The 72,089-nt window shown below is 43.9% G+C and overlaps 2 protein-coding genes across 3 annotated transcripts in view; one reads left to right on the top strand and one right to left on the bottom strand.

Moving 5' to 3' along the window:
• LOC133900672 (uncharacterized) overlaps nt 1–6,688 on the top strand; it is an 8,361-nt gene extending 1,673 nt beyond the window's left edge. Inside the window, exons 2-3 of the mRNA XM_062341879.1 lie at nt 4,914–5,773; nt 5,870–6,688. Of these exons, the coding sequence (XP_062197863.1) occupies nt 4,914–5,773; nt 5,870–6,431 (1,422 nt within the window). The 3' untranslated portion in view covers nt 6,432–6,688. The remainder of the gene's footprint in view (nt 1–4,913; nt 5,774–5,869) is intronic.
• A 12,574-nt stretch (nt 6,689–19,262) lies between these two features.
• Nucleotides 19,263–22,826, bottom strand: LOC133900892 (F-box protein SKIP16-like). Of its 2 annotated transcripts, XM_062342163.1 has the most exons (5): nt 22,533–22,826; nt 20,666–21,376; nt 20,144–20,359; nt 19,925–20,031; nt 19,263–19,746 (listed from the first exon to the last, which is right to left on the bottom strand). In XM_062342163.1, the coding sequence occupies exons 1-5, from the start codon at nt 22,776–22,778 to the stop codon at nt 19,668–19,670; spliced, it is 1,359 nt and encodes a 452-aa protein (XP_062198147.1). In that variant the 5' UTR covers nt 22,779–22,826; the 3' UTR covers nt 19,263–19,667. The 2 variants fall into 2 exon arrangements, with proteins under 2 accessions (XP_062198147.1, XP_062198149.1); XM_062342165.1 differs by lacking the exons at nt 19,263–19,746; nt 19,925–20,031; nt 20,144–20,359 and adding an exon at nt 20,366–20,517.
• Nucleotides 22,827–72,089: the final 49,263 nt, after the last annotated feature.

Below are 72,089 nucleotides of genomic sequence, written 5' to 3'. Positions count from 1 at the left end.
AATTTTTTTTCGGCTCGAAAAACATTTAGTCGAGACCAACTATCAGTGTCGGTTCAAGCCACCAACCGACACTGATAGTGATTTTCATTACCAAGTAATCAGTGTCGGTTCAAAACCCGTCACTGATGGCGATTTTGAACCGGCACTGATGAGATATTTTGGAGTAGTGTAAATTGGCGGCAGATGGTTTAGTAGCAGTTCCATGAGTATATGGTGGCAACACAGGAACTTTAGACAGTAAGAAGGCGGTGGTGGTGCTGGGTGTGGGGAATGCAACGTGATGGCTCATATCACTACCACTAAAACACCTTTTCTTGCCCCCTCTATCATGACCAGCTCGGATATAATCGACAATGATAGTGTATTATTGTCGGTTCTTATCAAGAACCGGTACGAAAACTTCTAATATTATTACTACTAGTTTTTTATATGAACCAACAATGAAACATAGATTTTTTCCTGCCGGTTCATGTTATGACCATAGTAATAGTAGATGGAGTATGACAGCCAGTTTTTGTTATAAACCGGCAATAATAATAGTAGATATCTCATCTTCAAAAAATTCATATTTTTTCATACGTAGTCAGATGGAGATAAACTCTCGACGAGATCTACAGCTTTATACTTGACAACATTTTTATTTGCAGAAATATTAATACCCAAATAATTGTCTAAATATTTGGACAGAAAAAATCAAAAAAACAAATTACTTCAGAGCCATCAATTAAAACTATGAGGTAAGAAGGTAAGGAAACTTCGTGCGAGAGGTGAGACCGTGGGTTTGACTCTCACAAACTGCATGTGAGTGTACTCAGAGGCGGAGCCAGAAAGACCTGCCACCGGGTGCTCGGCTAATTGGATTTGTTCCAAATTCTTGTGTTTTGGTCCAAATACTATATGAATTTATCTGAGCCGAATTGGGTTGGACCCGTGCTGCAGCACCCCTAACACGGGCCCTGGCTCTGCCCCTGAGTGTACTTTGCTATTTTCACGAGTTTGACTCTCACTAAAGCAGCTTATTTCGTCGAGTGCAAAAAAACATACTTTTTTGGATCCTAAAATCATCGGATTTGGAACTGATTCGTAATTCAAACTGACAGTGATAATTCTATTACTTTCTATAGTAGTGTGTCTGTGTATATATAAATCTGAGCTAAACTAAATAAATTCTAAAGTCGAACTTCATTAGTTACGATGTGTTAGTTAGTAGAATTATTGAGCGCTCACCTCGTAGAGGCTGACTTGGCATTCACGAGGAATATGTGTTGCCAATACATGCCATGTTCATTAGTTGCTGCATTTATCGAGCGTGATCTACTTACTGTGACGGATATAGGTTTGAATAAGTTAGTCGTTCCTCCCATGCATCCTTTACCGTTGACGCGTGGCTATTACAAGTAGTGCACATGGAGCACTAGCATATATTCCTAGTACGTGTCACTTAACATCATGGCGAAGCCATCACTTCACAGACATGCAGCGCGTGCCGCACAGTATGTAGTGCATGCACATTTTCAGTTCGTGTCTCGGCGCGAATAATCCCGTTCGATCGGTTTCCAAGTCAACTGCGCACCTGCTTTGGTGTTAAGCTAAGGATAAAGAATAGACGTTAACTTTCCCCATCTTTACGCGTCACCGTTGACGCGTGGAAAACCGACTATATGTACGGCAGCGTGCACGTGTGAGAACTGGTCACATGCACTCGTGCAAGTCGTGTTAGCGTCTAGGTGCTTCCGTGTACTTTTGTGTCGAGCACTGTAGGCACGTATGTAAGGAAGTAATTAACAATATTTTTAAATAGATGTCATTTTAAAATGTGTGTGATCATTATTGAATAGACAATTATGAAGATTTAACATATAAAAATGATACTGTACATTGGCCATGAAAAATTCTTTTAAGTATCACTTGCACACAAAATTTGTCGGAATTTTAGTCTTCACTGCATACTCGAGTGGAGTGTTCTTTCTCCCGAGAACTCGTGTGATAGCTTTTGTATAATTTAGGAATACACGAGACAAGACAAAACCATGAGAGAGTTCTCCTAGGCTATTAAGCTACGGAGGAAGATAGATAAGCTTTCCACATCTATACGCATGACCGTAGACCTCGAAAACTGAGTACTCGTAACGAGGTTATGCTGGCGTTTGCTTAATTTACTGATGGCTGGTTCATGTATGCAAAGAAACTCAACTATTTGTCTAAGCTCAAAATATCCGCACTTGCCTAGCTAACTAGCTTTCGCATTTGACTATCAAAATACCATATACTCTATCCAATCATAAATATTTGATATTTTAATTAAGATCTGATTAAATTTTTAAAACTTTAACTCTTGAGCTTCTAAAATATTTAGTTTAAAAATATAAAAATCATACGTGTAAATTTATCTTGAAAAATGCTTTCATAATATTATATTTTTATTAGATATTATAACAATATTCTAATAAAAAATAGTGATCAAAATTGCATGTCGAATACTGTGAAAAGTTTAAAATGTCAATATTTTTTTATCTGATGGAGTATTTATCTATACCTATATATTATAATAGCAAAATATGAGAGAATTCTCTCAAGTTAATCAGAAAAAAAAAACATTTGATAATGTATATATCTACCGTTTAGTTAAGTGAGTATAATCGCTCAAATAAAAGAATCTATCAAGATGTTATTATATTCATGTGAGTAAATAATTAAGGACAAAGAAATAACCAACCGGACACCTATCAATGTCCTGGAAAATATGAGTCCTTCTGAAACAAGCGATACTGCATGGGGCGCTTGTATGTGTCCGAATCCAACGCAGTATCCTTTTAATTCAAGTATATTTTTCTACATGAATGCGAATCTACTGGTATGACGTAAGTAAAAACCAATCATGGCCAAAAATGAAAGTACTTCACGCATGGAACAAAACGACAAGTTGATGTGTATTCTCATGCGTGTTGGATTATAGAGCACAACATCCTAAAAAAGTAATTCTCTAGAACTTAGAACATATAATTACAAATTCGTAAATAATTTCAACTCCAAAAGTAAAGAATAAAAATTGTCATTTCATTCGCATGAGCTGGATGAAATTATTCCACCCACAGTACTCATTGGAGGACAAAGAGCTAAAATAAAATTTTAAACATATAAATTCTATAATTAGAAGGATAGATCAACATAGATGTACGATCAGCTCTTTTTTTTAACAAAAATAGTGTATAACTAAATACAATTCATAGCTAAACACATTCTGGAATTAAGAAATAAATTTGTCACTTAAAGTAAAATAGTTATAAATTGGAACATTAATCCAATAAAAATGGAAAGAAATGGCCGACCCTATATGTTGTTCAACTACTATTTTAATGCCCTAAATTAACATATGCATCAAACCGATTAGATGTGCAATTCTACAAAATTATAGAAAAGGACTCCTTGTAAACATAGCTCAAGCAATTGATTTATACATGAAAATCTATTTATATTTATAAAATTCAATTAAGTTTCTAAAAATATATACTTGTATTAATAAAAACATCTTTTCATCTAAATAAAAATAATGGCTTACAATTAACATATATTGGATTCAAAATCTAGATAAATAATGACCTTATTCCAGGTTCAATTACATCAAGACTACATGTATAAACGGCTAAAGAAAATTAATGTGTATATGAAAGTATTATTATTATTATTATTATTATTATTATTATTATTATTATTATTATTATTATTATTATTATTATTATTATGGGAATACAAATTCTAAACAAATATAAAATTGATAGAGTCTAAAATAAATATCTCAAAATTCAAAACTCACTCATTAACTTTAGAAGAATAAATGAATTGAGTACATACGTTTGTTAGTACCTAGTTGTAATAAAGGTTGCATGGAACATTCCATGTCAAATAAAGGTTCATATTTATCTAATTCTATGAGCTTTATTCAGTACAGAATACATTAGTTTATACACTAAACAATAATAATTCAATTACTAATTATCAAAACAATTTGAGAAAAATGTTTATATCTAGCATATTCGAATGCACGGGTTGAAAAACTACTAATAAAAAAATTAGTAATTTGATGGAGGTTATTCACATTTCGTTGACATGTCAGGATTGAGCATGAGAATTTCAGTACATGTTGAATACTATTTACTATATGTTTAAGTAAACACAATTAGGTGTTGGTTTCAATAGTGCATGTGACATTTCACATGCATCCTGTGCCGCCGTCTTGCGCAGTAGTGCATTTTCAGTTTGTGTTTCAGCTTGAACTGACTGCGGAGGCATTAAACTATGTATTAAGATAGATAACCTTTTTGCATATACACGCATGACAGTAGACCTAGAAAACTGAGTACTCAGAACGAGGTAATGCCAGCCTTTGATTAGTTTATCAATGGCTGATCTGTGTACGCAAAGAAACTGGATTATTTGATCTAAGCTGAAAAGAAGCCATAGCTAGCTGTCAAGCATGAAAATTCAGATAACAGCTCTTTTCTCCAAAACATATCTTCAAAAAATGCCTGGGCCCAATATGCGCTTTTCTCAAAAAAGAAATCATGTGGCAATTCATATTTGCTGATCACAGCCGCTGAAATCTCATGATTAAGCACGAGAATGTGGATGCACTAGTGTCAAGCTAAATATACTGCCTCTGTTCATTTCTATTTGCGGTTATTAATTGAATTTTCACGGTCTTCGAGATGCACCTTTATTTTTATATGTACAAATAAGTTTACACTTCTATGAAAGAACTTTAAAAGACAAATCTAATAGTATCATTTTAATATAATCAATCTTGAGCGATTTGAACATATCAAAATTTTAGAAAGTTGGACGACAATAAAAAGAACGAAGGGAGTAGTTAATTTCTTCTCCAAAAGCTCCAAAGTTAACCCGCGTGCATGCAGACATTTCAGCTAGGCACAAGCGTCAGCGGTGCAGCAAGGCATGGAGGACATGGACGTCCCCCTCACCACCACACCCCGTCATCTGCAGCGCTACGCGTACCGATACCCTTCAACTGCATCAACGAGACGTCTTCCACATGCCGCCGCGCAGCAACATCCCCCTCTCCATCACCATCGTCGTCACCATCAGTGCCCCTACCGTTGGCACCATCTTCGACGTGCCCAGAGTACTTCCGGCACATCCACAAGGACCTGTCGCCCTGGCGTGAGACGGGGATCACGCGACAGGCGGTGGAGCGCGCGCGTCACTGGGCGTTCTTCCGGCTTGTGGTCGTGGACGGGCGCGCGTACGTTGTGAAGTACCGGCGTGCGTTCCAGACGCGGGACGTTTTCACGCAGTGGGGCATCCTGCAGCTACTTGCCCGATACCCCGGGCGCGTCCCGGACCTGGACATCATGTTCTTCTGCGGGGACATCCCCCAGGTGCGCGCTGCCGGCTTCCCGAACCCGTCCACTGCACCGCCACTCTTTGGGTACTGCAAGGACGGCGCCGAGGCGCTTGACATCCTCTTCCCGGACTGGACCTTCTGGGGCTGGCCAGAGGTGAACATCCGGCCGTGGGCGCCGTTCCTGGAGGAGGTGATGCCTGAGAACCAGCGCGTGCCCTGGCCGGAGAGAGAGCCCTACGCGTACTGGAAGGGCAACCCCACTGCAGGCGGGGAGGTGCGAGGTGACCTGATGCGCTGCAACGCATCTGATGGCGGCAAAGACTGGAACGCGCGCCTCTTCGGGCAGGATTGGAGATACGCTATCAGAAACGACTTCAAAGACTCAAACTTGGCCAAACAATGTTTGTACAGGTATACAAGACTTACGTACATGCAGCTACGTTAATTTCCAGTCTTAACAATATATGTTTGAACATTTTTTTTTGTTTTTAACGTCATTGTATGCAGATACAAGATCTATGTCCAGGGGAGGGGGTGGTCGGTGAGCAGAAAGTACATCCTGGCCTGTGACTCACTGATGCTGCCCATCGACTCGCCCTACCAGGACTTCTTCTCCCGGGGCCTCGTCGCCGGCAGACACTACTGGCCCATCGACAACACCCGCAAGTGCCCGTCCATCAAGTTTGCCGTCGACTGGGGCAATGCCCACCCAGCACAGGCGCAGCGGATGGGTGAGGAGGGCAGCTCCTTCGCCCGGGAGGAGATGAGCATGGACTACGTGTACGATTACATGCTGCACCTGCTCACCAACTACGCCCGGCTGCTCCGTTACAAGCCCACTGTCCCAGGGAATGCCGTCGAGCTCTGCCTTGAGTCCATGGCCTGCCCCGAGAGTGGCCGCTCCCGCGAATTCTTGCTGGAGTCCAGGGAGAGGTACGTTGCCGACTACGAGCCCTGCACGCTGCCGCCACCATTCACTGCCGACGAGGTTAAGGAGATGGTCCGCAGGGACGAGGAAGTGCGTAGCAAAGTGAAAAGGATGGAGGAGGAAGAGGAGAAGAAGACCTAGCTGGCTTACTGCATGCTACACATTTCATAGCCAGGATGGGTTAAATACAGATCATTTACATGCAATAATTAAGCAAAAATAAATCTAGTAGATCCCATACTTTCTAACATTCATGAAATTGCATCAGAAATGTAGAGCAAATAGTGTTGGCAAAATTGCCTCATGCACATCCCGTACAGGGTTACTTGACCGACTATCGCTATAAACTTTTTGTTTGCTCTAAGACAGTGTAACCTCTATAAGAACAATAATATCAGTTTGGCTATTTGTATGTTTCCCTGATTTTTTTCTTAAGTTAACTTTTCCAACAATTGGATGTGTATAGAGTGTTGGTTCTTCACCCAAGACCTTGACCTGAAGAACGAACTCGAGCTGCACTTACGACTTCGACAAAACCGGTAAGATACGTCAAGTCATCCAATACAGCAAATCAGAATGGATCTTGGCTAGAGGTATGTATCGTGCCTTCTTGCTTTTTATTTCCGTTTTGGTTTTCCTTGCTTGTTAAAAAACTTGACCCCTTACCCTGCTTATATATACATTCGGGTTGAACTTACTATGATCAGACTAAGATACATATTTGACTCTTATTTTAACTAGAAAATCTAAATCTATTTTGTATAGAACTCTAATTCCTAATCAAAAGCATCTAGATTAACTCAATAATCTCCTCTTAATCTTTTTTAATCTGCTGACGATTCATAAACCGATCTTTTCTCTCATCTCTACGAACTTCAATCGTCCAAAACGCTTGGTTATAGTATCAACAAGTTGGTCTTATGAGCAAATATATCGCACCTCTATCATCACTAATTCCACACATTATCTATTGTAGTGGAACCATTTATCAATATGTTTACATCTTTCATGGTGGATTGGATTTTTGTTCATGGCAAGGAGTCTGCTGAAAAGTAAGGGGTGTTCGATCCCGTGTGAATTTTGGAGAGAAGCGGTATTGATTGCCAATATTTGATATCATAGCCTAGGTAGATGAAGTGATGGCCGACGACGAAGGTGATCCAATGAAGAAAGCATCGTCAAGTCGAAAGGTGCCTCAATCCTTATCCAATACCCCATGCTAAGCGAAACGAACAATGACATATAGGCTGTCAACATGAAGATAATCTTGCGTTCGCTAGTGGTACTGTCGGTTATTGGAGGTGGAGGCAAAGACGACGACAAGAATCAAGGCTCCATGGTGGCCACCTCTCAAGCTATACTGGATAATGTCATGATGGCCACACGGACAAGGAGACGCTGAAGGAAGCTTGGAAAGCAATCAGAGATATGCAGAATAGCGAACATCGCATCAAGAAGCACACGCACATGAGCTGAATTGGCAACTGAACCAGTTGTGCATGGATAACTCAGAGATGATCAGCAAGTACTCCATGAAGCTAACCTTGTTAGTGGGTGATATCTGATCGCTCTATGTAAAGATATACAACAGTGACATTGTCGACAAGCTGCTCGGTTTAGTTCCAGATTGGTTTCTCCATATTATTCAAACAATCAAACAATTTGGCGATGTCGTAGGGACGTTAGTCTCAAAGGCGATCGACCATCTCAGGACCTTTGAGGAAGGTCTCAAGGGATTGAGACACTCAAAAGATGGAGGAGAGCAACTTCTCCTCACCAAAGCAAAGTGGGAAGCAAGGAACAAGAAAGAAAAAGGTGATGAGGGCTCCAGAGGGCATAACAAAAGTGGTCATGGACGCATGCACAGATAGGGTGAAGGCCAAGGAGATGATAAACGTGTCGTTGATGAAAGAAAGTTGCCTGACTCCGACTCAGCAAAATTCAAGTGCTTCATCTGTAATAGTTATGGACATCTGCATCAATTGCAAGCATTTTTTAAACTTAAATTTCCAATACAGAAAACGACTCCACCTTTCCCCTCCTCCCGTTTCATCAGCCTCCACCAATCCTGATGTTGTTTCCCCTCCCCCATCACGCCTCACTTCCTCAGCCGCTGATGACCATCATCACTATCCAGTGTCCACACCAACCGAGCCCCTACCACCAACGCCACACCAGCAGTTGCCCCAACTACATATCTGGATTGTTCCATTCAAAATGTGTGGTTCGCACACACCCTAAAGCTTAATAGTTCTAAAGATCTATTCTTTTGGCATCGTAGACTTGGTCATGCTAGTCTTGATCATCTTACTTGTGTTAGAGGTCTATATCTTATATGTGGCTTTTTTAAGCTTAAGGGTGATAGCAATTTAGCATGCTCTTCGCGTAGACATGGTAAAATGATTGCAGGTTCCCATCTGCATATTACCATGGTCATGACCAATGTTCCAGGTCAGTTGTTACATCTTGATATTGTTGGTCCTTCAAGAGCTCAATTGTTTGGAGGTAAGTGGTATGTCTTGGTGATTGTTGATGATTCCTCTAGATACGCTTGGGTATTTTTTATGACATCTAAAGATGAAGCTTTTGGTCATTTTAGAAGTCTTGTTCTTAGATATTCTGTTGATCATCCAGGATCGTTGAGAACAATTAGAAGTTATAATGGAACTGAGTTTAAAATTCTTCTTTTGAGCTCTTTTGTGTTGAAAAAGGCTTAGATAATCAATTTTCTTCACCTAGGGTACCATAACAGAATGGTGTAGTTGAGAGGAATAATAGAACTTTGGTTGAGATATCTAAGACCATGCTAGATTAATTTCATACTCCTAGGAAATTTTAGGCTGAAGCTATTTCTACTGCATGCTATGTTTCAAATCGTGTTTACCTAAGATCTAAGTTAGGTAAGATATCATATGAGCTGCGGTTTTGTCATAGACCTAGTGTATCCCACTTTAGAGTATTTGGTTGTAAATGTTTTCTGCTAAAATTTGGTAACATAGATAAATTTGAATCTAGATCAACTTATGGTATTTTTCTTGGTTATCCCGCTCATACTCATGGTTATCGTGTGCTTATTTTAGAGACTAATCAAATAGTATAAACATGCAATGTTTCTTTTGATGAGGCTAATTCTGGCACTAGTTTCAACAATGCAGGAATAGGTACACAGATTCAGGAGGAGTCTAAAAGCATTTATCTAGAAGAAGATGATGAAGACGAGGATAAAGTTGTAGTTCCTATGACACAATCTAGATATTCTACCACTAGCGGCTACTTCGGTTACAGTTGGTCATTCGCAAGCTACTTCCTCACCTTTACATGGCGGAGGAGAAGAAGAAATCACTTCAGGAGTCAATGCTCCTTTGCACATTCAGTGGAGACATCCGCCTGAACAGATGATAGGTGATCTACATGAACGAGTTAAAAGGACCGGGTTTATTGGTCCTAACCCTCATACTCATTCAACTTTTGTTGCTTCCTTTGAACCCATCTCATGCATTAACTGATGAATCTTGGATTAATACTAGGCATGAAGAACTTGAAAATTTTGAGCGCAATGAAGTCTGGAAGCTTGTACCACCACCTCAGGATCATTCTATAGTTGGAACTAGATGGGTTTTTAAAAATAAATAGAATGAGGATGGTGTTATTGTTAGAAATAAAGCTAGGCTTGTAGCTCAAGGTTTTTCTTAGGTGGAGGGTTTAGATTTTGAAGAAATATTTACTCCTGTTGCTAGATTAGAAGCTATTAGAATTCTTTTAGTTTTTGCTGCATCTAAAGATTTTAGATTGTATTAAATGGATGTTAAAAGTTCTTTTCTAAATGGTTACATAGATGAGGAGGTTTATGTTAGCCAACCACCTAATTTTGAAAATCTTAAGTATCTAGATCATGTTTTCAGATTGTTCAAAGCTTTGTATGGTTTAAAACAAACCTCTAGAGCATGGTATGATAAGCTGAAAACATTTTTGGTTCAAAAAGGTTTTCAATGGGAAAAGTGGACAAGACATTATTTGTTCTCAAGCATGGTAATGATTAATTATTCTTCCAGATGAGAATGATATTATATTTTGTGGTTCGTCTCATGTTTTGGCATTAGAATTTTCAAAAATAATGAGCAGAGAATTTGAGATGAGAATGATATGTGAACTCATATATTTCTTGAGACTTCAAGTGAAACAAACCTAGGAAGGGATCTTTGTACATCAAAGTAAGTACACAAGAGACTTGCTACGTCATTTCAAGATGGAAAATAGCAAGCCAATCATAACACCGATGGGCGCAACAACAACGCTTGATCCAGATGAAGATAGTGAGGCAGTTGATCAAAAGGAGTATAAAAGTATGATCGGATCACTTTTTTACTTCACTGCTTCGAGGCTAGATATACAATTTGATGTGTGCTTGTGTTCTCATTTTCAAGCTTCCCCACGTACTTCGTATCGTCAAGCCATCAAACGAATACTCAGGTATTTTCATGATACTCAAGATTTTGGCATATGATTTTTTGATTCCACATGTATTAGTTTAAGGGCATATTCTGATGCTGATTTCGATGGTTGTAGAATTGATAGAAAAAATACATCTAGTATATGTTAATTTTTGGGTAATTCTCTTATTGCTTCGGCATCTAGAAAACAATCATATGTTACACAATCTACTTTTGAAACTGAGAATGTATTTGTTGCTAGCTATTGTTCACAAATTTTATGGGTTGTTGCTACACTTAGAGATTATGATGTTTTCTTAAAGAAGGTTCCTCTTTTCTGTGATAGCACCAGCGCGATTAGCATAGCTAAGAATCTCATGCAACATTCTAGAACTAAGCATATTGATATTTGTTTCCACTTTTGAGGGACCTTATCGAAAAAGGAAACATTGAGCTTCACTGTATCGATACTGAACATCAATTTGTAAACATTTTTATAAAACCTTTGGATTCTTCTCTTTTGCTCATCTTTAGGGAGAACTTGGTGTTATTCATCCAATAGGGTTGTTTTGAAGGGGAACACTTTAATTCTTTGTACATTAGTTGTATTACCTTTTTTATGTTTTCACTTGTGTTTTAATACTTGAAATACAAAAAAATAGTAAAAAGGTAATGAGCATTGTACTTTATACATGTATAACATTTGAAGTCATGTTAATGCTACAAAGTTTTTGCACTTTCTTATCTATGCGTGTAACTGTGTAGTTTTTGTCATGACATGCTAATCGGAATGGAAATTCAAACTAAATCTTGTCATGGTCAAACTTTCTTGATTGCTTTGACCTTATCTAAAAGTGTTAAATGTGAAGTATCAAAGTTATATGCTAATGCTGAAAAATAGTTGATAGATGAAAGATCAAGGAAATATGCATTGTCACACTTCTTCTTAACAAGACTGCTTATCATTTACTTTGATATGAACTTGAAAGTAGTTATGTATGACCGAAACCATTGATCTTAAACTTCTTATTGTCTTTTTGACATAGGCTTGGCATAGTTGAAAAGTAAGACTGATGGTGCATATTACTTCTTGCAATAAATTTTTTATGTTATAGGCTTTCAAGAAATCAATCAGTCCTTTCAAGCACAATAAAGTGTTAAAGTTTCAATATTTTCTGAGATTGATGTAGTTGAGATTAGGAGATCATGCCTTGTAACAAATTGTTAATCGTACTTGATGAGTTGTGCTTACACTACATTTTTACATGTGTAAATGGGTTAGCACAATTATTTTTGATAGCATGGCTTGTTCGAATATTTGTCCTATGTGGATGATTTATGATGCTCATATAAAAAAGATGAAATGATAAAAAAAAAGAGATTAATTTTTTAATTCTTGATGAACCCATTGTCAAAGAGGGAGAGATTGTGATTTGGTGTCTTTTTGTCAAAGAGGGGGGGGGGGGGGGGTTGGATTTCCTATTTTCTTTATTTCCTATTATTTTCTTTTTTTTCCTTTTAGGGGGATTATTTTGTTCTTGCAGAAAGGGGGAGTTTTCATGCTCTTTTGATTTTCACTTTGCTTTTCACAAAACATGAAGTTGTCAACTTTTGGTTCACATAGAGGTGTTGCCAATGTTTTCATCAAGGGGGAGATTGTGAGATCATGTGATGAACCATTGGCTGTTTTAGTGAAATTGGCAAATGCAAAGTGTTAATTTGTAAATTCACAAAGTGATGTTGCTTGATATGCTTCTGGTAGCATAACGTGATTTGTGTTTTTTATATGTGCAACGTACTCATGTGAGTGGTGTTGTACGGATTGACGTGAATCAAGTTTTTGAAACTTGTGCTCAGAGTTTGTTGTTGGTTTTTGTTCATGTGCAAGTGTTGTCCTGAGGGTGAACATGGCCGGTGACAGGGACTGGGACTAGGTTCAAGGAGGAACTGAGGTCAAAGCAGTTAAGAGGTCATACGGGACGTTCAGTCTAGGGAATACTACACGTGAAGTTGTGGTCACTGGTCGTGGTCGGGCTATGGTCCGACTAGATGATGATGTGGTCGTTCGAGTACATGGCATGGTGGGTCTGCAGTCCGACCAGACGTGTGTGTGACACGTGGAAGTCACAGAGTCCTGTTCCATAAAGAGTCAAGGTTCAGTCGGAGAAGGAATCGGGCTAGTTTAGATTCGGTGGAAAGGACGTTGGTTATTTGGCAGTTCATGTCCTGTTGGGATATGACTAGGAAAAAAACTAGGCCTGGTATTAGACCTAGTAGTATAAATATGAAGGGGTTGTGACTCATAAGAAAAACAAGAACAATAGGGAGAACAACCCATACAAGAACCTAGGGTGTGATTGGTTGCCTGCATGGATGAATGCTGGCTCGGCGGATGCATATAATCTCAGGGAAATGCGTGTTTGATTGCCCGCATGCACTATTCTAGTCTTGCTAGATGGATACAAAAGTACTCCCGCAGCATGGCTCGGGAGAGAAGTTCAACCCAATGGCTTGACCAACATACTCCCGCTTATGTACGTAGGTTCACTTGTCAGTGTTACAAAATAATTTTCATACGAGCAACCAATCACAGTCTCAATTCTTGCATCTGCTCATGCGGCCTCACATTCAGCTAACTAAATAGAAACTAAGTTTAGCCTATCCAGATAGATACAACTAACTAAACACTCTTCTTTTTAACAAATATGATTATGTTCAGTCTGCATATATGCCCATGCGAGCAAAACCCATATGGGCAAACAATCACACCCCTAGAGTTTGCATCTAGAGTTTCAAGATTTTGTGGAAATCCTTGTAAGCATGTTGTGTATGCACCTTATAAACTCATCTACATAATAAAGATCATATTCAGTAAGGTGATGAGTTGAAATTTTAATCTTGATCACCGTTCTTCATTCGTGTTTTACCGCCACTTTTGGATTTGGTGGATCCTCTACTCTATCGTGGTAAGACCTGATTGAATTCATCTAAAGTCATCTGAGAGCATCTTGATAAGTCTCTAAAAGTTTTGATTGTTTGGAAGTTTGTAATTTTTTATTAATAGCGGATTAGGGTTTTATCAATTGGTGTTTCATGTTATTGTGTAGAGCAGTCTATTTGCGAATTTCATATATTTAGCTCTACACATCCAATTGAACTGATTCTTATCACATTGGTTGCGTATTGACGTCTAGTATCTACTGTTAAGATTTGAGGGCAATCTAACGGACGGATCTTTCTGTAGGTTGATTTTAGTGACATAAGATCAATCTATCTAGAACTTCGAAAATTAGGTTTATAGTCTTAGTTATGGATCCTACACATATCCTATTTTGGACAACATCAAAGAGGCCGCCCCTACTACTTTAAGGTTAATGGTTACACTATCATATGGCTTTCGCAGCACGGGATGGTGTTTTTGGCGGCCATGACGCCTATGACAAAACTGATTCCTGCAATGCAAATAACGTATGTAGTTATGGGTGCGCAAAGGCTCTAATGCTAAGAAGGGAATTTTGTTCGTGCTGAAGCCTTCAAAAATGGGGATAGGATACTTGGAGCCTTTCGCTGGTTGTTTCATCTTTTTTTTTTTATGGTGGCGTGTCCGTGCACACTTCCTTTGCTACTCCTACTGCCATTGGATTTTTTTTTTTTTTTTTGGGTTTGCCGTCAAACCTGCGATCATTTCTTTGCCTATTTTATACTGCCGTCAAACACTTCACTTGTTTGGATCCACATCCGCGACACTCAACCCACCAACTATTTTAATGGAGACATGAATCTTACACTTGTCTACCTTCAAATATATATACAACCATGGTGTTGCTAACCCACGCATGTTACAATTACATGGATACATTGCGTTAACCCTGAAAAAAGAGTAGGCAGCCAAGCGTTTGGGAAATAATGGACGATTGGACTAGTCTGTTTCTTGCTGTGCAGTGCGAGTGTCGACTAATATGATGGGAATGGTAGGAGTCAAGGAAGTTGTGCCCAGATTTGCATGCCTTGTATGAATTCAGTACTGCTCCATCAGGAGGAACAATATGGTCTGATGGAGCAGACCATAATAACATCAAAGGAGGGCTGGCAATCAATTGGACAAACAAACTTGCAACAGCTCGATTATGAGATTAACTTTGTTGGATGAATGGTTTAAGGTTCAAGAGGTGCTGCTTCACTGTATTTCTGAATATTTTCCCAGTGCCTACCTTGCAAAGTATTTTTTGCATCCGTGAGTGAACAGAAATCACTCCGCCAGCACTGGATTAACTATATCATCCAAACTCAAAGTGGGAATTTTAGAAATAATGAAAATGGAGACCGAGTTTGGAAAAAGGATATTGAAGATGTAGGAAAGAACTAAAGCATTCACAAAGCAATCAAAGTGGTATAATATTTCGTTCATTCATGCTCCATTCTTAACTGAAGAAAGCTAGCAGGGGAAGTCATGAAAGCCACTGTGACGCTGATGTAGCAAGCAGGAAGGGATTTATAAGCAATATTTTGCTGAATATTTTGATCCAGGAAACTTTTTAATGCACTCAGGTCCCCTAAAATGATTACTGTTGTAGCTTATCTTAAAATACAGAATGTTTACTCTCACATGATATTTCTCATTGCGTACATCTTTTGTGGTTTCATATATTTTAACAAGACTATTTCAAATATCATGTGCATTGTTGAGAGAATAAACAAGATTAAATACATCAAAATTTAAAGATGATAAAAATGTACTCTTCGCCAATGCATCTAATTGTCTCTCATTGTTGGTGATATGAGCTTTCATCCCTTCCTCGGTGAATCTCGAAATATTTAGATCCTTGGCTTGCAAATAACAAGACATTAGAATTTTCTAACCGGGGAAATTTATAGCATCGAAAAGTGAAGCACTATGGATATCTATCCTAACCCCGGACATCATAACTCTAGGATGTTAAACCTATCAAGAGCACAAGGCTCTGATATCAATTATGAGAAATGGTAATATCCTAAGAGGGGAGATGAATTAGGACACTTAGAAACCTAAACCAAATTGGCTTCAAAAACTTCGCAAGATAAACCTATCTTAATTTTTATCTAAATGTGCTCTAGATTTATCTAATGTGTCTACTCTACTACTTAAGAAAATTGCAACCTACTTTAGTAGGATAAGTTGTAAGTATGTAAATGCGGAAGTGTAAATAAGGTAGAGAGACAAACTCGGCATAAGATATTTTTATCCCATGGTATCGATGACATGAATGGAACCCCTAGTCCACATTTGAGCTCCACAACGGATATGCTCCCGATCGGCACAACTCTTTTGATCACAGCTCTTGAGCTACCAAGTCACCAAGATAAGGTCTCAAGAACAAGGAGCCACTAAGGCAAGATCTCACCACTAGCGTTTCTTCTAGTCACTTGCCACCATTATCACTTTAGAGATTGAGCCACCAAAGCAAGGGTATCCGCATCCCCGTACACGTGTCTTGCCACTGCTCCACACCAAGTCAGAGGGCCAACAAGCTTGAGCCACTGAGGCCCAAGATGCTGGTAAGTCACTAAGATTCAAAGGCACTAACGTACCACTCGGTACAAGCTATGATCACTCCTTGATCCCTTCTTCAAGCTGCAGCATCTAGCTGTAACTCACTCTAGGCCCATAAGCACTAAACACTCTCTAATCTTGTGCTTAATTGCCTTGGATAATAACTTTAAGCACTTTGGTCGCTTGAATGTCTTCTGAAGTGTGTATAAGATTCCTCTAGACTCTAGCAGCATGCCACACCTTCAAATAATTAAGTAGATGGGTATTTATAGCCTCTAGACGTTTTCTTAACGGCTTAGAAAAGTTGTTAACATCAGATGATCCGGTAAAAATAGTAGTACTAACACCAGATCATCCGGTGGGTACAGCCTCAGAAACTAGCCAATGAAACTCCAGTTAATACCTCTATGAACACCAGACACTCCGGTGTGCCTTCAAATCCATCACCAGACTTTTCAGTGAGTTATCTTGAGCCATCCGAGCCTTTTGCAGCCTCTCTGTGTAAAATGCTCAATACATTCATCCAGTGTTCATTCTATTCACACTGGACCATCTGGTGAGTTCAACCTTCACTACTTTTCCCTGAAAATACACCGGTGCAACTATCTCTATAATCATTGGACTATGTTGTGAGCTAACCTTCATTCTTCAGTACTTGCAGTCTCCTCTGCAAGAAATGCTCCGATGCTATACTCTGGTGTGCATAAACAAAGCATCGGACTATCCGGTAGGTTGATCATTAGTCTTCTGCACTTGCATTCTTCTCTGTAAAAAGTACTCTGGTATTACCCAGTGAAGATCATCGGACTATCTGGTGAGGTCCTCAGCCTTCTCCCCCTTTGTCATAAATATTTTGGTGAGTTCAAAACACACAACACTGGACCATCCAGTGAAGTCATCTGCCTACAATTTGCCTCTGGATAAAATACTTCAGTGAGTGCAAACTCCTTTGTACTGGACTATCCGGTGAGATCAATTCTCCTTGGACTTCTTCAATTCAATCAAACTTTGTTCCGGATGCACTGGCTTCTTGATATATTGCATCCATGAGAGCTACTAACATATATTCTTGATAAATATGTTAGTCCTAATGATTATTTATCATTAATCACCAAAATCATAATCATTACCTAATAGGGTCATTTTTGCTACACCTATCTACATCATATAGATAGAACGAATTAGTTGGCTTGTTGTTAGGGTTTAAGCGAAACCATCACCAAGATCGACAAGTGAAGCACAAGATCAACACACCAAGACACAATATTTTTTAACGAGGTTCGGCAATGTTGCCTACATCCTCGGGGTATGACTACGTGCACTCCTCTCCATATTCATCTGTTGTCATTCCGCGGTTACAACACTAGTACCCAATATTTATAGGCACGAGAATAGGAGTCCAACTACAACTCTATTCTCGAACCCACCCAATTACAACTCAATATTAGGTGTAATTGCTTTTGATCAACATGAATTCTAACCTTAGGATCAAACACATCATCATAAGTAGAAGCGTGATAACATACCCAATCCAAATGAAGCCATTGGGGTTGGTGAAGTCTCGGGGCAGTGGGTGATCAACATAGATGCACACATTGGTGAGGATGTTGTCGGTGTAGGTGTATGAGTGAGTGTCAGCCCAATGGAGATGCAGACGATGACAGTGTGGTGGCGGCGGCCTTCGCTCCACTCCAGTGCCCAGACATGATCGATCGTAGGGTTTAGGTATGTCGGGTGTGCGTTAGCTGTGTGAAATAGATCTCCCACGAGCCTTGGCCTTCCCCTTTTATAATGTGGCGTTGTGTGGAACGGGACTACAACCAGGAGTCGGTTGCGCCCCCGATCAGGGCACAAGAGGTAGGGACGGACTCCCCCTCTTTCTTGATTCTGTTAGGGTGGACGTTAGGAGATAGAGCTGAGATCAATTCTAATACTCAATTCTATCTGTAACCGACTATTATACATATATTCAACACATATCCCAATAAACTTCACCTTAGGTGAATATGCATGCCAACTTGAAGCCGTCATGTGCGAACCTCCGTCTACCTAGTCTTGAGCCATCTAGCTCTGCTGCTTACTTTGAACAGCCCAACGAAGATGCCTCACCACTAGGAACGAATTCCGCAAAGTTTGCAACTCCCCCTCCAAGACTTCACCTTTCAGCTTGTACGGATGAGCTCCTGTCTTCTCACCTATCATCACAGTCTTGCCATCCTACATCACCTTCAAAGTTGGCTATATCAGACTATTTTATGCTAATCTAGCAAAAACACTACTTCAACTCAGAGTCATCAACCCAAAACAAAACAAACCTCTTAATTAAAACATTCGGATTAGCATGGTTCGAACCTGGATGCATTTTCTTGACTTAAGTTCTTGCTCCTTAAATTTGCATATCTCCCCTTCTGGTTTCTTCTTATGTAATTCAGCACCTATAAAGATTGTGTTGCTCTCTCCTTCTTCATAATACAAGCATGTGGATGGGTACACCCACTCAGAAGAGGTAGCAGGCCTCATAAACAAGTTGCTGAATGAGTGTGTCCACCATTAACAATTAAACTTATCACGGGACACCTACGTTCATGAATCCGAAAGTTTAAGAATAAGCTGTACCGTGCAGACCATGTGATGAACCTAAGAAAAATCAGCTAGATGTATGCATGCCTGTTATTTAGATCTTGATGTGTGTGTGATGTCTGTGTATTCAGAATTTCAGATGCTTGATATATACGTGGATAATAAAGTGTTCGGCTTGAGAAAGTAACCATGCCTTTTTACTTCCAAGTGTTTGGGCCAAGGCGTGCTTTGAGAAGTCGAGCAAGTCCAGGGCATGAAACCACCAGTTGCACATCAATTGAATAGACATTAGGCAAGGTGATGTTTGAGCTGTCGGGTTCCTACAGTAATGTTTGTTCTTTTCAGTCGTGTAGATAGCTGTTTCTCTCGTGAGTCGTGAGTAGCTGTCAGTTTCTTTCGGGGCCTCCTAGTCCTCCCTAAGACGTCGGTGTAAAAGCGGTCAAGACTTGCCCTTTTTTCTCTTTAATGAAATACATGGAGCATTGCACACTCTCCAAAAGCACAAGGTGGTACAACAACAAACCCACTGAACACGCTTCACAGTCTGCACTGAGGATCTAACGCCCTAACCCAACCATTTGCGTTGTATCCAATGGGCCCCGCGTCTGACGTCGGCCCAAGTTAAAGGTTCCAAAAGATAATCCACACAGCCATGGCCCATTTACTGGTTGCTTGGCTACTGTTCCTATTGCTACACCAAGTAAGAGCCACAAAGTTCCATACTTTACATTGCTATACTGCGACAAGATCATCCCAGACACAGCAACTTTGCCACACCCAAGCAAGTACCAAAGGGAAGCATGTACCAGATTACATTATTATTATTCACTACGATCCTCAGAAGATGTACTCTGGCACTTCCAGAGGGAACGGAGCCACCGTGACCTCGAATGGTTTTCCTTCAGGTCGGCTCAACCTTGCCAAGAAAAACAGCATCAGACCACACATAGAACGAAGAAGGATAAACAATGTGAAACCTATGGAATATTAGAGCATCTCGGATCGCTTGACAAACAAAAAGCGGCTACTAAATTCGTAAACCAGATCATATCATCAAACATAACTTCTCTAGTTAATCAGAATCTAGAACATACTTGCCAGGCACAAATGAAAAGGAGCCCTCCACAGATCCAGGTCCTTTTGGCATTGGTGTGCAACTCTCGTAGACAAACTCTTCCTGACCTGGTGATAGCACAGGATACTGCAGAACACACGCCAATTAGAGTATTAGACACATTAACTTCTTATCTTTCAAAGGTAGATTGTACATTCAACAACAAAAAATGTAGTTTTGTTTTCTGATCTCAGTATACCTCCCCAATAACACCTTCTCCGCGCATATCAGAAACAACCCAGTCCCTTGATCGGATGATCCAGTGGCGTGAGTAAAGCTGGCAGGAAGAATAGTACACACCACCTAGCATGCATGCCTCTGGAACTGACAGGCGAATGGAGTAAGTGTACACACATCTTTCCTGAGGCCCCCCACTTTCAGGATGTTCTGGCACAAAGACAGCAGACGCACGTACCTGTTAATACCAGGCACATGTCAGACCAAAGCTCATAAGAGATCAACAATGAGAATCGTCTACAGGATGTCTACTGCTGCCGTGGTAAAAATAGCCCATATGAAGCAGATGAGTTGGGGATGCAATGCCGCAAGTGAAGAATTGGAGCAGTCAACGCACTAGACATACAAAAGGTCATGTAGGTAGTCAAAAACCTAATGTGTTTCCACTGCTTTTGTACTATAAAGCATGAACGAAAGGAAGTTATGGAACCTTCAATTCTAACTAAATAACAAGGTAATTGTGTAGGAAGTCAAGAATTACCACCTTAACACCATTTGTCATAGCTGAAGTACATGATGGAGGTGCTTCTGGATATAAGCTGATATACCTCGATGTCATGAGCATACGGATCTTGATCATGCCATTCTGTAAACGCCTGAGATGCTCTTCCAACCACAAAAGTAATCCATCTTGGGGCATATCATTATCAGTTGGCCTTATCAATGATTTAGGTACACAGGGAATCATTTCTCCTTTTGGTAAGTTGTTTGTGCCAACATAAAGTTGACCATTTGAGCAGTTAAGGAGAAACGTTTTTGGGCGAAACCATGAAGTCGCCACTACAATGAGTTTGCGCCCATTAAAAACCTCATTGAACCCATGATAAAGTTCTCTTGTCTCTTCAACTATTTGGTCAAGTGGTGATAAATGCACATTTACCCAATGATTATAAAACGCATAGCCCCCAATTATTCCATGAGTTGAAATGCGTTCATTTGCACCATGGTCTTCACTAAAAGGCAGCTGAGCATTGCAAAAGCGATACAATAGTCTTGTAGGCAAAGGGAGCTTGAAACCAAGATCATCCTCTGCTGAATTTAATTGAGCTTCGGAAACACCTTTGCACAAAGTTTTCAATGCCTCAGGAAAGTTTCCAGACAAAAATATTTTCAATGAACTCCAGAATTGTTTCACTCTCTTCACCAGAAGTAAAGGGTACATGCCAAAAGACTCCAACCAAACTTTATATGCAACCTGAAAACCAGATTGATGATTGATACAATGAACCAACAATTAATTGGAATTTAGAGACAAGTAGTTGTTCATAAAAATGAGTAGAAACAGCATTCCGGGAAAAGGATAGGATAATGGCAAACAAGGACAGGATTTGTAGGGTCATCAGTAACAAAGCAGGAACAAAATCAACGAAGTAACTAGTTTTGTACTCCATATGATTTTTTCCCCTGACTTGTTCTTGTTTTCAATTAAAGTATGAAGTAGAACAAATATTAGAGATGCAAAAAAAAAAAAAAAAACATTTACAACAGAATACAAGTATAAGATGTAGTTTACACATTACTAAAAGATCATAAATGAGAAGTTGAATTTTAGTATATGAGCCAACCTTTAAAACATGTACTATTGTAACAGTTGAATTCTAAGGACAATCTTGGCATGTATTATTCTAACTAGTTGAGACAAGAGTTTTTAACTTTTTAGCACTCAAACTTTCAACTCCACTACTATCACCGTGATAAATTAAGTTATTTTGGTTGTGAAAGAGATAGAAGAGAGAATAAACCACATTTCTTCTTCTGCGCACAATAGACCTCCATACTCTTTCGCTGCATATAGATGTCGAGGATGCTAAACAAGGCAGTTATTTACCATCGGAGGATGCTATAGTCTTTTGAGGACAGTTGCACTACATTTTACATCATTACCCTTTTCTGCTGTCATTCTCCTTCATGTTGTAAATAACCTGTGTTTTTATCTACTCTTTAGTCCTACTCGCACCTAAGGAAACATTGAGATGAACAATAACTAACTCGACAGCCTCACTACTCCCCCCCCCCCCCCCACCTTACCTCTATTTTTCTCGAATTGCCAAAAAATTCCTCGCTCTAAGTTCTTGATCCAGCATATATTTGGTTATAACTATGAACTAAGCAAAACTCACGAATAAGCCCTTGTTGTAAATCCCCTATCGACAACTACACCAAGAGTCTGTAGCGGCAGCGGTACAAGTTTAAAAATCAAGAGCAATAATTGTCCACAAACCAAACCAAAATCAAATCATCCTATGTTCCGAGCACACGAAACCTCAGACACGGATCGGTCGCTCCTTGAGTCCTTGATTCTTGCAATTGGCACCAAGGGGTACAAAAGACCGAGGACTAAGATCGCGGACCTGGAAGGACGGGAGCGGCCGGTCCTCGGGGTCGAGGAGCGCGTCGAGACCGAGGTCTTCGGCGCAGAAGCGGCGCCAGAGCGAGTCGTCGGCGACGGCGGCGCGGAGGCGCGTGCTGGCGCAGGCGAGCGCCGCGGCGGGTCGCGCGCCGGCCTTGGAGATGACCGTGTCCAGGACGAGGCCCTCCAGGCTCTCCAGCCCCGCCGCGGAGGGCATGGGCTCCGGCGGCCGTGGTGGGGACGCCATTGGCGTGGCGAGGGCTCCGGTGAGGTGGGGGCTTTGGGGAGGGGTGGCGGTGGCAGAATGGGGAGAAGGATATTCGACCATATGTATTGGGAGATTACCGTGGGGCCCACATGGTAGTAGAATAACAAGTACACCTGGTCGGTGATTTTTCTGGAAGATACCGATTGAAGCGATTACATAAAACCAGTCAATTTTTTAGCCATTGAATATGCATCCAACCATCTATATCCATCTATGGTCATCTTCGCGCCCTCATGTCCCCTGCTCTTCTTATGTTAACCCTACATCACTATGATCATCTTCCTTATCTCTAGTGTCATTTTTTAGCTCTTCTTTTTCAGAAGGCGTATAATCTTAGTATAAGGAAAAAGAAAGAACCATGTCATAGAGGATAAATCCATCAAGAAGACATGTGACCATAAGCCAGCTTTATTGGTAATGGTATTCGTGCACGTGACACGCTTAGCACCGCCAATCAACAAGATACTTATCTACATGGTACATGGAGCAAGAGAATAATTTGATTGCACCGAACGTCGAAAATGATATGTTATTTGCCCACTTTATCTTAGCCTAATTCGATTAGCAAGAGAATGAGAGGGTTTTTACCTTTCATGGTGTAAGTGGGTTGAACAAATGGTTAGAGGGGATGGGTAGGAATCAAAGTTAATGATAACAAAGGACACTACTTTCAAACTAAAAAGGGTTTAAGATAAGAGACCTGCTCTCTTCTATCTTTTTTTAATGTAGTAGTGGACATGTTAGCAATACTATTGCAAGAACCAAGGAGGAAGGACAAGTGAGAGGAGTTGTCTCATATTTGGTAGATGAAGGACTCTCGATTTTGCAATATGCTGATGACATAGTCCTCTTTATGGAGCATTGTAGTACTGAGGAGGCAAAGAATACAAAGTTTTTGATATTTGCATTTGAGCAACTATTTGATCTTAAAATTAATTTCCATAAGAGTGAGTTGTTTTGTTATGGCAAAGCAAAATATTTTGAGCAGGAGACTTTGGATGTCATATGAGCAATAATCCATTCAAGTACCTTGGTATTCCTATGCATCATAAGAAATTGAGAAATAGTGATGGGAAAGAGATAGAATAAAGATTTTGCTAAAAACTGAGTTGTTGGAAGGGTAATCACATTTTTGTTGGTGGAAGACTTGTACTTATTAAATTCTATTCTTAGTAGTCTTTCTGTATTTATCTTATATTCTTTGAAATCCTAAGAGGTTCTTGAGAAACTAGATTATTGTACATCTAGGTTCTTTTGACAAAGTGCCCGATCATAAGCAAAATTATAGATTGGCTAAATAAAGCCTACTTTGTACACCTAAGGATCAAGGAGGCCTTGGCATTCTGAATCTTGATGTATAGAACATATGCTTACTCAGTAAATGGTTATTAAATTAATAAATGAGGAAGGAGTTTGGCAAGATCTTCTTAGAAATAGATATTTGCAAAACAAAACCATTACCCAAGTGAAAAACAAACCTAGAGATTCTCAATTCTGGACAGGCCTCATGAAGGTTAAACTGGATTTTATGAATATGGGTTCTTTCACTTTGCGAAATGGTACTCATATAAGGTTCTAGGAAGATGTATGGCTTGGCCAACGGACTTTGAGGGACCAATACCCAATGTTGTACAACATTGTCAAAAGATAGAGTGAAACTGTTGCAAATGTGTTAAGCTCAAATCCCCTTAATGTGTCCTTCGTACGGGCACCAGTGGACAATAAACTAACATCTTGGTATGAACTTGTGGCAAGAGTGGGAACGATTCATTTAACAAATCAACAAGGCTCATTTTGCTAGTCGCTGAATCAGCATGGATGGTTCATTGTCCGTTCCATGTATCTAGTGTTGGTAAGCAATGGGGTTCTACCTACAAATCAATACATTTAGAAACTAAAAGTTGCTCTAAAGATTAAAGTGTTTTTGTGGTATTTATATACCAACGTAATCTTAACCAAAGATAATTTAGCTAGAAGGCAATGGAAGGGTAGTTTGAAGTGTTGATTTTGTAATCTAGATGAGTCAATTCAACACCGTTTCTTTGATTGCCAACATAAGTTTGTTTGGCATTTGGTACAAGTTAAATATGGTATTAATCCTCCTTTAAGTATTTCTAATATATTTGGAGATTAGATTAATGGGGTTAACCATAAACTTAAGTGCCGGATTTTGGTTGGGGAAAGCACACTCTGTTGGTGATGGTTCATCTAGCTCCTATGTATGATTTTAGTAATTAATGACAATACATATGGACTAACAATTATGTTGATAATTATTAGTACGTTGTTCCAGAGATGATGCATGGAGGGTTGAGCATGGATTAATTGAGGAATGCCATGTGATCAAGAGAAATACATCAAGATGAATAAGCTCTAGGTGATGCTCGGGTAAGTGGTGACAATACCTATAGACTAACAATTATGTTAAGAATTATTTATAGGTTGCTACATAGAAGATGCATAAGTGATAAAACATAGATTTGTTGAGGAATATCATGAGATCAAAGAGATGCATTAATATTATTGAGCTGTAGGTGATGCTCATGAGATGAAGGAGAAGCTCAAAGAAGATTAACGATAAACGTGAAGGCTAAGTCACTTGTGGAGATTAAGTGACTAAAGATATGAGATTGTCAATTGAGCTTTTATGGACTAACTAAATTATTGCTTAAGTGAATAGGGTTATGTTCCATATGAAGGTAAGTACTGAATTAGAATATTTAATATACCGAATTGGAAGAGCAAGATCATGACAAGCTTAGTGGATAACTTATGTGCTTGATGCTTGTGGTTCATGTCTTGGTGGTGAACAGATGAAAATGATATAAAAAGAGAAGTCTTTCATGCTTGGTGCTTGGAAAGAAAGGATGAACATCGTCATTAAGCTCAAGTAAAAAGTTGATGACAAGTCTAGAAGAGTTATGAGAAACATTGGGACTTAGATGATGTGTTTATCAAGTTCGACGGGATGACTCAAGGCAAAGGTATAACTAGAATATGTTCTCTATTGTTGCTAGACTCAAGGAATTTGGTAGGAGACTAGATTATAGGATCGATAGTTGTACTATTAAGAGGGATTGATGTTCATTCGCTTGAATCATCTATAGTTGCCACTCTGCTCAAACTTGAATTTCATGCTAGAATGATGAATTCATTTTGAGAGAAATGGAAAAACCCAACCCTATGTGAGTTTTGTGTGCCTAGCAGTCTGATCGCCAGGGGTTGGCAGTTTGACCGCCATCTGCGCAAGGGCAAGGTTACTGTGGCTGTCTATCCGAAGGGCTCTCGGATAGTCCAAAATCTTTTTGACCAAGTGATATGGTCTAGTAGTCTGACCAGTGGGCCTACCGGTCTAACCGCCATAGCAAACAGAGAGTTTGAAGTCTCTATTCTAGCTAGCGGTATGACCGTGGATAGTGCCGACCTAACCGACATAGTGAACAAAGAGTTTGAAGATTCTATTCTGGCTCGTAGTCTAACCATGGCAAGCGGTGGATAGTTCAAATGATGTTTAGAATCAGAGCATTTAATGCTCTGAAATAGCAGTTGGGCTAGCAGTTGTCTGGCCGCTAGGTGTTCTGCACTCTGATCGCTAGGGACTCAGAGGCATCAGACTTTGTGTAACGGATACATTTCGACATGTAGCTTATATATAGTCCCCTTGCTAGTTTAAGGACATACTCTTGCTCGTTTGGATTGCATAATTGTCGAGGATTGTTCCCGACAATGTGTCTAGAAATAACAGGGTTACCTTCATGGATCAAAGACCAAACATGAAGCGAGGCACACCTGATGTATACAGGTTCGAGCCTCCGGTTGGAGTAATACCCTACGTCCTGTGTGGATGATTATGTGTATATATTCACTCGAGTACAGGAAATGGGGCTAACCTATTATAAGGAGTAGATCAGATCTAGTCTAACCTAGGGCTAAAGTCGTCGAGTTCCTCCTGTGCTAAGGTCTTGATGCCTACCTCCAATAGTCGAGAGAAAGAGAGAGTCCCCCCAGGGGGTCTGGGTCCCCGCTTTATATAGGGGTGATGTGCTGCATCCTATCCACCCATAATCAATAAGGAGCCCTATTTCTTATCGTCCAAGTAGATAGATCTATCATGGATACTAGTATTCTCGAGTTAGGTAAGCAATCGAAGCCTTTGTAGTGTACACCTTCTGGATTCTGGCGTATCAGATTTGGTTCCATAATATCTGGAGTTGTTAAGTATGCACACAGCATGCCCCATCCATATATAGTATACTCCTTATGCGTATATACCCTATAGTTAGATATTTGACAGTAGCCCCTTAACTCTACTCAACAGGGAGGATTTTTGCACGCTCCTATTCGTGTACTGCCAAATCCAAGCCTAGTCAAGTAAGGTAGGTCGAACTCACAATTGAACAAGGATAGACTCTATTCTGAGTATCAAGTGGAAACATTTTTGGGTCGAGCGCCCTGTTATTATCCGCACTCAAGACTCAAGAAGGGCCAGTAATATCTACTTCTCAATATCTCTCTCTAAGTAGAGTTAAAAAGATCTTTGAAATTTGAAATGTTGGGTATAGGCATATTAAATGCGATCAGATAGCCGTGCAGAGATTCGCACGGCGCCATCATCCCACTTTTCACGCCAATCGAAGCACCACAATTTTTATCCGAAGCAGAAACAATTTTGGAGTCTCATCTTGAGGCAAGGCCTATTTAATTATCTGAGGGGAGAACTTCACTGTCATTGTCTTAGTCTCGTTGCCTCCTCTGCAGTTTTGCCCTTTGAATTCATCCACCATTGTTTCCATTCTAATCAAAGACTTCATCTTTCACTTTGGATCTTATGACGGAAACTCCTGATTGGGCGACTTTGCCTTTGGGGGTGCTTGACACTGTCTCCAACAAACTATGGCATCCAGAATATTTCACCTTCTTCCCTTGTGTCTGCACTTCATGGCGTGAAGTGCATAGGATAGCAGAATTTGCTCCTTGGATCTTGAAAGGACCATTCGTGCACAAGGATGGCTTGGTGGAGGTCTATCGCCTAGGAAGTGAAACAGTTTTCCACCTTCATTTTCAAGGTTTAGTCAACGATAGCTGGGATATGTTTGGGTCCTCGAATGAGCTCTTGATCGTTATCGAGTGAGGATGTTAGATCAAAGGTAGGGTTATTAACCTAGTGATCGGATGGTTCTATAATCTCCATCGCTTTCCTATGATGCGTTCTGGGTGAACCTGGAGAGGTTCACAGTGCGAAAGGATGGGAAATTATTCATCATCATTGTTCTGAGGATCTCGTGCTTGCATCTTTAGATGACAAAGGGAGTGCACGTTTATCATATCAATGGACCACAATGGTGGTTTCAAATCTCTAGTTGCAAGTTTTGGTGGCGTATTTTGGATTTTCTAGATTGAGTGGCCTCGGGAGATCCATAGGGAGCTGTAGTGACATTGGAACAATTGATGTCCAAGTTCAAGATCTGGCAACCTAATCTAAGTGGTTCTCGACTACTCCTGGTCGAGTCTCGCATGTTTTTCCTGAAGGTTGGCAAGTAAATTGATGATCCAGCCGATCACAATGCATTGACGCTGGTTTTCCTCCACGTATTCGGTGATGACATTTAAGAGCCACTAGAATGGGAGGTTGTTCCTTCGGTGAAAGAAAGATCAATTCTGCTGAGTATTACCTCCAAAGTTGTAGCATCAATACTCAGAGTTACCAACCTTGGTTGAATTCTTAGCTTCCGTTGAGTGAACTTAGCTTACCACCAGGACGATTATGACGTGCTTGAAGTTTCCTATCATGACAAGGTTTCTAGGACCACAAAATCCCTCGAGGGGAATTTCAAGTGGCTTTCTTGTAAATGGATATCACCGAACCTTTCTCCGTAGTCGAGTAGTAGGCTTTTTGTATGCTTTTGTCTGATGGTTGCAATGAAACATTACTAATATTTTGCCTATCTAACATGCTATTGTCACTATTTCCTTATTGATGAAATAGAGTTAGCATGAGTAAATGCAATCTTGATCCATAGGCGTGTAGACCACCTTCAAAACTTATTGATCAAATATCCATTGATATATGAAAACTCAATTAGATGGATGATTAGAAATATTGGCCCTTGAGTAATCACTCGAGACAACTGTAAGAATAAGGAAAAGATTTAGTGTAAATATAGAAATAGAAAATATTGATGGCCTTTTGCAAACTTTCACTACCATGCGCGCTTGACCAGCGTACAGAAATGAACTTGACAGCGAACACACATGGGATCGACTAGAACTTCAGAACCTTTTTTAGGTGTTAGGCATGAGATCTCTGACAATCTCATATGTTGTTATGCTTTATTAGGTGTAGTTGTCTGTTATAAACCCAACATATGCCTCTACTGGCTCTTATCCAAAGTAGTCAATGCAAAGCTAAATAAACTTTTGCAAAAGACATATACAAAATTTATGAAAATTATGGTATTATTATATAGCCCTGACTCTATGGTCGAGGAGAAGATTACTCAATCTAAGAGTAGAAAGGAACATATATGTGTTAGTGAAAGTGTATGGTGTTGTAGCCCTCGACTATCTACTCGATGACTGGATCGAGTAAAGAGTAAAGCCGTAGAATCAAAAGTATGCGATGTAGCTCCCAACTCATCTATTTGACATGATAATCAAGGTAGAGAGTAGAGCATATGCACCAAAATATACTTGACGTGGCCCTTGTCCCTTCGCCCCATGACTAAATTCGAGTAGAAAGTGGAGCATAAGCACTGACATTATATGATGTAGCTTCCGGCTCTTAGGTTGGTATGATAAAAAAAACAGAAAGTGAAGCAAGAAACACCACAAAAGTATGACGTAGCCCCCGACTTTCCACTCAATAGCTGGATCAAGTGGAGAATAGAGCATAAGCATCGACATCCATTTCTCGACCACGTTCTTGATGAGTCCAGCCTCCGAGAGGTTGGTTGAGGTTATGTTATGGTCGTCGAGTGCATTCAAATAGTCGGGTAAGTGAGCATTAAAAACCCACTCCCATTCATACTCATTTTCACTGCAGCTTTTGATTTGACATGCAATAATGACCTTGCACCTCTCTTTGCAGATATTGGACAAGTCACAACGTCTTAGCAATGCCTCAACTTCTACCTAATGTGTCATGCGACCGAGGTGCTCTCACGCCCAGCGATATCAGATCTTGATAGCTCCGCGTGTAAAATGTGACCCGTTTCCATGAATATAAATAGAGAGAAAACTAAGACCGTTGGTTTTTCACCCCCATCTCCTTCTTTTCTCCCTACACTCCCAGTAGAACTCGTAGAGCTTGAAGCCATGGCCTCCACTCCACCATCGTCTCCCAAGTCCGATCCAAAAAGTGAAGTGATAGGATTTCTCACCATAAGGCCCCTCGCCATGGTTCCTCCGGGACTCATCATTGTTTCTTCCGATAAGGAGGAATCGATTGAAAGGCCTAAGAGGAGAAAGAACAAAATGTCCATCGAAGGTCACCAACCCTTCACCCACCACCTCCGGCATTTCCTTGAAGCCAATGCCATGGAACGAGTGACATAGGAGTAAGTGACACAAGTTGCGCAGAAGGGAGATGAAGATGGTGGTGATCTTGATGAGATCATCGACCAAGTCGCCGACAAGGTCTTCGGCGATGGAGCCTCCGAACCTTCGATGGTAGAGAAACTGCGGTAGTCTTCTCCATCTACAACCACCAAATCGCCTTCGCGCCCTGTGAAGGGCCGTTTGGTGTCATCAACACTGGTTAGTAGCTCCAGCAGGGTCTTCGCCTCGACCACTCTCCTTGGCCCTTACGCTGGCTAGTGTCTGGTCCCCGACGCAATCAACTACCATCCAAGGGATGTTTATAGAAGGTTCCTCAACTCGTTCAAGGAGGAGTAGGACCTGCACTGTTTGCAACAGCTAGATAAATACTTTCTGTCAACTTTGCACTAGCCATGCAGGTTGGACGGGAAAGAAAAAGTATGTAATCAAGTAGTTAATCGAATCAAATGTAATTGACTTACCTATACTATGAATGAAACTTTCAGAGTTGGTCGATATTCCATTAATGCTCAAGTATCTCACCATTTGGAGTAGATAGCAGCACTGATCCAGGTCGAGTAACTTTGACCACTATATAGGATCTTTCCCACTTGGGTGATAACTTATGGCGCCTAGCCTATTTGTGCACCTTTCGTAGAACAAGATCACAACAGTGAGTTTCCTAGGCTGAATCTTTTGACTATGATACCTACGAAATGCTTGTTGATACTTTGTTGCTCGAATAGATGCTCGATCGCAATACTCCTCGAGTAAATTGATGTCATCCACTCGTAACTGCTCTTGCCCTTTGTTGGGATCGGGATCCTAGACAAGGTGAGCCTTCGGATACGAAGATATCGAAGGGCTCTCAGAGCGACACGTGTTGGAGGTGGAACAGTTTTTTGATACCTCTTCCGGGTACACTATGGCTCTATTTATAGCCCGTACCCGGCAATCACAGGTGCGGTTTACAAATCCTACCCCCTCACCTGCTACATTCCCAGAATATTCAGGGGCATTATGGTACAAATGAGCATAATCACATAATTACAGCAGTACCCCGGGCAACCGAAATCGAGCCCACTGCGTCGAGGCGATTCCTGTCTCCGAAGGGCATCAAAGCCTCCTCCGCTCGGATGTTCGTCGGATAGCCTTCATCCCTCGGCGAAGGTCGGCTTGCATCTTCGCCCGCTGCGAACGCTGCGAACTGCGGGTCTGGTCTTCGCTCGTCAGCTGAAGGTCTCCTTCGACTTCGCAGGTATGGGAGATTGAAGGTGCGGGCGCGCCTATACCCTTCGACCAACATAGCTCTACGATCTTCGCCGCTTGCAGATGAAATCCCTGGAACAAAACCACAACGGCTAGCACGTAGCATTTCCAGTAGACTTCGTGGTTCCCTCCGAAGTGGGGGGCAGGAGATCATCCCCAACAGTAGCCCCATACTGGTAAGGTTTATCTTCGATAGTCCGAAACTGTAGCCTACGAGATATCTCAACGCCGTCCCCTTCGGCCTGTCGAAGTCTACTGGGGTCAATGCATGTTGTTGAGTATTATTGTTGTGTATAAGGAAAAAAATTGTTTTATTATTATCATTAGGTTTTTTTATAGATTGCCAGACGGCTCCTTGGTAACTGCTGAAAGGTCTCAGTAACCGCCTGCATTTAATGCTCTTGGTGTATACCGAAGCATGGTTTTCGACATCGGTTCAATTTTCGATGCGGGCAATTGTAACCGCCACCGCCTTACACTATAAATATCACGCCACTGTCAATATTTTTTACCACGCCTTTGCTGAAGCCGTCGCTCTCATACGAAGTCGACTAAACTTTCTCGAGCCTTTCGGAGGAAGCCCCGGTTTTCATCTCTTCGCGCAATCTGTTGTTCGTGTCAATCTCTTTGGACTAGATGGCGCTGAAGCTTCGATCCTCTCGCCCGAATACATACTGGATCGGGCAGTCCAAGGTGAACAGCGAAGTTCTGGCTGGCCTTGTGAGGGAAGGGTTAATTAGCGATGTTTCGAATGTCCCGCTCCTCGGGCGACAGGATACACCAGAGCCAGCGGATGACGAAGTGGTTGTGTTTGTGCATTACTTCCGAGCGAGTCTTCACCTCCCGTGCGATGAGATGGTCCTTAAAGTACTGAAATTGTTCGAAGTCTATATCCATCAACTGACCCCCAACGCAATAGTAAGGATGGGGCTCTTCGCCTAGGCAGCTTGTTCGGAAGGTGTGAAAGCATCCGCCAGGGCCTTCGCTGCCGCACACCGACTTCATCATCAACCCAAACCAGTTTTCACTTCAGAGTTCAGAGCGAAGCTCACTATGGGTGCTTGAATTTCGCGTATCGCGCTGGGCTAACTACGCCCGTCGTGGTGTATAAGAACAAATGGCCCAGTGACTGGACCCAATGATGGTTCTACCACAAGGTGGACACCGAAGAATTTCTCGTATCAAAATGCGAAGAGGTGAAGGGAAACCGCGCACCGGACGTGCGATTGAAGTCGTCGCAACAGAAGGCTCTCGATGCCTTCGCCAGGTGCGCAAAATATCTTTCAACTCGCGACCTGGTGGAGGAGTTCATAGCTGCCGGAGTTTGGCCCCTAAGCCGGGATTGGGCTATTCTGATGTTCGGGGAAAAAGGGCCCGAGGGGCTTTGCCGGCCCCACCCTGCTGTACATGGCTTTGCAGGTACTCGGCTTATCCGTAGTCATTCATACAATTTATTCCTTCATCCTTGCTAACGGTTTTGATATTTTCCAGATTTGTCGGTGGCCGAACTAGAGGCCAGGGCTGTAATGTTGGTCGGCAAGTTTACACCAGGCGAAGCACAGTTGTGTGCCGAACAAGGCCTCATTCGAAGACTGAATAGAGTCTTTGAATATCGAGGCCTATCCTATCTTGAACGGCCGAAGGTCGCCACTGTGCTGCAGGGTGGCAGGGAAGATTCTTTGGGAGCGGACACGGGCGAAGAGGCCACTGGCGGCTCTTCAACGAAAGGAAAACACCCTGAGCAATCACCGAAGGGAGGTCGGACAAAGAAAGCTCTCACCCTCCGGAAGAGGCCACGTGAAGCTGCACCCGAAGTTGCCCATACAGAAACATCTCCGGAGGGTTCCTCTGCGTCGCGCGATATGCCCCGGCGGGAAACTTCCGAAGGCACCCAGGAGGGCCAGGCTTCAAAGTCATTGTTCTGCTTCCGCGTTGATCTTCCAACACTGATCCTGAGCGATGACGAAGAGTGGACAGAGGCGGCGACAGTACCTGAGGCCACCACTCGGGAGCCCGAAGCCGAGGGTACCGATAACGTTGAAGTGGTGGCATACTCTTCGTCCTCTTCGCCTTCGAGCTCGTCCTCTAAGACCGAAACATCGACACCGAGTGTGCCCCACCGCGGCGGAAAGGGATTGATGGGCCTCGGTGGGCCACTTGACGCGAAGGCCATTGCGCCTGAGGCGTTAAAGCCTACCTCTTTCGAACTAAGCGCCGGGGAGGTTGATGACGCGAAGAAGATTTTTAGCACCTTCGTCCTCCCCAAACTTGAAATCCCTCTCGGCCAGAAACCCGCTAACGAGCTGCTCGATGCCTCCGACGTGGTCATTGTGAAGGTATATTGTTATTTTCTGATATTATTGTACTTGGTATTTTGCTGACTTGTGTTCGACATTCCAGGCTTTGCTTCTATCGCGGGCTCAGCGCAAGCAAGCTGAGAAATCCGAAGCCCGGGCTCGGAGTGCACACGCACAGATTGATATGTTGCAAAAGGGGGTAGAAAAAGCTGAAGGCCAAGAACACGAGTTATCACGTCGAGCGAGAGATGCTAAATTACGCCTGGAACAGCATGAAAAAGAGCTCAGCACCCTTCGCTCGGACAAGCAAATTGCCGAAGACGAAGTGAACTGCCTGCGCCAAAACCTGCATTCTTCCGAGGCGCAAGTGTGCGACCTGTAGGCACTTTGTGCGTTAGAGAAAGCAAAAGCGCAGTGGCTGCAATCCAAATTGAGCGAGGTGAAGGCTTTTCCGAAGATGCTCTTAATGCTATTGGGGAGCTCGAGCCGAAGGCAGTTGCCACATGCGAAGCCATCAGCCATACCTTCGAAGGTATTGGTGCCTCAGCAACTCCCCCAACGATAGATCTTGTTGGGCTGGGGGGACTCATAGGTTGGATCAACGAAACCAGTGGAAGCCTTCTGCGTCCTGTTCAACTTTATGGCAACTTCTGCGCGATGGTTGCTGCCCGAAGTCTCGTGCAGTCTATTGAGATGATGGGTTGTGACCATCATACTGCTCTTCAGAAGCCCTCCTTCCAGTATCCGGTGGACCTGTCGACTTCGGCTGTTACGCAGGCGTCAAAGAGCACCGCTCAATCATTTACCACCAACTACTGGTGCAAGCACAGTCGCGAGCTCGCTCTTCAGGAAGCGGAGATGAACCGACAATGGGTACGCTAATTTTCATATTCTGTTATCTGGTCGAAGCTCATAAATAAATTATTTGTAATCAAATATCTTTTTTCCAGGCCAAGGCGAGGGATGATCCCTCATCCAAAGCGACAACCGCAATGGCCGAAGATACTGGAAAGGTGGGCTGATTTAGCGCGAAGTGTCATTTTGTCTTTGGTTTCGCTTTTGTGATTGTGGCAATGTAACACATTGGTGGCGTAATATACCTTTTATTTGCTTCGAAGTGTTTTTGACTTGTTGCGCTCCCTGCGCAGGTCCTTCCTTCGGACACTGCGCAGGTAGCCGAAGAAGCTGCCCCCCTGACCATGATGAGGGACAATTTCTATGTGTCTTGGTCTTGCTGGGAATCTTTTCACCGTCGTCATGCTGATATCGAGCTGGAGCGGTATTGGCATGCGAAGTGTAGATCGTATGATGATATGAATGCTAGAATGAAAGCATTTTGAAAATCCCTTAGTCCTTTAATGCTAGCTAGTCGCCGAGCTGAACGCGATCAGCGCCGTATGGCGAGAGGAGACGTCGAAGGTCCGTCTGTGCTCCTTGAGCCGAAGGTTGAGCCTCAAGACGAAGAACCCCTTCTGCGCCGGCCACAACTTTGCTATCGCCATGGCCCTTCTTCGCAAGTAGTAAAACATGATGGCGGCGAAGATAATCTTCGAGCATCTCCATCGTATTCCACTCATGTTGGGGCTCCACTGGCCCCAACGACGCATTTTCACGCCAGCTAAGGCGTTGCTTTTCAATTTGCTTTCAGCCATTGGTATAAGGATTCTGTTGATCCAGATATTGATCACTCTGCGGAATAAATTTTGTATTTGCATTATGACTTGTTTTCTTTTGTTACACTTCGGCGACATCACGCCTGAAGCGTCGTTTGCGATTTGAGACATTTCCAAATCTTATGGAGGGGAGGGGCTTCGGGCACGACGTACCGAGTGACGTTGTCCCCCCGATTTTTGCCGCAGTTTCCTGTAATTGCACAGTAGTATTTTTTTAAAATGCCGCCCACCCCCCCCATGTTTAGTCTCAGGTAACTTCAGCTTGTAGAGATTTATGCTGTTGATCGAATGATTTTGCGTTAGTCGTTTGTTCCGCCTTTTGTTAGGTTGGATGACTCTTCGACTTATCTTCCGAAGGTTTGCTTTTCCTTCGGTGCGGGGGCAGGCGCTCTTAGCCCCCGACTTCCGCCCGAAGTGCGCCACCTTTTCGCAGGTCAAGCGACACTTCGGTTTTTCTTCCAAAGGTTTGTTTTTCCTTCGGTGCAAGGGCAGGCGCTCTTAGCTCCCGACTTTTGCTTGAAGTGCGCCGCCTTTTCGTAGGTCAAGCGACACTTTGGTTTTTCTTCTGAAGGTTTGTTTTTCCTTCGTTGCGGGGGTAGGCACTCTTAGCCCCCGACTTTTGCCCGAAGTGCGCTGCCTTTTTGTAGGTCAAGCGACACATCGGTTTTTCTTCCGAAGGTTTATTTTTCCTTCGGTGCGGGGGCAGGCACTCTTAGCCTCCGACTTTTGCCCAAAGTGCATCGCCTTTTCGTAGGTCAAGCGACACTTCGGTTTTTCTTCCGAAGGTTTATTTTTCCTTCGGTGCGGAGGCAGGCACTCTTAGCCCCTGACTTTTGCCCAAAGTGTGCCGTCTTTTGTAGGTCAAGGGACACTTCGGTTTTTATTCCGAAGGTTTGTTTTTCCTTCGGTGCGGGGGCAGGCACTCTTAGCCCCCGACTTTTGCTCGAAGTGTGCCGCCTTTTTGTAGGTCAAGCAACACTTTGGTTTTACTTTCGAAGGTTTGCTTTTCTTCGGTGCAGGGCAGGCACTCTTAGCCCCCAGATGGTTTTTGTACTCCCGTTTTCTCTCTTTTTTGTTTTATTTTTTTTAAAAGGTCGATAGTGTATGTCTTTTTGCCTACACTTCTCACCGCCCTCGCGTCATCGATTGGTGTGCCAATCCACCCCTAGGTTGGCGCACTTCGACGATAAACTACTAGCACTTGAGACAAGTAGTATTTTCTAGGGGTACTATATCAATGTTTACATGGGTTCCTGCCTCGTTAAAAACCTCACCCCCTAACAAAGGGGTCCCCCTGTGAGAAAAAGAGTGCAGTTCCCTTACAAATTGATTACAAGAAATATTGCGAAAGAAAAATTACATAGAAGCCTTCGACTTGGTCGCCGGCTTTTAGGCGTAGAACTTGCGAAGATTGTCTGTGTTCCAGGTGTGCGGAAGCTCCTCACCTTCCATATTAGCTAGATGATATGAGCCAGGTCTTAACGATCTTTTGACTAAGAAAGGACCATCCCATTTACTCTGAAGTTTTCCCACCGATGTTGTTGTATCGAATCTTCGCAGCACCAGATCTCCAGGGGCGAAGGTTTTTTCGGATATATTCCTATCTCTCCATTTTCTTGTCTCCTGTTGATACATGGCCAGATTTTCTGCGGCTTGCAATCTTACTTCTTCAAGGGCATCCTTCGATGATAACTCTTCACCTTGCTCTGGTTCTTTTCCAACCCTGAATGATTCGGTTTTGCATTCCTCTAGGGTCATGGCCTCTTCGCCGAAGAGGAGGCGAAATGGCGTGTACCCGGTCGGTCTTGCAACTGTTGTTCTTAATGACCATAGCAGCTCGGGCAATTCTTCGAACCACTTCCCTTTTGGCAACCCCTGGAGACGCTTTACGACACTAGCGAAGATGATGCCATTCGCTCTCTCAACTGCCCCATTAGATTGTGGGTGGTATACAGATGCAAAAATTACTTTTGTCCCCAGGCTATTGCAGAAATCCCTGAAACCGGCACTATCGAATTGAGTGCCATTGTCCACGGTTACTTCGCTTGGGACTCCGAAGCGGCATACGATATTTTGTCATAGGAATTTCTGTATGTTTCTTGATGTTATGCTTACGAGTGGCATTGCCTCCACCCATTTTGAGAAGTACTCTACCACAACTACAGCATATCGCAAATTTCCTGAGGCTGGTGGCAGCTGGCCAACAATGTCGATTCCCCACCTCCTTAGTGGTCAAATCGGTGGAATGAGCTGTGTCTTCGTCGTGGGTCTGTTTGACCCCTTCGCCCAGAATTGACACTGCTGACAACTTTGGACCATTTGATCCGCATCGTTTACAGCCGTCGGCCAATAGAAGCCCTGCCTATATGCTTTTCCGACTAGAGCCCTTTGTGCCAACATGAGAACCGCACAACCCGCTGTGAATTTCTTTTAACAGGTTCTGTCCTTCTATCTGGGATATGCATCGCAAGAACGGTGCACAGACCCCAGCTTTGTACAAATTATTTCCCATAACTTTGTAGTTTCTGGCTCTCTGGGCCATGCGCTTTGTCCTGACATGATCTTCGATGTTTCTCTGACCGCGAAGATAAGCTAGCATTGGAGAACGCCAGTATTTGCTTTCGATTATCGCAACGGGATGTATTTGGTTCAAAGTGTCCTCAGGGGCTGGTTCACTCAACTTCTGATTGAAAACGTCTGAAGGCCGGCAGGTTCTGCGAAGCCGCTTTCGCTAGCTCATCTGCTTTGAAGTTATCATTTCTTGATATACTCTTGGCTGTGAATCCCAGGAAGTATTTTTCCATTCTTTGCACCGCTGTTCTGTACTTAATCAGCTCTAGTTCTTTTGCCTGGAACGTCTTGTCAATTTGACTTGCTATGACCTTTGAGTCTGTCTTAACCAGCACTCTCCGGGCGCCCAAAGCCTTCGCCTTGCGAAGTACCAGGAGGACTGCTCTGTACTCCGCTGTATTGTTTGTAGAGCGGAACTCTAATCTGGCGGCATATCTTAGCTTTGTCCCCGAAGGTGAGAATAATATTGCCGAAACTCCTGCTCTCGTAGCTCCCCAAGCTCCGTCGCAATATGCGGTCCAGACAGGTTCTGGCGGTTCATCATCCGGGGCTTCGGTTAAGGGCATCCATTCCACCACGAAGTCTGCCAATGCTTGCGATTTCAATGATGTTCTTGCCACAAAAACAATCATGAATGGAGCGACCTCTGCTGCCCACTTCGCTATTCTTCCAATGGGTTCTTTGTTTTCAAACATGTCGTGAAGGGGCAAGGAAGTTGGTACTGTAATCCTGTGAGACGTGAAGTAGTGGCGAAGCTTGTGGGATGCTATTACCAGTGCATACGCTACTTTTTCCAACTCTGTGTATGACTTTTTTGGGCCTGCTAGAGCTTCCGATACATAATATATTGGTACTTGGCGCAGTTTGTTGTCTTCGGGTTTTTCCTGCACAAATGCAGCGCTGATTGCCGAAGGGGATGTCGCTATGTATAACAACAAATCCGTGCCTGGATCCGGGCTGGTCAGTGCTGTAAGCTTTGTCACGTAGCTTTTTAACTCATCGAAGGCTGCTTGCTGTTCCGCATAATTTTTGAAAGGGTCGGAGCTTTTTAACACTTTGAAAAATGGTAAACTTCGCTCTGCAGATTTTGCAATGAAACTGTTTAATGCCGCCAATCTTCCTGCCAAGCGTTGAGCTTGCTTTCTGTTCTGTGGGGGTTTCATATCTAAAATTGCTTATATCTTCTAAGGATCCACTTCGATGCCTCTCTTCAACACCAAAAACCCTAGTAGTCTTCCAGATTGTACCCCGAAGACGCATTTCTCTGGGTTCAACTTTAAGCCTGCTTTTCGCAGGCTTTCGAAGGTTTCCCGCAGGTCTTCGAGATGTTGGCTCCTTCTGGTACTCTTGACCACTATGTCATCAACATAGGCCAAGACATTTCGTCCTAGCTGTGATCTTAATACTATCTACACCAACGTTGTGAAGGTTGCGCCAGCGTTTCGGAGTCCGAAGGGCATCCTCATGAAGCAGTATATGCCGAAGGAGGTTCTGAAACTTGTCTTGTCCTCGTCTTCCTTCGCCATCCACATCTGGTGGTACCCTGCATATGCATCTAGGAAGCTTAACATCTCGCAACCAGCCGCGGAGCCTACCAGCTAATCAATTCTAGGCAATGGGAAGTTGTCCTTGGGACAAGCTTTGTTTAAGTCTGTGAAGTCGATGCACATTCTCCATTTTCCATTGCTTTGCCTTACTAACACTGGGTTAGCCAGCCACTCTGAGTGCATTACTTCGTGTATGACTCTGGCATCGAGTAGTTTTTCCACTTCAGCCTTCGCTGCTTCTTCTCTTTCGCCTGAAGCTTTCCTAAGCTTCTGCTTCCTTGGCTTTGCTTTAGGGTCCACATTTAGGTTGTGCTGAATGATTTCCTGACTTACTCCTTGTAGGTCCCTAGGAGACCAAGCGAAGACATCGTCATTACCGCGGAGGAACATTACAAGTTCCTGCTGGTCCTCCGCCGAAGCCTCCGCTCCTATAGTGACCTTTTTATCTTCTTTTTCTTGATGTAGCTGTACTATTCTGGTCACTCCTTCTGGTGCAGCCTTCGCTGCCTTGCCTATTTTCGACTGGTTGCAACTTTCTTCCCGATCCGTCGAAGGGTCTGTTATCATGTGGACATTTCGTCTTCCTGGAGCTATTCCCACTTTGATTCGTCTAGCCACTCACTGGTCTCCCAATACCTTTATGACTCCTTCCGGGCCAGGCATCTTCATGCACAAGTATGCATGGTGCGGTATTGCTCCAAATGTATTGAGGACTCCCCTTCCAAATATCGCATTGTATGGGTAATCAATGTCCACCACATGTGCGGAAATTCATCGCTTCGCCAAACGACACTGGGATTGTTATTTTTCCCAGCGTGTTGATTCTGTTAGCACCGAAGCCTAGCAATGGCGATCCAGCTTGCTTTAAGTCACTTCGTCGCAGCCCCATTTTGTCGAAGGCATCAGCGAAGGTGATGTCCGCTGAGCTTCCTCTATCGATCAAGATCATGTGTACTTTATTTCTTGAGATGTTTGCTGTAATATACGAAGGCATCTGTGTGTGGATAGTCTAAGACCCTCATATCCTCTTGCGAGAATGTAATGGGAATGTTTGACCATCTTGAATTAATGTACGTTGGTCCCACTCCGACATGGTTGACCCTTTGCACATATTCTTTTCGTTGTCTCTTAGATTCTGTTTGCTGGTTAGATCCCCCTGAGATGGCCAACACCATGTTGTACCCACGATTTATCGTGTTAACTGATTTGCTACTTTCTGGTGGTGTTTCGATAGGGGTCTCGGTGGTGGCGGAGGTAGCTCCCCCTGGAGGTTCATTTGCCTAGTTTGATCAAACTAAGCTGAAGTTGCAGGTGTATACTGTGGTGTAGGAATTTGTTGCCATGGGTTTGCAAACGCCATGTTCTGATTGTGGTTCTACCACCCTTCGCTTCTTTCGAAGCTTGTTGCATGGTGCACTATCCTTGAGTGATCAAGAGACTGCTTCGCCAAGCTTTCTTTCATAGCCACGACCTGCGGGCACTGTTTGGTCCGGTGGCTGGCTCCTTCTCACCATGCAGTTCGTAGTAAAAGGTTGTGAGTCCTGCAGAACCCGTCCTCCTCAGCCTCCGTTGCCTCTTCCTCTACCGGCTCGGCCACCCCTATTGGTCACACTGTAAGCTTCGCCTGCTCCTTGAGCGGCTTCGAGCAGGCTAGGTTTAATCTGATTGACTTCTTTTTGCCTTGGATAGTCAGAGCCTTCGGGCTTTCTTAGATGGTGCAGTCTGTCTCTAGGATTGCTGCTGCCTGCCTCTCTAGCTGGTGCATGTGGTTTTACTTTGGAAGCTGCCATTTCGTTTTTCCTTCGGAGATGATCGAGCTCATATCTTGAGTACTCTTCCATCTTGTTGAGCAACTCTTGGACGCTTCCAGGTCTTCTTCTCGTGAGCTTTCCTGCTAATAGCCCACCTCTGATGCCCTGTATTGCGGCATCCATGATTGTATCTTCGCTCAGCCCCTTCGCTTGACAACGTATGTGTACGAAGCAGCGCATGTAGCTCTGCAAGGTTTCTGTTGGTTGCTGTTTCAGCGTGAAGAGGTCGGTTGCAGTGATTTTGTCTGCCCGATTCCCCTGGAAGTTGCTGTATAGTGCACTAAGCAATTGCTCCCATGAATATATTGGATCCCGGGGGCAACACGGAGTACCAGGATCTTGCTATCCTTTTTATGGCCAATACGAAGGCCTTCGCCAAGGTTGTACCATCCCCTCCGGCAGACTCCACAGCTACTTCAAAACTCATAACGAATTCGCTTCGGTCTGACTCTCTGTCAAACATAACCACTCTAGGCATCTTGAACCCTGGTGACCATGGCTGATTTTGCAGATCCATGACCAAAGGGGACTCCGGGTCTCCTATGGACGACCTTCGCCGAAGCTCCTGCGAAGCTCGCACCATGTCTCCCGGCGGCGTTGGCCGACGAGACATGCCTTCCGCTTGGTGGAGCATATCGATTTCTTCCTGGATTTTCTTCAATGTTTTCCTAGCTTCATCCGCCCACCTGCGGTAATCTGTGGCTTTCTGACTTGCTGCTAGGCCATCCAACATGCACTTCTTTTGCGCTAGCTGCCTTTCCAACTCTTCGGCTTCTAGCCTTGCTGTTCTTTCTTCATTTGTTTCTTCCTCATTCTCAAACTCTGCGAAGTCGTCAAGGTCTTCCCATTCTTCATTTCACAACCTTTCGCCTTCTTTTTCCGGAGGCTCAAAGTGCATGCGATCTATTGGTTCCATGACCCGCATTTGCTCCACGTTAACTCGGACTGCTTTGCCCTAGCGGCCATCACTGGGTCCTTGTGGTGCTATTTCAACTTCGCAATGTTGTTCTTCTCTGCCCGAAGTTCCCCCGGCCGAAGCATTACTTGATCCTGGTATGGCCGAAGTGCGTCTATCACCCGAAGGCCCAGCCGCGGCTAGAGGTTCCAGCAACGCTTCCACTATTCCGGCTGGCTTCGATTTCTTCTTGGGTGGCATGTCTTCGTGGGTTCGTCCTGCGGACGGCGCCAACTGTTGGGACCGGGATCTCAGACAAGGTGAGCCTTCGGATACAGAGATATCGAAGGGCTCTCAGAGCGACACGTGTTGGAGGCGGAATAGTTTTTTTATACCACTTCCGGGTACACTATGGCTCTATTTATAGCCTGTACCCGGCAACCACAGGTGCGGTTTACAAATCCTACCCCCTCACCTGCTACATTCCCAGAATATCCGGGGGCATTATGGTACAAATGAGCATAATCACATAATTACAGCAGTACCCCGGGCGACCGAAATCGGGTCCACTATGTCGAGGCGATTCCTATCTCTGGAGGGCATCGAAGCCTCCTCCGCTCGGATGTCCGTCGGATAGCCTTCGTCCCTCAGTGAAGGTCGGCTTGCATCTTCGCTCGCCGCGAATGCTGCGGACTGCGGGTCCGGGCTTCGCTTGTCAGCCGAAGGTCTCCTTCGACTTCGCCGGTATGGGAGATCGAAGGTGCGGGCGCGCCTACACCCTTCAACCAATGTAGCTCTACGATCTTCGCCACTTGCAGATGAAGTCCCTGGAACAAAACCACAACGGCTAGCACGCAACATTTCCAGTAGACTTCGCGGTTCCTTCCGAAGTGGGTGCGGGAGATCATCCCCAACACCCTTCTTCCGAGTAACTTTCTACTCGTGGTGATTCGAACTTTAACTCAGTCGGGAGCACTGCCTCTGCTCCATAAGAAGAACAGAGTTTCACCGGTAACCATGTTAGTCGAAGTACGAATGACCCATAGTACCGAGAGAAGTTCTTTCACCCAGTGTTTTGAGTAAGCCTTTAACATGTCGAAGATCTGAGTTTTGATGCCCTGCAAGAGTATACCATTAGCACGTTAAACTTGACCGTTACTTTGTGGGTGAGCTACTAAGGCAAAACAGGTTTTGATGCCAAATTCTTCACAGAACGTAGTGAAGGTCCCACTTCTGAACTGGCTACCATTATCTGTAATTATCGAATGTGGAATACTGAATCGAGTAATTATACTCCTCATAAATTTCTTAGCCGTTTCTGTGGTTATCTTTCCCATGGCTTTGGTCTCGATCTACCTTGGGCCTTTGGGAACGGTCCCAGGATATTCAAGCCCCACACGGAGAAAGGCCAAGAAAGAGTAATTGTTTGCAGAGTGTGGGCTGGTCGAGTGGTCTGTCTTTCAAAAAGTTGGTAGCTCTCACACTTTTTAACCAGCTCAGACGCATCCTAAGAGGAAGTCGGCTAATAGAATCCTTGGTGCAAAGCTTTTTCGACCAAGGTGTGGTAAGACGCATGATTACCACACAATCCTGCATGGATATCGAGCAATATTTTATTGCTCTCTTCTTGTGTGATGCACTTCATCAATATTTCATTACTCCTCTTTCGGTAGAGCTTACCGTTTACCAAAGCGTATAGCCTGAACTTATGAGTAATTTTCTCTATAGATGCATCATCATCAGGGATGTCTCGACCTTTGAGATAGGCTTGGTACGGAGTCATCCAAGTTAATTCACGTTCGAGTAGTCCAACACCCATGTCTGTGGGTTTTTCCTCGCTGACTGACCAGATTGCTGGTCAAGTTGGGCAGCATCTATTTATCAAACTATGGACAGATAGTTCGAGGAGTTTCTTAATAAAGACTCATATGGGTACTAGAGCTCGGGAAGAAGCGAGTCTAGCAAGTTCATCAGCACCAGAGTTGTCACTCCTCCTCATGTGCGTTACTTCTAACCCTTCAAACTTCTGCTCGAGCTTTCGCACCTCGTTCGGGTAAGCTACCATGTTATCGTCCAAGCACTGTTACTTCTTTTGTACTTGGTTTACGACTAGTTCTGGGTCCCCTTTCATGAGAAGTCGCCTGATTCCAAGTGATTCAGCTATGTGGAACCCATTTACCAGTCCCTCGTATTTTGCTACATTGTTGGAAGCATTTAAATCAATTTGAACAACGTACCTGAGTTCGTCACCCGTTGGAGTTTTAAGTACAATGCCAGCCCCTGAGCCTTGAAGCGTGAGCGATCCATCCAAGAGTAGCATCCGGTGGTCTTCGACCACACTTAGCCTTGTTTCTTCAACGCTTGTCCATACGACAATGACACTACTATAGAAACCCCCTTCACTGTCGGCTCCAAAACCCCCTTTACTATCTGTTTTGTAGTCGGTAGTGGGCAAGTCAAGGACTATCACTGCTAGCTCGGTGGATCGGCAGTGAAGGGGTTATCATTGTCAACTAAAGGATATGACCGACAGTGATACCCAAGACATCACTATCGGCTGAAGCCTTCAGCCAGTAATGATTCGCTAGAATCACTGGTGGTTGAAGGTTTCAGCCGGCAGTGTTTTCCCTCTCATCCCTCCTCGGTCCTCCCTCTCTCTGTCCTCTCTGTACTCCCTCTCTCTCCTCGATCTCTCTATCTCTCTCTCAATACATGCATACAATGATACATATATTTACTGTAAATCAATAATAAAAGCACCTTCATTAATACATAATAATAAACACATATTACATGTCAGGAATCGATAAACACACATATATACATAATAGTTCTCACAGGTCACCCTCTAAAAAGTCGGTCGAGTTGAGCCAGCCCAATATCCTTCTACCTCTCTTGCGATGAGGACCGCATCTCCGCACTGACGACTAATGGTGTGGTGTGTGTACGTCCAGGGACGTCGGGGGGCTGATGGTGATGGAGCGGAGGACCCGACTATGCCTAATCAACCGCAACATCGCCTATGCTCTAGGCTCACCGGCATGTCAAAGACATCGAAGTTTGATGCCTAAACGTCTCTACGGTATGAACCTTCGGCCTCCTCTATAGCACACTGATGGGTCACCCTCTCGTTCTCCTCGTCCTAGGCATGGTTATGAGACACTATTTCTTGCTCCTCCATAGTGCACAGCTAACAGGCCAGCCTCTCATCCTCCTCCTCGTGGGCACGCTTACGGGACACTGCTTCTTGCTCCTCTGCAGTGCACAGCTGATGGGCTAGCCTCTCATCCCCCTCCTAGGCATTCTTACTGGCCGCTGCTTCTTGGTCCTCCTTCATATCATCATTGGAAGGCTATTCTGTTAAAGAGTCATTGACGATACCAACTTTGCATTATGCATAGTAATTCATATAATTCATTAATAAATAGTAATTAATTAGAATTCATTAATATTGTGTTAATTGGTGAAATATAATACATTGGCAAGCCCCTTGGTAGCCTTCCTCCATGTCGCATACTCTCTACTAGAAGATATGGTGTCATCTGAAGGTCTTTCACGTGTGGACGACATGATCAGTTCATGAAACTCGCCGTTTGGGTTGATAACATGTTCCATAAAGAACTCGGCCATCTGTCCTTGAAGGGCATGTAGTTCTGCATGTTGTAACACCCTTATGCGTAGTTTGGAGTGCTGTGTTTGAAGAATCAAAAGAATTAGTCCTTGTACACGTGTATAAATTGAAATGAAGGTATCAATATGTTATTTCATAGCTCAAGATCATTAAACCTAACAGCGTCTTCGTCTGGGCTAAATGCATACATGAAAGTAAGAACATAAAATGCACAGAGATTGTTGCCGGATGGTTGCCTCATACACTTCAAGAGGAAAGGATTCGTCAATGGAATGAATTAAACCTTTTTATTCAGTAGGAAATGCAAGAAATGAATATGGATCATGTACCGGAAAGTCAGTGTTTACATCGTACTACTTCCTGAATGGAAAGTGGGTAACATTCTTTTTGCGGTATCTTGTGTATGCCCTGTACGTGAATATGAATACCAATTAAACTTGGATCCAATCATCGAGAAGATTAAATGATCGAGATAACCTATTTAGCATGTCGATGAGGTGTTGGTAAGTCGTCTTATCTCTCTTTTGCGAGTCCAATATAATGATATTGCTCAAGTCTGAGTGGATGACAAAGAGGATCCAATGAAAACTTCAGAATATGTCACCATAGCAAATTAGTACTAGAATCGAGTTGCCCATAAAATGAGGATGCCCTAACGCGCAAACACGTACTCATAGCTGTGGGGTAAGAGTATGAATTTCTTGTATTGGTGGTGAAGCAGACATTTCAATAAGTAGTCCTCTGTGAAGTCTGGGTTCTTCGTTACAAGTTTTTGGTTCACAGGGTCGATAAATTCTACTTTATTATCTAAGTCTTGTTTGTATGCTTGGATCTCCATTCTATGAAAGAGAGAAGTTAGCTATGCAATTTCAAGGTACAAGATCATATAACGTGAATTATATGCATAAGTCACTTATAGAGTCCACGCTCTAACTATAGCCACATCGAGGGTATCTTCCTTGTACAGTTCATACAAGTGCAAGAATTCAAACTAGACGAAGCTGTCACCGTTGAGGAAATATTCATCTCTGTATCTTACGAGGAACGCCAGAAAACCCTGCCTGGACTGCTCCAAGTATCACTGATGTAATTGGCGCATTTGAGTTGTAAGGTTTCTTTCTATATCTGGTTTGACCAAATATTTGCTCAACTCAAATGGCAATGTAACATCCAACTTTGATATATCCACTCCCACAGTAAGCCATGCTAGTTCCTCTACTGTTATTCTTGAATCAGCTAGGAAGTCCACAATGCTTGGAGCATTCTTAATGATTCTGCCTGGTTTGCAGTTGGCCTGCTTCTTACTGATACATTCATAGTCAATTAGTGGCTTAGTTGAAGCTGCCCCTATCTATTTAGATTTTGCCATTTTCATGAAAAATTTTAAGGCATCTTTAGGCACAACAGGCTTCGGTGGAGGTTATGGAGGATGGAAATGAGACATGACACTGGCGTCCATAATTTTTTTGGTTTCCTCAGCAATGAGTGAATAGACATCCTTGGGTTCCACAAACTTCTTAGATACCATCGACTTCTTAGATGATGTCGTCTGCTTGGATGTTGCAGAACCTGATCTTGTTTTTCGAGCTGATGGCTAAATTCTTGATGGTGCTGGCTTCTTGAGCGATGGACTTATTTGAGGCGATGGCTGAGGAGGTGGACTTATTTTGGGAGATGGCTGAGGAGAGGGAGATATTCGAGGCGACGACAGCTCGGGGTGTAGTGGAGAGTAGAGCTTCTTGGGAGCTGTCCCTCGTGGTAATATTATGTAGACATTCTCCCACATGATGAATGTGTGCTTGTTCTCTCCTATAGTGTTCGCCCCGTCCTCTGCGGGGTAGTCCACCTCAACATAGCGGTACTGGTCAATTGCCTTGTCTACTTCGACCATGGCATAGCCCTCCAGTATCAGACATCCGTGCAAATGTTCATGGTAGCTGCAGGGATAAGCCATGCTAGAAGCCACCTTGATAGTAATGTTCCTAGCACCAATATGTAGTTCACACGATGTCCATACTGTAGTGAGATCCATAGCATAAGTGATGGAGTTAGCTCCCGAAACTCCTGTGGACACATAGCTACTCCGACGACCATTGGGGCTGGACTGCGCAACATTAGGAGACGTTGCCGACCATTCCTGTTCGCTCACATTGGCACCCGTTCATGCACAAGGGGTGTCATACTGCTTGTGCTATTTTTTCTTCTGTATATTCTCTTTCCTTTTTAGTTATTTTTCAAGAATTTTGTCATCTTAGCTTGTTCTGCCTCTCATTCTATGCCTTGCTCTGCTTGGGATATCTTTTGACTCTTGTAACTGTCGACGTCACCTGGGAATCCATATTTCCATCCCATCACCCCAACACCTCGTGTGCGAACGTCGTGCTCCTTGTTTCCCAAGGCCAAGGTGAGCTCGTTCCTATCCCTATCTAGCTTGAAAGAGCCTTGTGCAGACTGCTCGTGGGCTTTCGCAAGCTTTTTTTCAAGATCATGCGTCACTTCCGGGTCTTTAGAGGTTGTAAAGGATAAGCTTCCATCAGACAAGTAAGAAGCACCCCTCCTAAGAAGGAAGTGTGTTGATCGTTGGCTTCAGCCCTCTATCTCAGGCATGACACCTCTCTCTCGATGTTCATCTAGCTATTGTTGCCACTGCCTTTCTTTCCTCATGTACCAACGACTGCTGACTTTGTGGGGATATAGGTTCTTATTCGAGTTTGCTTTGTTCACCTCACTCAACCTCTGTGCTTCTGCCGATAACTTATACTCCACAAAGGCTTGCCAATGATCTTCATGTTGTGGCCATTTGCGGAAATTTGGCATTGTACCTTTCTGCACATATGTTCTGTTCAGTGTCCCCTTCCAGTCTTTAAATGAAAGGCCCATGATTATTAGTGTCTTATGCTTAACTACTTCAATATCTGTCTCTTTAGGGAAGTCAAACTTCTTTAATATCTTGGACCACAAGATGTCGTTCTTGATCAAATCAGGAACCACGTGCAAATCACCTCATTCGCCAGTCCACAATCTATAGCTGATGGGCACGTGATCCTTAACATCAATCCCACATATTGACTTGTATGGCCCCAAAACTCTCTCTGATGTAGTTGGCTCCCCTGCTGGTGAGACCTCTGTGATCACAAGTCGTCCTGTAGACATCTTTGAGGGACCTCGGAGATGATGCTCCTCCTAGGGTTGCTAATTGTCGTGACACCCAGAGCATCAAGCATCTGTGCATAAGTGGGAAAAATATTAGGAACCTATATGATAATATATAAAATAGATGCATCATCTACTTATGAATTACCTCATCACCTCCACAGGCGTCTGTTTGGTCCAGGTTGAGGTTGTGGCTCAGGCTACCTTCTTCAATGTTAGACGGCAACACTACATCTCCTTCTAGCACCTAGGCTGGTTCAGTGGTTGGTGATGCCATCCCTTCCTGAGAGTTCTGCATACGATGACGATGAGTCGTTGAGTATTCTACATATAAAGAGCAGAAGAAGGAGGGAGATAGAGATAAAGCCGATGAGGGAGGGAGGGAGGTTGTTGGAATAGTGAGATAACCATGAAGGAGTCGATAGATAGAATGTATACACATATATTATTGTAAATGGGTACATTACGACCACATTTAACAAAGAAAAAGTCACATCTTACATAGAAAAATAGGTATAAAGGTATTGACAGTTGACACATTAATCTTACAAGTCACATCATATTACATAGCAAAATAATAATGATTATAACTAGAACTAGGATTATGACATCTTTACATGTGAAATCACACTTCTTATTATTTTTTAAGTTAGCCAATTTTAGCTTGGCTTGGATGACTTAACTGTTGTATGCCGCAACAACTTCATATTTGGACTTGTATCCTTTGTAACATTCTCCTTTGAATACATTAACATGTGCATGGTATTCATCCCAACTGGAGAACACTCCACTTTGTCGACCACGATGAATAACATACCATGTCATAACAGTTTTAAATTTCAGAGAATATGCAAAAATGATATACTACAAACCAATATGTAGTTTCCTAAGGCTGCCAAATGTTTCCTTGATATCGACGATCAATGCATCTTCGGCTCTGGACTTGACTACAATATTATCGACATACGCTTCTACATTGCACCCAATTTGGGGTTGTAAATAATTCTGAATACACCGTTGATAAGTAGCACCATCATTTTTTAAACCGAAAATCATCTTTACATAGTAGAATACACCGTAAGGAGTGGTAAAGGCATTTTTCTCCTCATCCTCTATTCCCCTGCTCATCTAGTGATATCCCGAATAGGCATTTAGAAAACATAGCAATGCATAACCTGCTGTGGAGTTGATGATTTGGTCGATGCGAGGAAGAGGGAAAGGATCCTTGGGACAGACTTTGTTAAGGTCAGTGAAGTCAACGGACATTCTCTATTAGCCATTGGCTTTCTTGACGAGAACGGGATTCACTAGCCATGTAGGATGACGAACCTCTCGAATAAAGCCTGCCTATAGGAGTTTGCTAACCTCCTCCTAGATAGCTTGCTTCCTATCATCCCCAAATCTTTGTTGCTGCTGCACCACAGGCTTGGTGTCGGGCTTAACAGCTAGTCGATATTCGATCACCTCCCTAGGGACTCCGGGCATATCAGACAGTTGCCACACAAACATGTCTTGGCTTTCCCAGAGGAAAGTGATGAGCTCTAGTTCCTATTTAGGGTCGAGGTTAGCCCCAACCTTAATCGTCTTGGTTGGTTCAGACAGGTAAAGGGGCATTGCCTTGACTGCCACCATTAGTCCTTTTGTCGTTGGCGCCGTTGTTGGTCTCACCCTTGGTGACATTGTTGGACTTGGAAGTATCAACAAGACTTACAAGCTTGGATTCCTTGATCTCAATTGTGGCTTGATGCTTTTGACACTTGGAATCCATGCCCTTAGAAGTGGTTCCTGCTCGACTGAGGTATTCGACCATGTTCAGGCTCTGCTTGTTGCATTTAGCTGCTGCATGTTGATCTCCCCTAATAGTTATGACCCTTTTGGGACCCGGATCTTGAGCATCTGGTATACATAGTGCACCACTTTCATAAACTTACCTAGATTGGGTGGCCTAGGATCATGTTCTATGCCGTCTCGAAGTCCATGACACTGAAGGTAAGATCCTTTGTACAGAAGTTGTCGGGCATGCCAAATGTAACCAACAACTCGATTTGGCCCAGAAGCATGGTCGATGAGTTAGGGGTCATGCCATGGAAAGGCCTAACTTCCATCTTAAGCTCTGACCTCTAAACTCCCATCTTATCTAGGGTCTTGGCAAAGATGAGGTCAGCCTCATGGAATTCGGGCTCATCACCGTTAATATTCGTCTTGGCCTGTTTATTATTGTGCTCAGCAACATCGGCCTTGAGCTTTTCATCGATGTTCTTTTTGATGACATGGCATTTGTTGAAGTCATGTTGGCTAGTCCGATGGACGGGACACCACTTCCCTCCACCTCAACTTAGGACCTTTTGTTGTCCCTAGTGTTGCACGACTTTCTCCTATCGATTGTGTTGGGGGAAAATAAACCAGCCTGAGGATAATGGTTGAAGATTACTATCCAGGTCCCTCCGGAGTCTTGATCTCCAGACCCTCAGCTAAAGGCTCGACCTCCGAAGCCATCGGGCTCCTTCGCACCACCTCTTCGTACCTACGAAGCCTTCCCTTGGTTGGCTTAACCAGCCCGGCCTCCTGAAGGCTTAGCCTCCTAAAGCCCGGCCTCACGAAGCCCGCCCCCCCCCCCAAAACCTCAGTTTGCCAAAGCCTTGATCCCCGAAACCTCAGTCTGCCGAAGCACCGGTCATGCTTTGCCTGCAAGGAAGTCACCGGAATTAAACACCTAGGCTGGTGGACACCACTCTGACACCCCAGCATCATGGAGGCTGTCCTAACACCCCTTACAGTACGGCACTGGGCCGCAATTGGAGACCGGCTCGCCGCCTTCAGGGGGCAGGCACCACGATAGTTACTATGGTGGATATTTATCTCCGAGGTAGGGTAGAAAGTAATTATCCGGGATAAGGTCCAGTAATTCGGTCAGATCCTAGATATTTATACATTGTGATAACTTGTACGCCAAGCTACGCACGGCCCTATAAATAGGGGCCATGGTCCCTAGGGCTAGAGGGGCGAGATGATAGAAAGACACAAAGGTGAAAAAACACCAAGTCACGCTGTGATACTCACCCCAGATCGACCCATTTTTTCTACCATCAATACATCTGTGGTGTTCCTTCCTCTTAAACTTCATTTCTAAGCTTGAGTCTCCTCCTTAGAAGAAACTCTCGCCGTACTTGCTGGGGCAGGATGAACTCTTTCTCCAACATACCGCAACTATGGTCGTATCTAGACCCTTACGCTTGTTGTTGAGTTTGTTCTTCTCCCCCCTGTTCGTTGAGGACTTGGGCTTGTCCTTGCCAGATTGATAGTTCTTGTCATGTACCTAGGCTTCTGCTCACTTTGCACATTTGTCGGCCAACTCGAAAAGCTATTTGACCATGTGGATCTTTCGAGTAGCCATCTTTTTGAGTAGATCTGTGTCCTAGACGCCTCACTTCAAGGCGATGATGGCTAACTCGTCGAAAATGTCTGGGATCATATTACGCCTATCGCCGAATTAGCAAATGAAATCTTGGAGTGATTCGTCCTAACCTTGGTCCAGCTGATGGAGATTGTTCTCCATTCTTGGGCGCTCAAATGTGTCTTGGAAGTTGTCTATTAATTGAGCCTTCAACTCGGCCCACGATCAGATCGAGTAAGGAGATAGGTTCAACAACTAGGATCTGGCAGGTCTGTTGAGCGCGGTCAACAGATAATTGGCCATTACCTTGTTATCACCACCCGTTGCTCGAATAACCATGGTATAGATCTCTAATCACTCATTAGGGTTGATCTTCCCATCATACTTCTAGATCGAGCCTGCCTTAAACTTCTTGAGCCATCGTATCGACCGAAGCTCATGTACTAAAGCTTCACAGCCTCTAGGTGGGGGAGGACTATCATGTTTGTTTCTTCGAGCAGGAGAGTCATGTCTACCATCTCATCCTAGAGATCTACGATCATAATAACCGCGGTCGTCCTCGTGGCGTTTCTCATGGCTGTTGTCTATTAGTATACGTAGATCATGCTGATTGTGAGGAATGCGCTTCCTTAGGTCTTCCTGGTTCCTATGCCTATGGGTAGGGCAGTTACAGTTTGGCCCGCAAAATAGTGCTCAGGCTCGATCACCTAAGCTTCTCGTCTAGGATCCCTTGACTTGGGGATGCTTGCGCCCATGGCTCCTCGAGCCGGTGCCTTGTCGGTTGGGGTGCCTAGAGTTGCTAGGATTGTTCACTCGAGCAGCTTGGATCTGGGATGCATCAAGTAAGGTCCTGACCTTATTAACCATAGGGGTTAAGGGATTCATTGGATCGAACTCTAGAAGGGATCTTAAAATCAAATGGGCTCCCTAGATATTAGCATATGGTGTGCTGAAAACATCGCTGCCCAGACTTGGCTGTGGTCGAGACGATGCTTATCCGTGGTTGTTATTCTGAGGGAGCTCGTTCCTCGATGCTTGAGACACTGGCGGTGGAGGTGTGCCCACCGGAAGTCATCATTGAAGACTAGGAGGTACCTGACCTCTTGCGTTTCGTTGATGGAGATTTGTCTCAAGGACACATAAGGTTCCAACTATAGATATCTCTAGTGGTATATCGTCGGTAATGTCAGTACCATGAGCGGCAGCTATTGCTGCTAGATCCTCAATAATTTATGTGCTGTTGTTTACCATGATGTTTGGATCTACTGCCATTGGGTCAGCAGGTGGGATGTCCGCTTCTTTGGACATTAACATGAATCGATCTATTCAATTGATATGGCTAGCGATGGAGTCATCATCGCCATCCTCATCGCTGTTGGTGTCCATGCACTGGACAACATTAGGCTCCTTGGGATCCCACTCGAGATGTCCCACCTCGTGGTATGCATCCAATGGCCTAGACTCGATAATGCCAGTGCGGATCAGTTCACCTTGATGGTCCCAATGGAAGATCATAGTTTCGAATGTGATCTCTGATTTGGCTAGGGGCTATTCGAGGGTAATTGTTGTTGACCTGAAGTGGTCATAGATGCCGACATCAGAGAATCCAGTGCCGATGTGCACTTGAGACATACTCGATCCTAAAAAGCAGAAGGCCCCTACCTGGCGTGCCAACTGTTGAGGATCTGTTCCTAACAATGTGTCCGAAAATAACGGGGTTACCTTTGTGGATCAAAGATTGAACATGAAGCGAGGCACACGCGATGTATATAGGTTCGGGCCTCCTGTTAGAGTAATACCCTACGTTCTTTGTGAATGATTATGTATATGTATTCACTCAAGTACAGGCAATGAGGCTAACCTATTACAAGGAGTAGATCGGATCTAGTCTAACCTAGGGCTAAAGTCACCGAGTTCCTCCTGCTCTAAGGTCTTGATGCCTGCCTCCAGTAGCCGAGAGAAAGAGAGAGTCCCCTCAGGGGATCTGGGTCCCCGCCTTATATAGGGTGATGTACCGCCTCCTATCCACCCATAATCAATAGGGAGTCATTTTCCTTGTCATCCAAGTAGATAGATCTATCATGGATACTAGTCTTCTCGAGTTGGGTAAGCAATTGAAGCCTTCCTAGGATACACCTTCTGGATTCCGGGCGTATCAGGTACCACGGATTCAATTTCATAATGTCCGGAATTGTTAAGTATGAATATGGCATACCCATCCGTATATAGTATACTCCTTATATGTATATACCCTATAGTTAGATAGTCGATAATAATCTTGAACCTTGAGTCTCCTCTCCTCTCTTTTGCTCCTTTGTGCATCTTTGTGAAGAGTGAGAGCATTCTAGTGCATTGAGTTAAGTGTTGAAGCTTTGTGGCACTAGTGATCCTTCAAGCAAGCATCATCAATTTGTTACTCTTGGAGTTTACAAATCCGAGACGGCTTGGAGGAGTTGAAATTGTGAGCCCTTCAAAAAGATTGTGAAGGAGCCCCAGTTGTGATTGTGAGAGATCTTATGCACGCCTCGCCAGAGCAGTGTAGTGCAACTTTAGTGGAAGGAGGTGTTGAGTAGTTCATTGTATTAATCCGGCTAAAAGGTTAAGGTGCTCTCGGTGAGAATTCCATCCTTGATACAGGAGCAATTAAAAGCTTGAACCCAACTCAACGTGGATTAGTGGAGACCGACAAGTCTTCGAGACCATAGTAAAAAATTGGGTGTCTTCATTGTGATTTGTCTACTTGAGCTTATTTATCTTGTGCAATTTACATTCATAAAATTATATTGCTAGTTGTCACCCTAGTATTGCAAACATTGGATATAGACAAAGTGATGAGGACATCACTCCCTCGGATACATACAATGATCCTCCATTGAACTTTCAAGGTCCAATCACAAGAGCTCGCGCACGACAATTAAATTTAGAGGTGAGCTCGTTCCTAAGCAACTCTTTATATAAATTTGAGAATAGATTACTACCTAATGATTATGTGTTGTTTAGGAATCATGGAGAGGACAAGGAAACACATAGAGGAAGGCTTGGAGGCGTGGAGGAGCAGCTAGGACGTCCAACAACAGCAGGAGTTCCAGTCCAACTCGAGTCCGAATCAGCCTCGGCCTCCCGGACCAGCGAGCAATAAAACGGACGCCCAGGACGCATCCGGACTCCGTTTTCGACGATTCACATATGGTTGGAAAGATAATTTCATAAGGAAACCAATGGCGTTGGTTTGAGGTCCAAATTCCTTCTGAGTCAATGGGAAACGTCGAAACAAGTTAGCGTCCAGAATCTGTCCCGGTGCTGCGTCACCGTTTTTGGTCCGTTGGGCCATGTATCGTGTTGGAGTCCATTAGGGACGCGTCTAGGGGTCCTTGGCCGACCCTAATCCTTTATATACAGTAGCCGTCGCCCTAATTAGGGTTGGGTTTTGCTTAGATTATTCTGTCAAGAACAGTTTCGCCGTTTCGTCGGTTTGTGAGACCCCAACTCGTGAGATTAATCATTCATCTGCAATTTGGTTGCATTCTTCCTTGTTCTTGCTTGTGTTCTTCGATTCGCAGGCAAGGATTTTAGCCTTCTTGGCGAGGTCAACCGTGCAACGCCGGTTGATAACCAGAGGAGACGTGGTGCTGCGATTGCGGGGTTTCGGATCGTGTTGTTCGGAAGCCGGATCGACTTGTGTCTCGTTTCCACCAAATCGAGAGTTACCAGAACCTTTCGGAAGATCGGGAACCCTTGTTCATATTACAAAGGGTGTTGGTGCACTTGCTTGAGGCATAGAATTTTGGGGGTTTAGATGGTTTGTAACCGATTGTTTTTAATCCACACCTTTATCGATTACGTTGATAGATAATTTTTTGAATTGACTATTCACCCCCGTTTAGTTGGCCTCCTTGATTCTACAATTGGGCAATATGGCTAAGCTGTAATGATGTGATTTTTGACAAAGAATCCGTCCATTCTTCTAGGCAGCTATTTTTAGGGGGACATACTAAATTCGTTACTGGTCTTTGCTGCAAAAGGAGGAGGGGCACTATTGAATAACGGTGGCATACTGCTTGTTGGAAACAACAGTGTTGGAAATCTTCACCAAGCATGGCTGGCGTTATCCATGTCACAATTGTTGAGGCGTATGAGATCTTTTACATTCCAATGTGGTGATTTAACTTATGGTCATGATAATGTAATAATGGACGGATGTATGCATCTTAGTATACAGAGGCTAGGATAATCTTATTCCTTTATCTAAAAACACATTTTGTCTTGCTTTAGCCATTTTATGCACCCTAATTTTGATTCTTGTACATTCAAGTAAAAGTCTATTGATCTTGAGGGATGGAATATATCACAATTAGATTTAGGGCGTGTTTGTTTGAGTTTCTATCCAGCTTCTCGGCCGTAGAAGTTAGAATCCCAAACAACCACCAGGCTTCTCAATTGGGGTTCTTTAAAGCCAAACATTGCCTCTACACTGCAAAAAGCCACAAGCAGGCCTAGGCCTGCTTCTCGTGCTTTTGCAGGATGAGGGTATCATTGTCCCCATCAAGTTTGGGAATAAATACCGATCAATGCCATCATATATATACCGTAAACCCCTTGCAATTTCCAACCCATCTCTCATTCCCCATCGCCTCCATCAGTGTTCCCAACAGTTGCAGGCCATAGGCGGCTAGGGCTTTGTCACATCCCAATTTCTGTAATAACATAATTAAGCATAATCATGCATTATGAGCATCAGGTTTAGTTGTTAAGCATGGTTGAGTACTTGTTATTTCTAATAGTGGTTTGATCTTTGCTATGTATTTTGAAAATAACTAATGTTAAAGTTTTCGCTAATTTAAGTCTCGCGTAGGCGTGACGGGTGAATCCATTTAAATTGGATTAGAATTCTTGGACATTAGAGTACCTTGTTTGGGGAAAAAAATAGAGAGAGAAATGGTTTTGCAGCTCTTTGGTCTTGTCTCTCTTGCAAGTGGGACCCACCTTGACCGGCCCACCACCTTACTTCTCCTCCTCAGTTGCAGCAGCACTCCTTCCCTTCCACACCCGTACCCTCTCTCCCTCACTCACGTTCTAACAGCCAATGCAGCAGCAGCTCTCCTCTCCCTCGCTCAAACTCTCTCCACTCTACACAAAAATCTCCCTCAAGACCAAGGAATCAAAGTGTGCATGTTATCTCACTGTTTTCCCCATATCCTAAGCTTCCTATCCACCCAAGAAATTCTCACATGCATGGAGATTCGGTGGAGTACAATCAATTTTCGTCACCCCTATGTTTTTGAATTTTTAGTAGCGTGGTCTCCTCTCCTCCAATCTTTTCCCCTTATTTCTTCCCCAAATTGATGGACACAAGCCTTGGCAAAGATCTTGGGTAAGTTCCCTAGGATCTTGTAGCAACAAATGCACATTTTAGGATGGATGAATTCGATTTTTGGAGCTGCAAATTGAAGAATGATTATGCATATTGTTCATGATGAAATGGAGCATTTGTGAGATGTTTGGATGAGATGAGCTAGTGATTCAAGTTGGTGGAGTGGATAAATTAGGTTCGTAATCCATGTTTTAGTGCTTACACATGCATACGTGGGTTAGACTTTAACATGCAAGTCAAATTGGTCGAAGAATCGTCAAAAAACTAGCATTCTGCTACAACTCAGAGGTTTTTGGTTAATCCAAGCAATTTTCAACAAAAGACCCCCACCACGAGGTTCACCCGAAAGTTCCAAGTTCAACCCAGACCCTCCTAATTCTACTGTTCATCATACGTTTTTCTTTTTTCATTTACTTTGCTGGTAGCTTGTAAATTTCATAGTTAATTCATAAGAACTCTAAAAATTATGAGAATAGTTGCGTTAGCTTCATATGAGTATGAGCTACATGTTATAAATGTTGGAACTCCAGAAATACCTTTTTATAATTAATTATTTATTTTAAATATGTTTTGGCTTAATTAAATCATATTTAATTAATGTGATGTCCTAAAATTATGAAATCACTTGGAAAATTCATGTATGATCAGTAATATCTAGAAAAAAATATACTTTGGTATGAAAATGTTGTTTAAATTTTGAATCTCTTTTAATCTTGATAGCTAGCGTAATTACGGTCCTTTCCAAATAGACCTTACATAAATCTTTTATACCAGGATCTTTCTCACTTCAATTCAAATGATTCTTGTTGCATTGTGTTCTTTACTCAGTACCTCATCTTCCGTTATAATTTCATGGCATTCGGTGCATGTATCATAGCATTTCATCATGTTAATTGTGATGCACCATTTTTTCTTTTAGCGATCAATGAACCGGGGAGCAACGGGGATATTCTTGAGATGGAAGCTTATTGTGATATTGTGTGTAAAGAACTTGAGCAAGGCAAGCATCTAAGCATATTGCACCCATTACATTGGATCAGATGTTGTCTTTAATTTGATAAAGTATGCTATATGTATGTCATGTATGATAGTTAGTTGAGGTCAGATTTTTTGGAGTAGATCCTAATTGTTGCATTACCCTTCCTTGGTATTGTTATCCTTCGATCCATGGTAACCTTGGGTATATCACTCAATGGTCTAACTTAAAATGAAAACATTATGCTTAGCAAGACTTAGGTCGTCGGTAGAAGTCGAGCGATGGTTCGACCATCATTTACGAGCTTAGGGCTTATATTTTTATTCTCAAAGATGATGATGATGGGATATGTATGTCAGTGAGGATGAGATGAGATTTGGGCAGGCGATAGGGATGGCTCAAGAAGGGAGTCTCAGATGCTATAGGCCCTCTTGAATTGACTGAGCACCGTCCGTTGTTGCTGTTGGCTCTAGCACTTTTCGTATTTACCACATGTTGATATAACGGTAACATAAGCCGAATACCTTTTGTAGCTATGACCTTTTGGTTTGTGGGCCTATGGTGTCGTGGGTATAATAGGCTTATAGAGGTAATGTCAGAAAGGTATTGTGGGCATAATATGCTTATAGAGGTATCTAGTTTGCTCGAGGAGTAGTTCTAGCTACCTCCACACCTTTAGGCGTAACTAGGGTGCTTCGGGAGTAGCCCTAGTAGACCTCCGCACCTATAGGTGCATGTTCAAATGGTCGGAGCTCAATTGGAAAAGATAGACATGGGTACCCTGTTGTGTGCACTTTAGCAGGTGACACAAGCTGAATGGTCCTTGTGTCGTGTGGGTAAAGATGTACCCCCTACAAGGTATAAGAAAAATTTGAATTGCCGCACTATCAGTCATGAATATTGGGACATAGCTGATGATGTTGATAACGAGTTGATCTTGTACAAGTTACAACTTTGTTATGTTGATGCTCTCAAGATACAAGGTGTCGGTGTATAGAGTAAAGGGATACCTTAGAAAATAGGCCCCACGAAGGATATAATGGCTAGAGGCATATGGTTAGTCACGCGACTAGGGTATGGTTCCCGTGACCAGTACAAGCCATACACGGCCAATCTCCTTGCACCATCGCATAAACCCGCGACCGAACTCACTGGTCGCAAGGTCGGATCAGACACAACCTATCCAATCGTATTTATTGACATCCACTCAAGTGTTTTCCTTTCCCAGGTGCAAAATCTAGCGGACGAAGTCATGGATGGCACAGAGGGGCATTGCCCTGTCTTGTAGCATTAAATGCTATGATGTGGGACTTTTGTAGGTCGATGCGACGTCGCATGACGGATGGGACATTGTTAGCAGGCCGATCAAGCAAGTGGTCGGGGACCGCACAAAGGGGAATTGCCCCTTCCTGTAGCATTAAATGCTGTGGAGTGAGACTTTGCAGACCAGCACAACAGCGCACGGCAATGGGATATACTGAGCCCTCCGAGCAAGTGGACATGTCTAGTCCTCCATAATGATGGCTTGGATTATATATTAGGATGAGCAGGACCTTCTGTTTAGACCCACGTGTAAGTTATCCTTCTCCCTACTATATAAAGGGATGAGGACCCCGTTTGTAGGAAAGGGCAAATCAAGTCTGCTACCCAGCTAGAACTACCTCTGTAAACAATTGAGATCCTCCATAACACAACACATGTGACGTAGGGCTATTATTCTCCAAAAGTCCTGAACCTGTATAACTCTCTATGTTCCTGAGTCCATCATACACGCACACATCCTGAAACGCCATTCACACACCCACTGTCCAGCATACACCAAAATCATTGTTATGGACTAACCCTCAACATTTGGCACGCTAGGTAGGGGGCACATTTTTTGTTATTTCATCAAGTTTGGAAAGATTGATCAGGTTACCCATGGTCGGATCCACGACAACTGCTAAGTCTATTTCTAAGGACCCCGGTCTCCATGAGGTATTCGTCATGGGGTACCACCCGAATGAACCCAGTGTGCTCCAGGCATGGGACATTGAGATAGAGTCCAGGAGCTCTAAGACCCAACGCGAAGTTTGAATGGTGGACCATGCAGTATGGGGTGTTGGAGATCCTCACGTCCCAAGCGCCGATGACGAACCCCCGGCTATACATCTAGAGGGAAACCAGTCCGGAGCTAGACAAACAGGCGCTTTGAGATAGCCCTCGCATCCCTAGTGCCGTCCCTAGGTGCCCCTACACAAGGTGCAGTCTATGGTGGCATCATTGCCTAGGCCATCACGTCGCCCAAGCGTTTGGGGCTCCCCCTCAAGACTTATCGCTGCTCCATGCCTAGTGTCTCCACTACGAGACCATGACAATGGTGAAGAACCTATAGATCCTATGAGTGCTCCTTAGCCACCCACTGGTAGTTATACCGAAGGGCTTGCCTCTGGCACCAAGTCTGCATGATATCTCCCTCCTGACCGAGACCGCCTGATGCCAGATCGCGTCAACATGCACCGCACCTATTGCAAAGGCCGGTGAGGGTCACGGTTGCCAAGAGTCATGACAGGGCCCATAGTGGAATAGGTCCCGTGCTCCCTCAACCACAGGGGGTACTCGTGGACCGCCGCCACATTGGGACAGCCAATCCTGTGACTTGCGTGACTTTCTGCACCAACGGGACCTCCGTGGCATGATCTAGAGTTAGGTGGCCACTAGAGAGCAGGAGGACTGGGCTAGGCGGGAGCAGGAAGGGGCAAGCAGACCTACCTCACGCCTTCCCTCTGTAGGAAGGCATCGGAAAGCTCCACCCTATCACTGGGACAACAAGACCGTCGTCTCTCCCCCTAGGCGCGTGCTGCCACCCAACAATGAGTGGTTCCCCATTACAGGATAGGGTGAAACGCAATATCCACTTGGTTATGGGGGTGCGCTAGCCAGACAAGTTCCGGCCGGTCCTAGCCAAGAAGTATGACGGCACGACCAACCTGGAGGAGTTCCTGCAAATCTACACCACCATGGTGCAGGCTGCGGGAGGCCATGGGAAGGTCATGGCCAACTACTTTCCTACCACCTCGATTGGTTCCACCCAGTCCTAGAAGATGAACCTCCCCCATGGGTCTGTTCACTCTTGTGAGGACCTGTGTGACCAGTTCATTGCCAACTTTCAGGGGACCTACGCCTAACCAGGGGTCAAGGATGACCAATATCAGGTCTGGCAGCGATAAGAAGAGTCACTGTGAGACTTCATATGGTGTTTTATCGAACGCCGGAACACCATTCCAAGGATCACGGGAGAGTCTGTGATCATAGCGTTCAAGCGGGGGGTGAAAGACTAGAAAATGGTCGAGAAGCTGGCCACCCAGGTAATATGAAGCACAACCAAGCTCTTTGAGCTCACAGACAAGTGCGCGTAGGCTGCCGAGGCCCAAGAGTGATAGATCGATGCCAGGTCACGACCTGCTTCTAACCAGCTCTCCTCTTTCAAAGGGGTAGGCTGGAAGGACAAGAAGAGCAAATGCAAGGCTAGACCTCCCGAGGTCTTGGTGATCAAGCAAATTGGCATAACATGCCAGCGCCAAGAAGAAAGACAGGAAAAGGGTCGGGGCTACTACCTAATCTACCGTATAGACGCCCACGACTTGACAGAGTGCAAGGTCATTCAAGGCATCATCGACCAGGAGCTCGGGGAGCACAAGCACAAGCACTGTAAGGATGATGAGTATGGGGCCGCCTCCGAATAGTTGGCACTGGGATACTAGCATGCTGATCACATGGTCCACCACATCTTCGGAGTTGCTGCGACATATTCATCTAACAGGGAATACAAGTCAATGGTCAAGGAGGTGTGGGCGACCGCATTAGACCTGAGCCTACATCTAAAGTGGTCAGAGGTCATGCTCACTTTTAGCCAGGTCAACCAGCCCACATGCGTCAGACGCCCTGGTCGCTACCCCATCGTGATCGAATCCACGGTGCAGAACATCCGGCTAGGCCACAAACTCGTTGACGAGGGGAGCTCGATCAACCTCCACTTCGCCGACGCGCTGACGCCATGAAGATTCCAAGGAGCTTGTTGAGGTCATCTCCACCTTTCTTCAGGATCACCTTGGGCTCCTCAACTAAGTTGATAGGGAAAATTGAGATGCCCGTTACCTTCAGCTCGCTGGACAACTTCAGAACCTAAAGGGTCCTGTTCGATGTGGCCGAATTCAGGACCACGTATAACACGATCCACAGACATTTCTCACTACGCAAACCAAGCAGTCAACATCTCTGGCCCAACAGGGGCCCTCACCATTGTTAGCAATGCCAAAATGGCCCTACATTGCGACAAGAGGAGCCTCGACATGGTCGAGCTGACTCTCAAATCACAGCCCGTGACCGCTAAACCCAACGGGTGATCGGTAAGGGTCCATGTCATCGCCAGCTCAGATGATCGGCTCAAGACAGTGAGCATGGACGACACGAACTCGACTAAGTCGGTCCAGATTGGGGTCGCACTGGACCCCAAATAGGGACTCGCCCTCATCACCTTCCTTTGGGCGAATGTGGATGTCTTTTCATGAAGTCCGTCTGATATGCTTGGAGTCCCTAGGGATGTGATCGACCACAAGTTGTCTATACGACTAGACGCGCGACCAGTAAAGCAAAAAGCGCATCGATTTGTAGCAAACAGGAAGGAAGCACTTTGTTAGGAGATCAACAAGCTTCTGGAAGCAGGCTTCATCCGGGAGGTGTAGTACCTAGAATGGCTGGCTAACCTAGTCATGGTTTGGAAGCACAATGGCAAACGGAGAATGTCCAAGGCATGCCCAAAAGACCTTTTCTCTCTTCCCCAAATTGACCAAAAAGTTGACTCAACGGCCGGCAGTGATATGTTATGTTCGTTAGATGCTCGATCAGGGTACCATTACATTAGTATGTTTAGGGAAGATGAGGAAAAGACGGCTTTTGTTACACCCTTTAGGGTCTTTTGCTATGTAAAAATACCTTGTCTTAAAAAGCGCTAATGCCACTTACCAATGGTGTATTCAACTCATTCTCCAACCACAGCTCGGAAGAAATGTTGAGGCATACGTGGAAGATGTGGTCGTCAAAAGTAGGACCAAGACAGACCTGGTCGCAGACCTTCAAGAGACATTTGACAATCTCTAGAAGTGTCGCATGAAGCTAAACCTAGAGAAGTGTACGTCCGGGGTTCCATCAGGGTAGTTGCTCAGATTCCTCATGTCTCATTGAGGGATAGAGGTGAACCCTGACAAGATCAGGGCCATCGACCAGATGAGATCCCCGACTAGGTTGAAGGAGGTTCAGATACTAACAGGATGCATTATTGCTCTGAGCAAGTTCATGTCAAGGCTAGGGGAGAAGGGACTGTTGCTCTTCAAACTTCTGAAGAAAATGGATCACTTCTAGTGGACGCCAGAGGTAGAGGCGGCATTCCAAGAGCTCAAAAGGTACCTCTCATCCCCTCCCATACTGACCGTGTCTCGACTCGATGAGGATCTTTTGCTCTATGTTGCCTCAACACCACAGGCCGCAAGCGTGGTCCTGGTCGTTGAGTGAGAAGGTCTCCAGCGACCAGTGTATTATGTCAGTGAGGTCCTGCACGATGCGAAGGCTCTGTACCCATAGGCTCAGAAACTGCTATACGCCATCATAATAGCCTCTTGCAAGCTCAGACACTACATTTAGGCTCACAGAATCATGGTGATTTTCTCATTGCCAATTAGGGAAATTTTCCATAATAGAGATGCAATAGAAAGAACAACAAAGTGGGCGGTAGAGCTTGGGGGATTTGATCTCTAGTTCATGCTCCAAACGTATATCAAGTCCTAGGCATTGGTCGATTTTGTAGCCGAGTGGTCATCCTTCAAGCCCCAGCTGGTGGAGCAACCAGAGGAAGACGAACACTGTACCATGCACTTCGACGGATTGTTCACACTAAAGGGAGCCAGGGCTGGAGTGGTTCTAGCCTCACCTAGCAGTGACATCCTCAGGTACGTAGTTCAATCATATTTCCCAGCCACTAATAACACTGCTGAATATGAGGGCCTCTTGTTCGGAATGCGAGCAGCCTCCACTTGGGATTAAATGACTAGTAGCGATAGGGGACTCGCTACTAGTCATGAACCAGGTGCAAAAGGAGTTTCAGTGTTCTGACCCGACTATGGCATAAAACCTCGCCAAAGAGAGAAGACTAGAGCAATGCTTCATCGGCTTTGAAGTCAGCACATCCCTCGCAAGGACAACTTTCTAGACGATGAGCTGGCCTGTCTAGCTTTTTCTCGTGAATCTGTCCTAGTTAGAGTCTTTGAAGAAAAACTCTCACGACCATCTGCCACGGTCTCCAGCCAAGGTGAAGGGGATGCTCCGCTTGGAAACGGAGCACCCGAGGCAACAGCTTTGGAGGCAATGCCTCCTTCGGTGCCGTTGACCTCAAGCAACCATCATATGGTCAACCTCGGGTGGCCATCGTATGGTCACCTGCTCGATTCGGGTACGACCTAGATGGATTAGACCTTGGACTACCTTCAAAATCGAGCAGTCCCTAACGATGATGCGTCAGTAGAAAATATCTCGCGGTAAGCCCACAGATACTCCCTAGTAGAGGGACACCTCTACCGCTGAGGGAACAATGGCCTTTTACTGAAATGCACTACTCAGGAAGAGGGGAGCACATTTCTCTCTGATATCCATAGAGACAAATGTGGTTGTCACGCTTGATACCATACCCTGATCGGAAAAGCATTCCGACAAGGATTCTATTGGCCCACCGCCCTCCGAGATGCCTACAAGCTGGTGAAACGGTACGAGTTGTGTTAGTACCATGGCCAAAATACCAACCTAGCAGCCCAGGCACTACAAACCATACCACTCTCTTGGCCTTTCGCTGCCTGGGGGCTTGATATTGTGGGACCGTTCCCTAAAGCCCTAAGCAGTTTTGAGTTCCTATTTGTGGCAATTGACAAATTCACTAAGTGGATCGAGGTCGAGCCTGTTAGTCCAAACTGCATAATCGTGGACAACGGAACTCAATTCGCGAGTAGTGCTTTCCGAGACTAATGCGAAGAGATCGGGACCAAGGTTTGCTATGCATCTATGACTCACCCCCAAACCAACAGACAGGTCAAAGGGTGAATGGGCTGATACTGCAAGGGATCAAAACTCGGGTCTTTGATCAGCTTAAATGCTAATCAAGATGCTGGGTGGACGAACTCCCTACAGTACTCTGGTCGTTGCGAATGACCCCTAGCCAGTCACAGTCGAAACCCCTTTCTTCCTGGTTTTTGGCACCGAAGCAATGCCCCCCTCTGAAATTGCCCTTCAGTCGTCCCGAGTCAACAATTACTCAGATAATGATCACGTGGCACGACGAGAGGATGACATAAACCTGATCGAAGAGTTCAGTGATCTCGCACTAATTCGAGCCGCCCGTAATCAGTAGAGCCTCAGACGCTACCACGACCGAAAGATATCGAAGCGAACACTGGTCGTAGGCAACCTCATCCTTAGGAAAATCTAGAATAAGACCGATCGAAATAAACTCCCCCAAATGGGAGGGACCCTACAAAGTGGTTGCTATCACTTGACCTTGCACGGTCAAGCTAGCCATGGAGGACAGTCGTGAATTACATAACACCTAGAACATCGCCTTGTTATGCAGGTTCTATGTGTAGGGTCGCTTGAAGACGGGCTTGCCTTTCTATTTTGTAGGACCTTTCGAACAAGTGTGGAATACAGCTTGTAAGTTCTTAAATTTTTTAAAAAATAGATTCTCTGTTTTGCAAGACTTCACAACCAAGCCACGGGCTTCCGACATATTGATTATCTGACCACAGCACGTGACCACGCTCGATGGCCACTACGGAACTTAGTGACCAAGATGCCAAATGACCAGGAGGCCGGAGGCAATAACCACAAGGCCACAAGTCCTAGCTAGGGCCTAGCGCTACTCGCTCCTGATGGAGTTACCGAGCCGTGTCTTGTTCCACGCACCAAGAACCTGACTAGCGTGAAGAATAGAACAAGAACAGGCATCCAACCCTCACACTTTTTCATTCATGGAAAGGTTAGGTTACAAGCTGACTAGCTACATCCGATCAGACTAACTATCCTATTAGATGCCTACCCTATCCTCCCTGACTCAAGCGGCTAGCGCAAAATTGACAGAAAGAGTCCGCCGAACTCTTGCCTCTATTTACCCTTGAATGAGTCAAGAAACCTCTTATACTCCTTCTTGGAGTTACAGCTCACCACTCCTGGGATCAGACAATGACCGGCATAAGGTCCAGGGAAGGTGATCGACACAAAGACCCTACTGGGGTTGCTGATCGGCGCAAGCGCAGCCTGCGGGCCTTCCTTTTGCTTCATCTCCGACTCTTCATCTTCATCGATCTCCTCCTCCAGAAGGTCCCAATTGACCCCCTCCTTGTCATTGGAGATATCGATGACCTCGGCCGAGGGATCTACCCATGCGAGAGATCAAGATGGAGCGGCAGGGGGTGGCCTTCTTTGGAAGGGTGTGAGCTTGATGGTCATCGGCTTTAACCTCACAAGCATACCCGTGACAACCGCTGCCTCTAGAAGCACCACGGTGAGCAGATCCGGAGCCAGAGGCGACTCTACCACCACCGAGCCATCCGAGATTATCGACATCTCTAGCGATGAAGGAGGGGAGTACGCCATAGCCTCAAGGCCTGTAGACACTACAGAGAAGAACGCGGGATGGGATGGAGGAGAATGGACTCTAGACACTAAAGGCTTGAGGGTGAGAAGGCGAGGGGGTGGTTTGAAAGGCCATCAAGCGCTCCTCTTTTAAACCATAGAGACACCACAACCAGCGGGGCCTTCAAACCGCTTGAAACATGATGGGATGAACAGAAGGAACCAAGAGTCCTTCAGGTCTAGCAGCAATCAATCTCTCTCTTGTACCCTCTTTTTTCTCTCTCGGGACATTTAGACCTCCCTACATGACGCGAAGTTCAGAGTTGCACTCTAAGGACTGACGGCGTCAATAACCACTCTCTAGGCTGACTATGTCCGGGCAGGGCCCAAGTGGTGTGACCAAGCCGAGTCATGATCACGAGAAGCTCAGGGGCTACTATCGTTGTATTGAGTAAAGGGGTACCCTAGCAAACAGGCCCTACGAAGGATATAATGGCTAGAGGCGTATATTTTCTAAAACTGGTTGGTCACGCAACCAGGGTATGGCTCCTGCGACCAGTACAAGGCATACACGACCAGCCTCCATACGCCATCGTATAAACCCGCGACTGGCCTCACTGGTCGCAGGGCTGGATCTAACACAACATGTCCAATCACATTTATTTACATCCACTCAAGTGTTTTCCTTCTCCAGGCGCCAACTCTAGTGGACGAAGTCATGGATGACGCAGATGGGCATTGTCCGGTCTTGTAGAATTAAATGCTATGGAGTGGGACTTTTGTAGGTCACAGCACCGCACGACAGACGGGATGTTGTCAGTAGGCCGATCAAGCAAGTGGTTGGGGCCGGCACAATGGGGCATTGCCCCATCCCATAGCACTAAATGTTGTGGAGTGGGACTTTGCAGACTAGCACAACGACGCACGACGATGGGATATACTGATCCCTCTAAGCAAGTGGACACGCCTGGTCCTTCGTAATGATGGCTCGAGTTAGATATTAGGATGAACATGGTCTTCTATTTATATCTACATGTAAGTTCTCCTCCTCCCTAATATATAAAGGGATAAGAACCCCATTTGTAGGAAATGGTAGAATAAGTCTGGCAGGTGACTAGAACTACCTCTATAACCAATTGAGATCCTCCACAACACAACACACAAGATGTAAGGCTATTATCCTCTAGGAGGCCTGAACCTGTATAACTCGCTTTGTCCATGAGTCCATCGTACGCGCACATATCAATTCCTAAAACACCGTTCACGCACCTGCTATCCATCATACCCTGAAATCATTGTCAGGGACTAACCCTCGACATAAGGGTGTTTTGGTTAGGTGTAGATGCTTACACTTGAGTCCAAATCGCTTTGCATCTGAAGTTACATAATCTTTGTGGTCGAGTCCTTGCTAATTACCCATATGCATTATCATTGGAGTTAGGTTATTTAGAAATGTCTATTATGGATTAAGTCTTACGAGTACCTTCATACTCACATACTTTGTTTGCTTTTCAAGTGAGGAAGATTTAGTTTTTGGCTACTTTACGCCCGTCAATGTTGACGACGGGCAAGAGTAGTGTCATTCTACTCGTGTGTTGTTATTTTGGGGTGACACCTTAAGGCAAATGGCGCTACCCATCTTTTATCGTCACATAACTTATTCTGCTACATAGCTACTCTAGCAAATGTTTGAGCTATTTTGATGTAAAGTTTAATCTACTTAAAGACTTGTAACTTGTGATGATATACTTGTTGTAAAGGCATGTGTTTCTATTCTGAAAGTAAACACATACCAGGACTACCGGAATGGTATTCCGGTTAATCATTGTGAGTGTGATTATGAAAAATGATCATCCTAATAATTAGCTCGAATATTATTTGGACGGTTTCTCACAAGTTTTGTCACGCCAGAACGGGTCAGTGCCGCACCCTCGTTCGTCCACGTCGCCGACGGCTCTGAGCCCAGCAGCATGCTGCCAACGCCTTGGAGCAGCACCACGCTTCCAACACCCTGGAGAAGCACCACCCCACCGACGCCTTGGAGCAGCACCACGCTTCCAACACCCTGGAGAAGCACCACCCCACCGACATCACGGAGCAGCACCACACCACCGACATCCTTGAGCAGCACCACGCCGTTGACGCCCAGGAATATCCCCATGCCACCAACTCCCAGGAGCAGCCCCATGCCGGTCACACTCTACAGCAGGCCGGCCAAACTGCAGCCGTCCTCCTCCTCCTCCTGATCTATTTTTGTTTGCATTTTTAGATGATTTTTCAGTAAAGGCACAAGGCAACAGTGGATCTAAATGTGTAATTTTCTGATTTGCAATCTATAGTATATGTCTGGTAGGATTGAGGTGCTTGGTCTGATGAATTGGTAGGTGCATGTTCTGATGAATTGGCGTGTGCATGTTTTAGTGATCATAATATAGTGTATGAAATACATGCCAAAATTGTCAGAAGTAGCAGTGGCATGATGCTCTGGTAATAGACCACTTGCAACATATGGTAAAAAATTGGATTGTTAGAGCTCGTGTACATGGAATGGATGGCAATGGCAGCAAAGGAGCATCTTTTCTTAGGTAGTATATGTTTGTTGTAGTTGTTTAGAAGTTGCAGCCCCGATTGCTTCATTGTTTTGTAGTCTCAACCAACCCGTAATCGTCAAAAAAAATTTAATTGCCCTTTGTTTATCTTGATAAACATTATGATTTACAGTTATCAGCTTTATGGAGTGGTTCATTTAAATAGAAGAATATCACTTCCTGCCATCATTGTTTCTTCCATGTTTAATTCCTCCCATTGACTCATTATTTAATTCCTGCCATGTTTTTATTCCGTGAGATTGTTTCTTCAATGTTCTGTTTGGTACAATTAATTTAATTTGAGAAATTTAGATGGACAAGAAGGAGAAGGGTGTAGGAAAAACATATTGGGATCCCCATGTTACCACAATTTTTTGCAAGCTTGCTGTTCAGGAGATCCAGACTAGTAATAGACCTCTTGGTGGGTTGAATGCAAGAGGTTATCAGATCTTGGGTCAGAAGTTTTTGGCTCAAATAGGGAGGAATTACACTCACAAGCAATTGAAAAACCACTGGGACAACCTGAAGATCTTGTACACTTTTTTGGAAATCACTCTTGAACAATACTGGGCTTGGGTGGAATGCAGAATTGGGGATAGTATCATCAAGTCCAAAATTTTGGGAAGAGACCACTAAGGTTAGATATTGGACAACATTGTGTGTATACATTTCAATTTATTATACTATCACGTGGTACTAATTTTTTTCATTGTCCAGGGACAAAATTAGAGAGAGAAGAAGGCGTTGCATTATGGTCTACTAAATAACCTCAAAGAATTGGAGTTTATGTTTGAGGAGTCATGTATTAGGTCTATCTGCATGCATCCCTGGTAAAGAAGGCACAGAGGGAAACACTGGCAGCCACATAAATGTCGATGATGAGGAAGACAAGGATGCGGAAGGGATGAAGGAAGACATTACACCAATGATGGCTGCTAGGAAGCAGCTGAAGCGGAAGGAAAAATCTAGTACTAAAGGAAGAAGGGGAAGAATCCTATGGTTAGGGTCGTGACACACATGGTGGATGATGTCATCAGCTCTAACTCTATAACCTCAAAAGCATTGACTGGTGACTACACTCGTCAGCCAATTAGAGAGGTGATGAATTTGGCTAAAGAAGCCGGAGCAGTTGAAGGCAGTAATGAGCATTTCATGGCTACAAAACTGTTTGTGAAGGCTGAAAGTCATGAAATGTTCCTCACTTTTGAGACAAATGAAGGGAGACTCAATTGGCTCAATAGGTGCTATGAAGAAAGGAAGAAGTAGTTGATCCTGTTATTAAGAATCCTATTTATATTGATGTCTTCTTTCTAGAACTTCAACTTTTGTGTAATAATATGACATGAGATTATGCTATTTATTTGTGATTTGCATGTGGCTTGGATATTTATGTGTGATGTTGCATGAGAGTTGGCTATTTTTCCTTACAAACTATCTGTTGCGCACTTGTACATATATGTATTATCTAATCCTTCATCTTTTATGTGTAATATTGTGGCATGAGACTTAGTTGTTTATTATTCCTTCAAATTTATATATTATCTAATTCTATGTGTTGCTTTGTAGACGAGTTCAAGTGACTGTGACTGTGCAAGTGATGATGCCTATGCTAAAAACATGGATATTGCATTGAACAGGAAAAAGTTGGTTGTAGATGCAGCAAATGTTTTTGCTATGTACTATGGTGAAACTTTCTTGAAGAAGGCAGCTAGGAGACAACCCGATGTAACTAGTTATGATTTGGTCATCAGAACTTTGAATCGACCTAGAGCTTGTTACAAGATGTCTAGGATGACCAGGGCAATGTTCGATAGTATGATGATACATTGGTGTCAAACTAAGGATTGAAGTCAACTACATGTATGACCTCCATCGAATGTTTGTCCAAGTTTTTATGGACTTGTGGTGGTCCACAATCTTTTAGCC

The sequence above is a fragment of the Phragmites australis genome, chromosome 19 (assembly GCF_958298935.1).
Source record: "Phragmites australis chromosome 19, lpPhrAust1.1, whole genome shotgun sequence".
Classification (NCBI taxonomy): domain Eukaryota; kingdom Viridiplantae; phylum Streptophyta; class Magnoliopsida; order Poales; family Poaceae; genus Phragmites; species Phragmites australis.
Note: the sequence above shows the minus strand (reverse complement) of the source record. Positions and strands in the feature narration are given on the sequence as shown.

Bases quoted from the DNA above. Each gene is read 5' to 3' on its own strand.
- LOC133900892 (XM_062342163.1), bottom strand. From the start codon at position 22,778: ATGGCGTCCCCACCACGGCCGCCGGAGCCCATGCCCTCCGCGGCGGGG. The intron at 21,377-22,532 runs GTCCGCGATCTT...TCTGGTTTTCAG, and splicing joins GGCCGCTCCCGTCCTTCCAG to GTTGCATATAAAGTTTGGTT. The intron at 20,360-20,665 runs GTGGTAATTCTT...TGGTATTAACAG, and splicing joins CTATGACAAATGGTGTTAAG to GTACGTGCGTCTGCTGTCTT.